The 72,089-nt window shown below is 49.2% G+C and overlaps 1 pseudogene; it reads right to left on the reverse strand.

The window, feature by feature from the left end:
- Positions 1-35,126: 35,126 nt before the first annotated feature.
- LOC147737984 (uncharacterized) lies at positions 35,127-36,700 on the reverse strand (annotated as a pseudogene).
- Between the last annotated feature and the right edge of the window lie 35,389 nt (positions 36,701-72,089).

The following is a 72,089-nucleotide window of genomic DNA, read 5'->3' on the forward strand; positions in this document are numbered from 1 at the left end:
GTCTCCGGGGAGAGCCGTCTCCAGCGATCGTACAGACAAGTAACTTCCCCCCCACAGACGGACACCACACCAGGATAAGGTTCAACGATACTTTATAAGCAATTCTTTAAGTACGGTAAAATGATACAAGGAGGTCTGGACTCAGGGGTCCCCTCGATTCTGGTCTCTGGATTGGGAAAAGGGTAGCGGGACAGTCTTGTTACCAATAGATGAAAATAGCTCTCAATCCTCGAGCTCGGCGTTCTAGATGATCGGGCCGCGGCGGAGCCAGCAGGTCCCGAGATGGATGAAGGAAGCGACGGTCCGCGGCGGAGCCAGCAGGTCCCGATGAAGATGGTAGTTACAAACGGTCCGCGGCCACGCCAGCAGGTCCCGACGACGATGAAGGTTTACGAAGGTTGCGGCAGCGCCAGCAGGCAGGACGATAGTTCGCAAGGCAGAGCTACGGCAGCGCCAGTAGTCCGTCAAGGATGAGTTCTTCTCTGCGTCTCTCGACTCCAGGATACAACTGCCTTCCTGCTCTGGAGCTGCCCCAGTTATAGGGCTGGTGCCCTTTGATGTCCGGACCCTCGCACTTGCAGGTCGGGGGGTCCGGGATGAAGGAGTCCAGACACCCAGCAGGGGGGTGGAGCCAGCGCCCGGGGAGGTTGTGGGCGAGCGGCACCTGGCGGGGGAGAGCCATCGACACCTCTTTCTCCCATTGACCTGCCAAGTAGTCCGCTCACCTCCTGGGTGGATGGTGGTGCCGGGATGTCGGAGGCCTGGCCAGGCCCAGGGTTGGGGTCGATCGGGGGCCACGCGGCCTCGTGGTGGAGTGTCCAAGATGGCGCCCAGGCTGGGCGCGCGGGCCAGTAGTGGATCGGGCCCACGAGGTCGATATGTTCAGAGGCAAGGGTCCCGGAGGGGACGGAAAGCGTGAAGTGGTGGTGTGTGACACTTGAGGGACCGGGCTCGGGCCTGGTCGGGCAGAGGGGGAGCGGCCCTTCACGTGGCCTGTCCAACATGCGTCCCCCCCAGCTGAAGGCGGGGAGAGTCACCCATCCTCTTGGGGACTCTCCTCGTCGAGGCGGAAAAAGCGGGACAGGCTATCCGCGTTGGCGTGATCTGGCCCAGGCCGGTGTTCAACAGTGAAGTCCATCCCTTGTAGGGAGATGGACCAACGTAGTAGTTTTGGGTTCTCCCCCCGCATCTGCATCAGCCACTGCAGGGGTCGATGGTCGGTCTGCACCCGGAAGTGTGTGCCAAAGAGGTAGGGCCTGAGATTTTTGAGGGCCCATACCACGGCGAAGGCCTCCCTCTCGATGGTGCTCCAGCGTTGTTCTCGAGGTAGGAGTCGCCTGCTGATGAAGGCCACTGGCTGATCAAGGCCTTCGGTGTTCAATTGAGACAGGACCGCCCCAATGCCGTGGTCGGAGGCATCCGTCTGGACGACAAATTCCCTGCTGTAGTCGGGGGCCTGGAGCACAGGGGCGGAGCACATGGCGGCCTTCAGTTGTTCGAAGGCTGTTTGACAATCTGGGGTCCAGTTGACCTTCTTGGGTTGATTCTTGGACGTGAGTTCTGTGAGGGGCCCCACTATGGTACCATAGTCTTTCACGAACCGTCTGTAATAGCCCGTGAGTCCCAGAAAGGCGCGTACCTCGGTCTGGGTGATGGGGGGCTGCCAGGACTGGATGGCGGCAATCTTGAGCTGCAGAGGGGCCACCAGGCCGCTTCCCACCTGGTGTCCGAGGTAGGTTACGGACCCTTGACCAATTTGGCATTTGCTGGCCTTGATCGTGAGGCCAGCTCGCTGAAGGGCCTGTAGCACCGCTCGGAGGTGGTGGAGGTGGTCGGACCAATGGTGGCTGTACACAGCGATGTCGTCTAGGTAGGCGGCGCTGAATCCTTCGAGCCCGGCCAAGACCTGGTTGACGAGCCGCTGAAATGTTGCTGGAGCATTCTTCATGCCGAAGGGCATGACCTTGAAATGATAATGGCCATCAGGAGTGGAAAATGCAGATCGTTCTTGGGCCCGGGGTGTGAGGCCGATCTGCCAGTAGCCCGCCGTCAGGTCGAAAATACTGAGGTAGCGGGCAGCTCCCATGCGGTCAATTAGCTCGTCTGCCCGGGGGATGGGGTGTGCGTCCGTTCTGGTGACCGCATTCAAGCCCCGGTAGTCGACGCAGAACCGGAGTTCCGGTGTGGTGCCGGGAGTGGCTGCTTTGGGGACCAGTACTACTGGGCTGGCCCAGGGGCTGTCTGAGGGCTCAATGACCCCGAGCGTGAGCATTTTGGTTACTTCTTCCTGGATGCAGGCCCGTACCCGATCTGGTACGCGGTAGGCCCGGTGGCGGATAGGGGGGCTGTCCCCCGTGTCCACGTCGTGCACACACCAGGAAGTGACACCTGGGGTGAGGGAAAACAGGCCGGCGAACTGCAACAGAAGGTCTCGACATTCTTGGCGTTGTTCCAGGGTGAGGGCCTCCGAGAGTCGGACCCCATCCACGGAGCCATCTTTCTCCCGAGTCCGTAGGAGGTCAGGGAGGGGTTCGGAGTCTTCTTCGGCTCCATTGTCTGTGGCCATCAGGAGGCTGAGTTCTGAACGCACAAAGTGGGGTTTCAGTCTATTAGCGTGGAGGACTCGGAGGGGGTTCCGTGAAGATTCCATGTCGATGAGATAGGTGACAGGACCCTTGCGCTCGACTACTTTGAAGGGCCCCGTCCACTTGTCTTGCAGGGCGCAGGGTTCGGTGGGGGACATCACCCATACCTGTTGTCCAGGTTCAAATTCGATGGAGGAGGCATTTTGGTCATACCACTTTTTCATGTCCTCTTGACTGGCCTCCAAGTTTGCTTTTGCCAGCTCTCTGAACCGTCGGGTCTGGTTGCGGAGGGTTAGGAGGTATTTGAAGACATCTGGAGGGTTCTTTAGAGGGGGCATTTCCCAGCCTTCCTTGACTAGACTGAGAGGCCCCCGTACGGGATGTCCATACAATAATTCAAACGGGCTGAAGCCGAGGGATTTCTGGGGGACCTCTCGATATGCGAAGAGGAGGCACGGCAGCAGCACATCCCACTGGCGACGGAGGGGCTCTTCCAACCCCCCAATCATCCCTTTGAGCGTGCGGTTGAACCGCTCAACGAGTCCGTTTCCTTGAGGGTGATAGGGGGTCGTGAATCGGTAGGTGACCCCACACTGTTGCCAGAGGGACTTCATATATTTGGAAATAAAGTTCGTGCCTCTGTCGCTGACGACTTCTTGGGGGAAGCCCACACGGGAGAAGATCCCCATCAGGGCCCGGCCGACTACCGGGGCTGTCACAGTTCGCAGGGGAACAGCCTCGGGGTAGCGGGTGGCGTGGTCCACCAGTACCAGGATGAACCGATGTCCTTGTTTTGTACGGGGGTCCAGGGGCCCCACAATGTCTATCCCGACCCTCTCGAACGGGGTGGTGACCACCGGAAATGGTTGCAGGGGAGCTTTTAGTTTGCGGCCGCTCTTTCCACTGGCTTGGCACGTGGGGCAAGATCGGCAATGCTGGAGTACATCATTCCTCATTTTGGGCCAGAAGAAGTGGGTCACTAGGCGGCTGTAGGTTTTATCCTGACCCAGGTGTCCAGCCAGGGGGACATCGTGGGCCAGGTTTAGCAAGAAGTCTCTAAAACGGAGGGGCACCACTAGCACTCGGCTGGCCCCCAACTCCGCGATCCTTTGTTCACTGTATAGCAGATCATTGTCCCAGTAGATCCAATGTGTTCCGGAGGTATCCCCTGCGCTCTGGGCGAGGGCTTGTTGGCGGAGTCCCTCGAGGGAGGGACAGGTCTTCTGCTCTTGGCGAAACTGCTCCTGTGTGGGCCCCCCCTCTTGATGCCACTGGTCGAGGCCAGCGAGGTCCGGAGGTTGAGCTGGTTCTGGGGGGACGGCACGGTCGGTGTCTTCGACTGGGGCGACCGGGGGAGGAGGCGCCGGCCATTCGGGTTCCTCTGGTCGGGGATTGGCACGGGCGGCCATGGACCGGGTGGTGACGCACGCCCAGTCCGGGATGCCTAACATCCCCAGGTGTTCTCTTCGTTCTACGGCTGCCCACGGAGAGCTTTCAAGGTCATTTCCCAGGAGGCAGTCTACGGGGGCATCATCTCGGACCGTCACTTTCAACATGCCGGAGACCCCTCCCCATTCGAAAGGGACGCAGGCCATCCGACACAGATTTTCCGAGTTATCGGCTGAACGGACAGGGCAGAGAATGTTTGGTAGGAACTGTTCTGGGGTCACCAGGTGACAGCGGACGGCTGTTACACTGGCCCCGGTGTCACGGAGGGCTTCGGCCTGGCGTCCATTGATGCTCACCCATTGGCTGTACTTCCGGGTGTTAGCGGGTAGGGGGACCCGCGGGACCATGTCTTTCCCCCCTAAGCATGCTAGAGCCATGGCGGCTGGCTCCCATTCTTGATGCTCTTGCTCATATTCTTCCTGCTCCTCTGAGATCTGTTCTTCCCCCAGGGCAGCAGCGGCCACTTGGCGGGGTCTTGGGCTCTGGTACTGTGGGCAATTTGGGTCGTTTGCATAGTGGCCGACTCGTTGGCATCGGTGACACGTGACATTGGCTCTGTATCCCGGTCGCGCCGGGGTGCTGCCCCGGTTGGCCGGGGGGGTGGTGCTGGTAGCGGGGGCGACCGGAGCGTTGTCTCTTCCTCATCCTTGGCCCCCTCCTCCTCCTCGGGGACGGTGCTGACCGTTGTTGTTCCGGTTCTGTTCATAGGATCCATTTCGGCCCACTCTGGTGATTTCCCACCGGTCAGCCTCGGCTGCGAGCTGCCGTGGATCAGTCAATTTGCTGTCGAGGAGGTGCTGCCGGAGCTCAATGAAGCAATTGTTTGATAGATGCTCCCACACCATGAGATTGAAGAGTTGTTCGTAAGTTGTATTAGCATAAGAATGGGACCCCCTCTATTCTTACTTCAATGGTCAGGGAAAGAGGGGAAAAGCAAAGCACTAACAGTATATATGTTCCCCCTTGACCTCTAAAACTGTAACGGAATATATCCAACACTTTAATTCTGCTATTTTAATACATAAGGGCAAACAACAGGAAAGGTTTTTTTTTATAACTTTATCATTTTATTATTTTTTTCTTTTTAGTTGTATTTCTTAGTACAAAGATTATTTTTCCATTTATCGATTTATCACATCAGCTAATATATTTTATCAAAAAACACATAGTATAAAACACATCATTTTGTAATATCATCAGTAAAAAAACTATTTAATGCAGGGAAAACAATATACAGAACAATCAACACTCTCACAAGTACATACATCCCTTATTCATCATACATACTGCATTCATTCTTAGATTCTGCGTCTGAGGGATCGCAGGTGGACGTGCAATTAATACGCAAGGTCGACGCGTTTCGGCAGTGTAGACCGCCTTCCTCAGGACCTGTCTTGCAGAATACTCAGACACAAACAATATTTTTATGGCCCCTGCATAGTTGGATATCTGTAACGATAAATGACATACATTGTTTCATTTGTTCTAATACTTTTTTCCATTATTCTCAGTTACGTTGCCCTTATGTATAACCAAGAAGACATAATTCATTTTCACATAGTATATTATAGTTACTCTAACTCTTGTGATTGGCCCTGAACTGAGCAGCAGGATGACATCTACGTGACTCTCATAGTCGACACAGAACTCTAACCTGATGAGTTTTCCTAAGGTTATGAATAAATGAAGGCATTTAATGAGAACTCTAGTACTGTTGTTAGAGAAGACTTGTAGGAAAAGGGGTGTCTATTATAACCACAATTTATGTTTAAATGACAGGTAGCAAGTATTTATCACTCGGGACCTAAGGTGATATCAAAAGATAGGTATATATTTATCTGCATGTTTTGCCATTTTGAGACTTACTCGCATGCGGAATACTTTTAGCAACATGACAGGATGAGACTGTTATCACTTAGATCACCAACTATGTACCTTTTGTTCAGGAAAAGGATTCCTGTCAAGCTTCAAACACTGGCTTCAAGGTTTATTTTTGTAGTACTTCCTGTGTGAGAATAGGAACAGTCACTATTCTGTGATGTTATCTTTATAAAGGAGAGGTTTATCAAGTAAATGTGCGCCAATCGCTTACCTATTTTATCAGATATTATCTTTTTTCTTTTTTCTAATTGTTGGTGCAAAGGCTTGTTTTTAATGGATCCGGCGTTGGACTGTAAGGACCACAAAAATACACAAAGAGACAGACCCTGACTTTCTGATGCTTAATATAGATGAGAGATGTATTGATCGTATACTAATGTAGTCTCTATGTTACTGACCTTATTGTCACAATAACTGGGACTTGGAGCATAAGGTTACTCTCTTCGTAAAAAACGCGAATAACCGCTGTGTTGTTGTTTTGGAACCGATGTCTGTCTGCAGAGGTGTTTAGAAAAAATACATAGTTCTAATCTTACTCGTTTTTTACATTACAAAGGTTTTAAGAGTATAATTGAGTGTGTCGGATTTTACCTTATCTCTAAGTTTGACGCGTCTATCCTGCAAAGCGGTCTCTAAGTTCGTAAGTTGTGACATTGCTTCCTTTGATCCAGCCCTCGAAGGCTCGGCTAAAATAGTTCACGTAGTCCACCCAAGTTGTACCCGGGATGCGGGTGCAGTCTCGGAACCTCTGACGGTACATCTCGGGTGTGAGCCCATAGCGGGTGAGGAGGGCAGCTTTCATGTGGTCATAGGAGGTCATCTGATGGTCCGGGAGCTGTAGCAGGGCATCGCGGCCCTCATTGAGGAATCTCCCCCATAGACCGGCTCCCCAGTCGCTTCGATCGATCCGGTGGGCGGTCATAGCGATTTCGTAGGCCTTGAACCATTGCTGGATGTCGTCCTCTCGGAAGTATTCTCGAACGACATCCTTGGGGATGTGTACCTTTTTCTCTGTTGCCCCTGGGGTGCGGGGTTGCTCGGGCACCCCTAATTCTTTGTTCTGCTTGCGTAAGTCTATCTCAGCTAATTTGCGCTCGTGTTCATATGCCAGTCTCTTTTCCTCGAGCTCCCTTTGTCTCTGTTTTTCCTCTCTTTCTTCTCGGAGACGCAGGTGCTCTAAGCTCAGTTTTTGTTCGGCCAACTTAAGTTCAACATCCATTTTGAGCCGGGCCATTTCTAGTTCATGTAGTCGTGTTCTTTCTCGTTCCTGGATCTCGTCTTGCGAGAGACCCGTTCTTCGCTCCTCGGGGGCCGTGGTGTTTTTTTCTACTGCTGCAATGTTTTGGTCGGTGGTTCCGACGGCCCCGGTTTCTGCCCAGGACTCTAGGGCATGCTTGAAATCGTCTTTGGTACTTAGACCGGTGGTAGCGATACCTAGTTCGATGCAGAATTGTTTTAATTCACGATGGCTGTACTCGTCCAATTTCTCCATCTGAAATTTCTCGGTGGATCCGCTTTCTTTGGTTGTCATCGTGATTTCGTCGTGGGGTGAGCTACTTTCTGTACGATTATGCGGTGATTCGGATCGCGCCGCTGGCCACCAATGTTAGACGGACCGGGAGGGTCGGCCGAGGATAAGGGGAGAGGTCTCCGGGGAGAGCCGTCTCCAGCGATCGTACAGACAAGTAACTTCCCCCCCCACAGACGGACACCACACCAGGATAAGGTTCAACGATACTTTATAAGCAATTCTTTAAGTACGGTAAAATGATACAAGGAGGTCTGGACTCAGGGGTCCCCTCGATTCTGGTCTCTGGATTGGGAAAAGGGTAGCGGGACAGTCTTGTTACCAATAGATGAAAATAGCTCTCAATCCTCGAGCTCGGCGTTCTAGATGATCGGGCCGCGGCGGAGCCAGCAGGTCCCGAGATGGATGAAGGAAGCGACGGTCCGCGGCGGAGCCAGCAGGTCCCGATGAAGATGGTAGTTACAAACGGTCCGCGGCCACGCCAGCAGGTCCCGACGACGATGAAGGTTTACGAAGGTTGCGGCAGCGCCAGCAGGCAGGACGATAGTTCGCAAGGCAGAGCTACGGCAGCGCCAGTAGTCCGTCAAGGATGAGTTCTTCTCTGCGTCTCTCGACTCCAGGATACAACTGCCTTCCTGCTCTGGAGCTGCCCCAGTTATAGGGCTGGTGCCCTTTGATGTCCGGACCCTCGCACTTGGAGGTCGGGGGGTCCGGGATGAAGGAGTCCAGACACCCAGCAGGGGGGTGGAGCCAGCGCCCGGGGAGGTTGTGGGCGAGCGGCACCTGGCGGGGGAGAGCCATCGACACCTCTTTCTCCCATTGACCTGCCAAGTAGTCCGCTCACCTCCTGGGTGGATGGTGGTGCCGGGATGTCGGAGGCCTGGCCAGGCCCAGGGTTGGGGTCGATCGGGGGCCACGCGGCCTCGTGGCGGAGTGTCCAAGATGGCGCCCAGGCTGGGCGCGCGGGCCAGTAGTGGATCGGGCCCACGAGGTCGATATGTTCAGAGGCAAGGGTCCCGGAGGGGACGGAAAGCGTGAAGGGGTGGTGTGTGACACTTGAGGGACCGGGCTCGGGCCTGGTCGGGCAGAGGGGGAGCGGCCCTTCACGTGGCCTGTCCAACACATTGGGAAACAAGGGACATATGCTGAAAAGCCCCATGGGTGAGACAAATAATGTTAAAAGAGATCCTGGACTGAATGGGAAGCCAGTGTAAGTTTCTTCTGGCTAGCGAGGCCGAGGCAAGCCTGGGGAGATTAAGGACCATCTTTGCCGCCTTATTCTGGACCATTTACAAACGATGAATAAAGCTCTTATTTATACCCTCATAAAGGGCGTTGCAATAGTCCAGTCTTGAGGAAACTAATGCCACAGTGGCTTGTTTCCGAGCATCGGGGGAAAGATAGTGGGCAATCTTTCTTAGAACCCTGATGATGCCGCAGCAGGTGGAAACAGTCCTGCTGACCAGACGTTCAAAAGAAATCGTGGTGTCTATAAGCACCCCTAGGTACCTAGCGAACTGGGGGGGGGGGGGGGGGCAATCCCCAAGTGAGGATGGCCACTAGTCATTTGACCAGATATCCTGATTACCCCCAAAAATCGACACCTCCGTTTTCTCCCAGGGGTTTTAAGTCTCTTCAGTGACACAAGCTGCAATAATAGTTTTTGTCGTTGCAAAAAAATATGAATGGCCGACGAGTTTCTGTAGGTCAAAGAATGGAAGGGCTGGGGAACTGTCAGTCATCTCACTGCTAAGCAGAGCAGTGTCATGCTTCATCCTCCATCAGGCCTCTGATCTTGACCAACATCGATTAGAACACTGGGACCTTAGAGACCATCCTTTTAATGAGAAAAACAAAACTACAAGTCCCATAAGCAATAGTGGTGGAAGGTGTCACACATGTCCTGAGACAACATCCGATTCAGCGCATCCAGTTCCATTTTTTAAGTATTTGACACTATATTGAATTTATAACCTTTGTTTTTTATGGTCATGAGTCACCAGAATACTAAAACCGTGTCTTTTATTTTCAAGGTCAATTAAGTAATGGTCACCAGCTTGGAAGCTCTGTTAATTCTTCAGTATTTTTCATTGATCTCCACGTGTGGCTGGTTTGGGTCTGCCCCCTGCATCTATCCCGATAACTCACACAGGTAAGGACCTTGTAGCAGCAACATGATAACCCCATACTCGTCTGTAAGATGTGCGCTCCGAGGCAGCTATCGGATCATCTTTGTGGAAGAAGCAAGCGCCAATATCTGCTATGTACATGTGTTAAATAAAACAGTCAAATCACTGTATACTGTTCCGGAGGTTCAGTCCCAGAGTCATTATCTATAACTGAACGCAGACACCCTAAGAAGCATGTGCTCTTAAGACAAGTTGCGTTCACTCACCTGAAGGTGACATGCTTCATCATTGGGCTATACTCCTCACCCCGCCAGCGCTACAATGCCTGGCAGGCACCATAAGAGGGCACTTTGTCGGAGATCTTTTATTAAGTACGCCGGATGAGCATAGTAGGACACAGAATGTTTGTGTCATAAGATGTGAGATTGGGGAAAGCCTGAATATAAGATCAACTATTGACCAGTTCCCGCAATATAGTTAATGTGATCTTCCTCGTCCATGTTGAGATTAAAAACGGTGGCAGAGAAATTGAGGAACTAATGGCCCCTATCACTGTGTGAAAGTGTCTATCATCTATGGACCTGCTCGTAAGCTGGGGTCTATACTTTTTTCATGCCCTGTGTAGTCATGGAGCAATCTGTTGGCATTTCATCAGGACCAAATATGGGAAAATGGGTAAATGAGACCTAATCTTCTCCACAGCATGATTATCTCTGTAACTCAAAGCCCTGCACCGGGCATAGGTGAAAAGGTGCCTATTAACATCTGGTGAGCAACAGGTGAGCACTGCCAAACAGAGTGCACTAGATACGGTAACCCTCCTAAAATGCAGGAGATACTGACTTATCCATTAGCGAGGACGCCGCATCAGAGGGCAACTGGTTTGAAAAGCACATGCTTCCTAGTCTGCGTTCAGTTAGAGATAATGTTTGTGGGACTGAACCTCCAGAACAGTATACTGTGAGTTAATTTATATGAAGATTGTGTATACCGGACTGTCATTTTCCTCAGCATCTTTTGTGCTATATAAAATAAAACACTACACACCGGGAGGCCTACACATCTATCATACATTTAATGCAAAAATAGCAAAAGGCCAAGCAAAGTAACAAGTGACAATTGTCTTTGCAATGGACGAGAGCATCCACCCTAAAGCAATTTGGAGAATATTAATTTTAATTTAATTTAAAACATTTGTAGAGCGCAGCGTATACCGTACGGTTTCTTGGCGCTAGTAGTTCGTTTGACACCTGAAGAAAAATAAGACCAGTCTTGGGTAGGGAGGGGCATTATACAGGGAAGGCTTGTTTGAAGAGAAAGGTTTTTAAATCCTTGCGGAACGAAAGATAATGGGTAGAATAGCGGAGGTGATCAGGGAGGGAATTCCAAAAAGTGGGGGCAAGAGTGGCAAAGTTGGTTCCGCCCCATTTTTTACGTTTAAAACGTGGGGTTAGGAGGAGGGATTTGGAGGAAGAACGAAGCTCTCTAGAGGGGACGTATTCCTTTAGTAATGAGGCAATAAAGGCAGGGGCAGTGCCTTGTCGGGCCTGAAAGACCATACACCCGATCTTAAACAGGGAACGTTCTTTAACCGGGAGCCAGTGAAGCTCTTTGAGGAGGGGTGTGGAATGGTGGTACCGTGGGAGACCGTAGACCAGACGGGCCGCCTGGTTCTGGACCAACTGGAGTCTCCGCAGGCTATATAATGGGATGCCGTTGTAGATGGCATTAGCGTAATCTAGCCTCGAGATGACCAGTGCAGCCATGATCACCTTAAGTGCCTGTGGGGAAAAAAAACGGGAAACAGAGCGAATAGTGCGAAGGGTGAGAAAGCAGGAAGATACAACAGATATAATGCTAATGCTACACAATGTATTTTTATACACTTTTCTCCTAATACTAGTCAATGAAACATGAACACATGATAGAAACAGTTACTGAAACAACACTAATGAGTAGGAGGCAGGATCTTCTCTCGAGAGCAATGTGCGTAGTCTGTGAGGTGCAGATAAAAGATACACAGAAAAGCTGCAGAATTCACTGTTTCTGGAAATAACACTTGTGTTTGTCAATATTCAATTACTACAAGATGCAGGAAAGTGTGAAGATGGAAATGACTAAATAAGATGGTTCTGGGCCCTAATAGAATCATGTAACTTTGCAGGCATATTAAGGCGAACAGAGACATCAAATTTTATTGTAATTTGGTAATGTAATATATTAATGCACGTTATGGCATTCATGGGTAACCAATTATCGGTATTAAAGAAACCAGTATATCCAGTTATGCTTTCTCCATTCCTTCTTTCCAGTGGCCACCACTGCTATTAGCCAGCCATATTCAGCCGTGTCTCCTGTGACTTGGAATCCTGCATTTAATCAGTACCCAAGGTTGTCAATGCTTCTAGCCAACTCCAGTCACTGGTGCCACTCGCACCCCTCCACCCTTGGGTCTGTTATTCTATTAGCCAGCTCCAGTCAGAAGTAGCCCCTTGGGCCTGTATGTAAGCCTACTAGCCAGCTCCTGTTAGTACTGGCCCCTGGGACCTGTTATCATTCTAGCCAACTTGAGTCATTAGTAGCACCTTGGGACTAGTGATCATACTAACCAACTTCAGTCAGTATTGCCCCCGTGAGAGCTATTATCTAGCTAGGTAACTCCAGTCAGTAGGGACCCCTGTACCTTAAATCCTGCAAATATTCAAAACCAGAGGTCAGCTCCTTTGCCAACCAGGTCCTGTCAATATTGACATGTATTGTTACCCTGCTTGTAATGAATACCAGAGGCCAGCGTTCTTGCTAGCCAGCTCCAGTCACCAGTGGCCCGTCACATATTATCCTCAATAGGATCAATGCCCAAGGCCTGTGCAGCTGCTAACCTGCTCTAGTCAGTAGTGACCTCCCAGACCTGTTATTCTGCATATAATCAGCAAGGCTTCGGCCATAATACCACTCACCCCACATCCTTATGGTATATTAGCAATGTAATTTATTTACTTACATCATAAGGTAGGTACCGCACTATATCACACGATGCCAAAGACAAATAAAATCAAAAATTGCCTAACCATTCAGCACTCCACCTTGTCAAAAATGACCAAATCACACCAAGCACTATAGCCTGCCACATCACATGGCACACTCAGCCACAACATGACCAGATACCACTGCAGATATTTGGGGCCATTAATCCTCTGTTCGAGGCATGTATGCTGTAGATGCACATGCTTTGCACACTCCTGCCATCTTGTGTTGGGTCCGGATGTTTGCAAGTTGTTTTTCTTCGAAGAAGTCTTTCCAGTCGCGAGGTAAGGTGACTCCTCCTTTCAGTGATAGTGCGCATGGGCATTGACTCCATTGTTGTTTTTTACCCCAAACTGGTTCAGATGTGTATTGCTGCGCTCTGAAACCGCTCTTCGGGTTCCTCTCAGTGTGCAGTCCACTTTACCCTCAACGGTATTGATTAGGTACGCGTTTCCCTGTTCTCCGCGTTTCAAATTAATCAACAAATTCTCCATTTTCGATCGAAAACCTTGTGGGCAATCATCGGGCCTTGCTGCATAGGGCCAGCCATCTGCAAATGAAACGGAGTCCATTTCTGTCCTGGGTGGCACGCCAAGTACCCTCGCATTGACCTACATCAAGTTTGTAACTTGCGCCTCTCTCCAGAGCACAAGCAGGAAGACTGCAACGCTTGTAAGTCGTTTCGGTCCAAGAGGACTCTACCCGATCATCAGACTCGATGACGAGAGAGGAAGTGTCAAAGCATTCAACACACTCTGGATATCTTTGCAGAAGAATCTGACCAAGAAGAGATAGAAGCGTCCTCCGTAGAAGAAGAGGCCCTCTCGATTCCAGAGTCGGATTCCGTGCTCAAAATCTATCTGGATTCCCAAGATGTGCCTTCAGGACATGCTTTCGGGGGAAGAATCTGACCAAGACGAGATAGAAGCGTCCGCCGTAGAAGAAGAGGCCCATCTCTGTGCCAGAGCGCAATCGTTGGGGCATGCTGGGCAGCCATGTGATTGCAATTTTACGTCATGCCAGTACCATTGGCGACTGACCAAATGTATAGGTTATCATGCGCCCTTTCTGACAACTAAAGAGGCCTAATAAACAGCATTTGGGTGTCAGCTCAATACTTAGTTGTGTGGCATGCACCATTTCTTCGACAGCTATTTGCCAGATGGAGTGTATTGCATCGCAGGATCATGGTTAATGTAAGAAATCAGCCCCCACAGTGTTGCAGTGCAAGCATATATCGGGGCAAGACCCGACCATTCGATGAAGGCCTTGTGGCGTTAAGTAGGTTCTTCGCAGAAAATTATAATGTATCAGTTGAAAATGGGCATTACTAGAAACCATGCGTGTTAGTTCACAGGCCCGCTACCGGTCTTGATCTTCCATTGGAATGTCAAAGTCTAAATTCCAGGCCTCGGTCCGTGTGTAGTGCCTACTGTATCTGATCGCATTGTACTGTAAAGATCCATAATTAGGTGTCTACAAGTGCCATAGGTTAGCAGTATTTCCAGGGTTTGAACATGCAGCGGAGCTGTCGCAAAGCATGGCCAGGTGTGCTTAGTTACGTCTGCCAAGCCTGCATATTGTAAAAATAGCCACTGGCTTAGACCAAAATCTTTGCGGGCATGTTTAAAGGCGAGAAGTCTCATCTGGGTACAATTCACCCTATTGCTCGCATCCCCCTCCCTCAATGCCTGGAAGGACAAACTGAGTGCCATCTGCCTGATTGATTTTAATATCCAGATTGAGAGCTCCCTATGGAATGGTGCGCGCTTAAGTACTCTCACTACAAACCATTGTCATACTCTGGCCGTCTGTCGCACAATATATGGAGTATCTCTCGGTGTACCTTATTCCTCCATTAACAGCTCTGGAAGACAACCAGCGTCCACCATTTGCTCCAAGAGCCGCATTTCCCTACTAGGGTCTGTGTTGAGCCATCGAGCTGCGTGTTGCAATTGAACGGCATAATATTAGGGGTCCAAATGTGGGACCTCCAATCCCCCACTGCATAAGTCCTGGCCAAAGCCACTCTGCTATGTGTAATGGCCTTGTTGAAAGATGAAGGGCATGATTGATGGACTTCCTGAAAAACTCAGAAGAAGATGGGATGTCTTACTTCCATGCCTGCTTTTTGCCTATTGGGAAGGGCCATAGAAGGGAGTGGGGTCCTCCCTATTTCTGTTTGGGATTTCCTGTCGGGACCACTGTGCCTTGTGAAGGAGGGATTGGAGAAACCTCTTGTTGAACCGTAGCAGATATAGAGGACTATGTGCTTGGCGTTTGCTCCAGTATGTATGAGTACGTGGAAAAAGCCAGCAAAAACATTGAGGTCAGCCTAGCTCCAGAAGCTCTGGTGATGCCAAAAGGTTGCTATGGTTGAGTTCCATCCAGGGCAGATGGTGTGGGTTTTGGGGCCTGTGGTTCCTTGGGATCTGCACGGTAAGTGGAGTGGACCCTACCCTATCCTAGAAAGAAAAAGGGAGGTCACCTACCTGGTAGACCCTGGCTGTGACAGGAACCATAAGAGGTCATCCATCTCAACCGCCTTACACCCTACTATGACATGGCAGATGTGATCTTGCTCATGGTTCCAGATGAGGATCAGGAAGCAAAGAGCGAACCTGTCCCTGACCTGTCCAGCAATCCAAAAGATGGGTCAGTGGAAGGTGTGGTCTTGTCAGACACCCTACCTGCCCATCAGGAGACTAATTGCAGGCAAGTCCTAAATCATTTTGCTGAGCTCTTCTTTTTGACCTCTCGCCAGACTAGATGGTGTATCCATGCTGTAGATGCTGATGAAAGACTACCTTTCGAGAATAAAACATACAGGCCGACTGAACATGTGAAAGAGAGCATCAAAGCTGAAGTAAGCATGATGCTGGAATTAGGAGTTTTAAAGCCTTCTGAGAGCCCCTGGACCTGCCCAGTTGTCTTAATCCCCAAGTCTCATAACCAGGATGGTAAGAAAGAAATGAGGTTTTGTGTGAACTATTGGGGTGTGAATGCTGTGACCAAAAGCGATGAATACCAAACTCCATGGGCAGATGAACTTATTGACAGGTTGGGAGCAGCCAAGTATCTGAGTATGTTCGATCTCACATCAGAGCACTGGCAGATAGGACTGACGACTGCAGGAGCAAAAGAAATATCTGCATTTTCAACCCCAGATGGGTATTATCAGTTCACTGTGGTGCCCTTTGGTTTGAAAAATGCACCTGCCACTTTTCAAAGGTTGGTGAACTAAGCCCTTGCTGGATTGGAATCGTTGAGTGCAGCATTTCTACACAATATTGCTGTCTTTAGCTCCACCTGGCAGGAGCACCTGATCCAACTTAGGAAAGTACTGGAGGCTCTGAGAAGTGCAGGCCTCATTATCAAGGCATGCAAGTGCCAGATAGGGCAGGGAAAGGTTGCATACTTGGGTCGCCTCGTGAGTGGAGGCCAGGTTCAACCCTTACAACCCAAGATCTAGACGATTCTGGACTGGGTGGCTCCTACTACCCAGACTGAAGAGAGGGCCTTCCTTGGCTTCACAGGTACTATATGAGGTTTGTGAGGGATTATGGCACCATTGTGGCACCCCTCACAGAACAAACTTCCAAAAGAATGCCGACAAATAGTGAACTGGACTGTGAGCTGTCTAAAGGCTCTTGATACGCTGAAGGAAGCGATGTGCTCTGCAGCTGTTCTGAAATCTGCAGATTATGCCAAGCAATTTATTGTGCAGACTGATGCCTCTGAACATGGTATAGGAGCAGTGCTATCCCAAAAACATGACCACGGTCAAGATCAGCCAGTGGCTTTCATCAGTAGAAGGCTAATCCCCAGGGAGCAGCATTGAACTGCCATTTAGATGGACCCCTTTGCTGTGGTTTGGTCCCTTGAGAAGTTTAGGTCAAACCTCTTTGGCTCTCACTTCCTAGTTCAAACCGACCACAGGCTTCTCGGATGGTTAATGCAAATGAAAGGTGGAAATCCCAATTTGCTAAAGTAGTCCATCTCCCTACAGGGAATGGACTTTGAAGTGAAACAGAGACCTGGGAGTGCCAATGCAGAAGGACTTACCAGGTTGTCCCATTTAGACGATGTTAAATGTTACGTTATGTTAAAAATACTTATAAAGCGCGTGCACACCACAAGGTTTCATGGCGCTGCGGACAAGGGAGTCCTGCCACTAAGTGATTCATTCATAAGCCTGGCGAAAGAGCCAGGTTTTTAAGAGTTTCCAAAATTGAGGATATGATATCCTCAATCTAATGTCCTGAGGGAGAGAATTCCAAAATTGAGGGTCCAGGACCGCAAATCTTAGTCCCCCCAATTTCAGCGTTTAAAGGACGAAGTAGCTAGGGTATTCAAATGGGAAGACCTAAGATCCAGAGTGTGGATATATCTCTGGACCCGAGTAGATACAGACACTGGGTGAGAGATTGTAAAATCCGCAGGACTTTTCCTCAAAAGACTTAAAGAGACAGAGAGGGACGTCTACTTCTGTGGTTACAGAAACTCAAGACCAAGGATGATCACTTATCAGATGTTGAGAGTGATTCCTCTCTCGGGACTGTCATCTCTAAGAAGAGGGCTAGTGAGGCGGAGATGGTATCTGCTAAGGTTAAGATTCTCAAGAAACACCACACCTCTACTCATGAAGGCCAGACTTCCTCCTCAAAAAGGGCTCCTGCTCCATCTAAGGGACTACTTATGCCCTCTACGCCTCCGAGATCTGCCTCTAATTCTCAGACGTCCTAGTCTATTCCTGCAACAAATTTGCCTAAAAAATTAGTTCCTCGTCGACAATGACTTCCGTCGCCACTTCTACAACGACGACTTCCACCTTCTCTTCTCCTCAACCTACAATGATTATGTCGTCAGCGTCCTCTCTGTCGACGTTTGTCATGGTGTCGGTGAAGCCTCGCTCGTCTGCCACCTCCCTCACTTCGTCGTTGACATAAAAGAGGTCTGTCTCCGGTCAGTCATCGACGGATGCCTCCTCACTGACGAGACGGTCGATGGCTCTCAAGGCTCCACCTGCTTCGTCGACGGTTGCCTCCTCGACGGTTGCCTCGTTGACAGCACAGACACCTTTCCTTACGGAACTTCACCCACGCTCTTCGTCGTCGACTGCTGAGTCGGCAGCGGCATCCTTGGTTCCACCTTCAGCTTTGATGTCTCTAGTCCCCTTGAAATCTTCAGCAACACTTTTGCCGCCTTCAGGAACGACGGATGTTTCCCCACTTCAATGTCAACTTAGGAACTCTTCTTTGGATCTATTGCCATTTCAACCATCTCCAAATCTTTCTGTGGAGCCTTTTGACTATGGGGCTAATGAGGAGGTTTCGGAAGAGGATGACCGGTTCCGTGCTGCTCGTACTCCTTCCGAGCTTCTCATCAAATGACAAGATATTGATGATGACCAAGGATATGATTATTACCCTGAGCCTAATACTCAACCACCACTTGAGAATCCAACTGTGCAGATGCCCATGTCTCTCATCACTAACTTGCAACATGTGCTTGATGACTACTACCGCCGATTTCCTCCCTCGGAGTCGGCCTCATCTGTCCCACAGACACCTCTTCCTCTGCCTTCATCAATCATCGGGCTGCCCCCTCCGGTGGCATCGATGTCTCATCACCCGGAGGACGCACACACAACTGACAACAACAGAGAAGAAGGGGAGTGGGTGATAGATCCCTCCTTACTGAGTGGGACACTTATTAAATTCAGACTCCGTCACCTACTGACAAAACTGAAGAGACACAGAAGGTGGGCATGTTAGAGGACCTATACAACCAGGCAAAGGGCCCATTGGACACTACCTGTCACTCCCTTGTAACACCCTTAAATCTAGTTTTTAGGTGGCATCCCCAGTCCATGAACTTCAGTTCCAGACGACCTAAGAAGAGCTGGGCACTACCAATCTGCACCAGCATAGAAGATTGCAGAGAACTACTGTACACAGGTGTTCCTGGACCTTTTGTCTAAAGTAAAACCTGGGGGGCGTGGCTAAGATGGCGGCTTGAGCGGACGTGTTTCGCGTGGCTCCCCGGCCCTAACCCCGAAAATCCCAAGTAATAGCTGGGAAATCCCCCTGAAACTCCCACACGCCGTTACGACATTCACAAGATTAGCCTGTATGCTGATGACGTCCTGCTTTCTCTGACCGAACCGATGCAATCCCTTAGGGCCCTTTTTATTGAGCTCCATGCCTTCGGAGCGGCATCAGGTTTTAAAGTCAACATTGAGAAATCAGAGGCCTTAAACATATCCCTATCTGCGGAAGTGCTCGCCGACGCCAAAGGAGAATTTGACCTGAAATGGTCCGACTCCACGATCCCGTATCTGGGAGTCCTCTTGGGCTCGACGCTGCAAGCTACCACGGAGGCGAACTACACCAGGCTCCGCTCCTGTTTCACCGACGAACTCAGGAGGTGGAAGCGGCATTCACTTTCCTGGTTGGGTCGGATAGCGGCCGTCAAAATGACCCTGTTGCCACAGTTTCTGTATGTGTTCCAGACACTCACGCTGCGCCCCCCAGTGGGCTGGCTTCAACGAGCACAGACAGATCTGGCACGTTTCATATGGAACGGCCGCCGTCCACGATTTAAGCACACGATCGCAACGCTTCCCCCTGAACACGGAGGTGTGGGGGTTCCTGATCTCACTCTGTATTTCCAAGCAACACAACTCCACACCTTGGTTGAATGGCATCAGCTAGAGTCAGGCAAAACCTGGCTCTTCCAAGACCATGCGGTGGCAGGTAAGCCTCTTCAGGGCATCCCGTTTCTGCCTAAGGGACATAGACCACCTAACCTCTATGCGTCCCACATCACGAGCACAGTCCTGGAGATATGGGACAAGGTGGCGGTCCGGCATGAACTGACCTCATTCCCCTCACCGATGACCCTGCTCTTTGATAACCCCGACTTTACTCCGGGCCTGGACCCCATGGCATTCACAGATTAGAGACGCACTCCCTGCAGGGAACTGGGACACATGTTTGATTTAAATGGGATCCTACCCTTTCAGAAAGTAAAAGAGGATTATGGCATTACGGAAGAGGATCGTCTGCCCTACCTACAGGTACGGCATTGGGCCTTACAACCCACGGTCAGACCTGGTGCACAACGCTTCCTCACCGCATACGAGAAGTGGCTGCTGACGCGCTCCTCAGATAAGAAACTGATCTCAGACTTATACCAACAACTCCTCCTCACCAACAAATTCACACACAACGCGGGGAGGGTCCGGTGGGAGAGAGACTTAGGAAGGCAGTTCACACACAAGGAGTGGGGGGGTACATATCACAGGGCCAGACACTCAGCTTACCACACAGGCCTCACAGAAACTCTGACTAAGGTAGCCACCCATTGGTACCACACACCAGAACGTCTACACCAATGGGACTCCTGTGTTAGTGACTGGTGCTGGAGGGGCTGTGGGGAACAGGGCACATTGGAGCACCTACTATGGAGCTGCGACTGCTTGCAGCCCTACTGGAAATCCATTCTAGATGAGATAGACTCCCACCTAGACACTCAACTTCCCAGATTCCCAGCATATGTCTTGCTCGGCCTCCCTAACACGCTAATGTACCCATTGAAGTCCAGGAGAGGGCGACTCATAGCAATAGCATTGGGGGCAGCTGTACAGAACATTGAGGCACACTGGCGGTCTGCTCAACCGCCCCCGCACACTGGCTGGCTACACAGACTCTGGACAATATTGGGGATGGAAAAGTTATCTCTAGCAAAGACGGGACAGAGCGAAGAGTTCGCGACTCTTTGGCGGCCGTTCCTGACTTTGCTTACTGGTGAATTCAGGGAACTAAGTTGCCCCCGTTACTTGTGCTTACTGCGACTGGCTGACACCTCATTTGAGGAAGTAGACGCCCGGCCACGGAAGCGCGAGTCCATACCCAGGGTTTAACATACATCCCCATACCCGAGATGGAGGACTATCTCCCTGCACTTGGTTTTTCTTTTTCCTTTTTATGGCTTTGCCTTACTGGACAAGGAGGGGACGAGGGAGGGAGTGGGAGGGGGCGGAAATCGAGACCCAAGCTTCCCACGACAGGGGCCCTGTTCCAGGAACGTCGCTTGTATTTCTTTTGCATTCCAAATGATAGAAGCTCCCTGTATGTGGCTCAGTACTGATATACCAATTGACAACTGTGGTCTCTTTGTTTTTTCTGTTATGAAAATAATAAAAGATTTAAACCATAAAGTAAAACCTGGATCCCCTATGGACTGCTGCCCACTACACGTCCTAAAAGAAGCCTTCACCGGCCTCCCGGGTCCAGCCCGCTCTCTTCTGAATGAGTCCCTAGTCCAGGGTTGTGTCCCTAAGGCCTTTAAAGAGGCAATTGTGGTTCCCCTTCTGAAGAAATATGGGGCAGACCCCCAGATCCTGTTGAATTGCCGCCCATTCTCCTTGCTGCCGTACTTGGCAAAGGTACTGGAGGCTCATGTGGTAATGTAATGTAATATAATGTAATGCACACTTGTATAGCTCAGCTGTCACCCAAAGGGTGTCCTGGAGCTTAAAGATTTCCAACAAGCAGGGACAGAGCAGAATTGTCCAAGATCACTTTTCTGGGGAAAAGTCTAGTTTTCAGTTCCTTCCTGAGCCGAGACAGGGCATTCAGTTGCCTAAGTTCCAGGGGAAGATCATTCCACAGCCTGGCTGCTGTAAAGCTGAAAGATCTTCCATCCATTCGAACCTTTTTTGCTCGGGGGACATAGACCAGATTTGCAGAGGAAGGGTGGAGGGATCTGGCGGGGGCATACCATACAAATTTCCTTTGTACGATTTTAGGCCCAGTTTTGTGTACAACCCTGTGGACAATACAGAGTGCCTTAAAGTGTACTCTCTGTACAACAGGCAGCCAGTGGAGATCTTTTAAGGCCAAAGAGGCCGAGGCTCCACGTGGCCGGGTCATTGCCAATTTATCCGCCACAGTCTGTATTCTTTGTAAGTTCTTTAACAAGGAGCCTGGAGCACCCAGTAGGAGTGCATTACAGTAGTCTATTCTGCTCAGGACAATACGCCGTACCACTAAAGGTCAAGCAGAAGTGGGTGGTGAAGTGCCTGTCCAATTTTATTGAACAATCCAACTATCGCGACTCACATTAAGCTGGGTTTCAGCCTGCCCACTCAATGGAGACCGTAATTCTGGCGTTATTGGACTCCCTGCGAGAGAAGTCTGACAGGGGTACTCCTCAGGCCCTGGTGCTGTTGGATCTCTCTGCCGCCTTTGACACGGTCGACCATGGTATCTTGGTGGATCGTGTCAAGTAGGCTGGAATTCAGGGCTCATCCCTTAGCTGGATTAGCACCTTTCTAGAGGATCGATCCCAAGCAGTCTAGAGTGAGAGTCCACCATTAGCTGACCTCTTATGGACTCCTCGATGTTACCTGCAGCCTCTGCAAGGAGACCCCCTCAACCGTGACCTGCTCTGGTATGCCTTTTCTGACACCAAAAGGCACCCCTGCAACCACACGTCCTGGGCTTTGGTGAAGAGGACAAATGGTGTTGCTACATCCCAGAGAATCAAAACTTACCATGACAGCTTTTGGATTCCTTCGACCGGCCTCCTGGCCCGAGCCTGCAGACCTTTTCCAACTTGGCCTGTCTTTGATGCTGTGTTGGCATCTTGCACCCTGTGTCCCCGTGCCGCTGGTGGTGTGGTGTTCTCATGGTGCTGCCTTGGGCCATGTCCAGTGTTGGCCTCAACCCCCAGAGACTAGTTCCCCCAAGCCGCTGTTACTTACCTGTAAGCAGCCTCTGTCCGATTGCCCCAGTCCCCCTTCGTTTGTATTGGGTTTCCAACCTTGAACTTGCACCTGCACCTGGGCGCCCCTGTGCCGCTGGTGGTGCACTGTTGGTTCTGAACTGAACCTTGTCCAATACTAACCTTAACTTCCGAAGAATAGTCTTGTAAGTAGATGTTGCCTGTACGTATGTTGAATGTTTTCTTCACCCCATAGGTTAACATTACAAAGACTGGAAAATGCACTAATTGTCCACTTTTTATATTTAAGAGAATTTCTATTGCAAAACGTATTTATTCAAGATAAAATTCTGGTGTTCCGCAAAATAAATGTAACCAAGTGTCATTTTATAAATTGGTCTCAAATTTATTCATGAGTGTGTGTTATTTATTGCCCCTTTGTGTACAACACTGTGTGTCATTTATTGCCACTGTGTGTACAACAAATGCTTAACACTACCCTCGGATACGTCTAACTGTTCCCCAACACTACCATAAAAGAGCATTAGTATTATGTACTTTAGCCTCTGTAAAACCTCTGGGGATCCACTGGACTCTCTGCACACTATACCTCTTTTTGGTATAGTATAGTGAGAGCCGACTCCCCACGCTCAAGAACTCACACACACTCAGACAAAGACAGACAGACACACACACTCTCTCTCTCACACACATTCTCACACATACCCTCCTTACCTCACACAAGAAACATATGTTTAGCTTCTAAATGACACCTTCAACTAGGACCATTAGTAAATAGGTTCAATCAGAATGCAGAAGATCCTACTAGTAAGGAGATCTGTGCAGTCATCCCCGTGTCAGGAAAGAAGAAATGGAAATGAATGAATACAATGCTTTAGGAGGCTGAGCATTCTTAAACTAAGAAATGAATGAAAGATAAAACAGGAATAGAGAGAAACAGAAAAAGAAATAAGAAACAGAAAAAAGATTAAAATAAAGATAATAAAAACAAGGGAAATAGAAAGTACGAAAGAAAGAAATGAGGCTCCCATGTATTATATTCAGTCGTACTTGTAATATGGCGGCCAAGATATCCGTCACGTTTGTGTCTGAGTAACCAAGGCCAGCGAACTCTAAATCAGGCTCTTGACACTTTGCAATGTTGCTGCTGTTAACTGTGCACACTTACTTCCTCAGAAGTCACAGGCAGGACACACCTGGTCGCCTGTAACATACTTTTTATAATTACAAGGGTGTGACAACACCACATAACACTGCATAAACAACAAGTGCAGATTAAACCACAGGGTTCAAATAAACCCCCCCACACACACCGTAAGATTAAACCACACAAGCCTCAGTAACAGGTAGATAATACAAAGACTGATGGACATAATGAAGCAGACCTAGAGATACATGCATAGCACAGACAAGATAAAGGTCCTGATTTAGAGTTTGATGAGCAGGGTACTCCTTCACAAGCGTGGTGGAGTATCCTGTCCAACAAACGGATGGTCTGCCTGATCTAGTGCAAGTCAGGTGGATTGTCATGTGTCCAGCTTTCTTGGGTGGCGTCGGAATAGATACATCGGACGCCATTCCTTTTCAGATCACGCAGTCTGAAGTATTTTTCTCTTATTCAGGACCACCAGAGAATACTTGGCAGTCGTGATGAGAATTTCTTATTAAACGAACCTCACTTCCTGGGGGAAAATTAATCAGGGAGAAAGTTCCAAGGGTGTGAGGGTGATAAGTTATTGGTTTTTAAAAACAAACTCCAGCGTTGGAAGCTTGTTTTTGAAAAACACAAAAGTTGGTGAATAGTCGCCTGAAACATGGCAGACGCTCATCACCCCTGCGTTGCCTTCAGAGGAGCCACCATGGCTGCTGCTCCTCTGAAGGGACAGAGAGCGCCACAGGGCCAGCAGAGATCTCTAACAAATCGGGTGATCCTTTGGACTTTAAATCAAAACCATAGCCTTGACAATTGATAAATAGAGAAAAGAGAGAGTTAATTAGAATGCTGCCTATATGTAATTACTTGTATGTGAATAAGTAAATGACAATGCGCTGCTGTGTTCCTTATCTTAACGCTGCCTTTTTAAAAACAAATCTGCTATATAAGTCTCATTGGTTTATCTCTGCAATGTCAGCTTAACAAGTTACTGGTTATGTTAAATCATGTCATACTGGAAAAGGATAAATAAAGCAAAAAATAAAATAAAATGTCTAGAAAACATAAAAGGACCAAACTTCAGCGTGACAAAGCAACCGAGTTTCAGTCCCGCCTCTATGTTCAATCCAGTTCCGGGGCCACGGGATAGGCAGGGGCTACTGCATTGAGGTCACTTTCCTTTGATGTCACAAGACCTGTCCTAGTAAGGCTGTACAAACTGACCAAGTAAACCCTTATCTGAAAGAAACAGGTTAGTATTAGATTTCTTTCCTTAGAATATCCCTAGGCGTAAGGCTGGATCTGGAAATTTTTCGTCAGCAGTACCCCTGCACATCACTAAGCGTCGTCTGCGGCTCCGCGCCCGTCGTCGGCGTCGTGATCCCCAGGATGACGTCATCGGAGTACTTAGACGCCGCTCTCGCGTGCTGACGTCAGTTCTTCTTTTTTCCACGCCAGCATGCACAGATCCGAGAAGAGCAGTACTCTAGTCATTTTTTGACTAACTTTTTGATCTGTTTTGATCACTTTTTCGAATCGACTTCGACTCGCAGTGCCAATAGGGATGCCTGGGTTTAAGCCTTGTGACGCCTGTCACCTCCTGATGACGGTGACCGACCCACACCATCGGTGCCATTACTGCCTCGGGCTCGACCACGATGACAAGTCGTGCCCCGACTGCCGGGCCTTGACCTCGAAGGCTAAACGGGAGCGGTCCTGTAAGCTGCTCGAGCTCCTGTAGTCTGCTCCACGTCGCTCGAGGTCCCGTTTGAGGAGGAAGTCGAGGGACTGGTCGCGGAGCCGCAGTCATCGCCGCTCGTCGAGTTACCACTACTCGTCGGGCTCCAAGTCCTCCGGTAAGTCGAGGCAGTCGAAAAAGAAGTCGAAGAGACATCATCGCTCTTCCGACTCCCCCCGACACTCGCGTGATGCGGCGTGGGGTTCAGGCGACACCCCCGACGCCGCAGGGCACCGCAGGACCCAGGCCTGAATCTGCGTTGTCACCAGTCGACCTCACGACTCCTCCTCTGGCGCCGACCCTGAGGGTGTCGCTCCCGGTGCTGTCTTCGGACAACACCATCCACGGTTTCAGCTCCGGCACCGATGGGTGACCAATTCACCTACAACCCGGCTCCATAATTTTAGCCTGGTTTCCAGGACATGGATGACGGGGAGGACTGGGAGGGGTCTGAGGACCCTCTGGCACAGCAGTGCCAGTTAAGCCAGGACTGGGCAGATAAGCTAGGGGAGGCCAGTGGTCTTTACACTTCACCTGACACTGGATTTGTCTCTCCTCCTTCCGTGGCCTCGGAGGAGGCTTCTACTTATAGCGTGGTATTTAACAGGGCAGCTAAGGCCTTGGCTCATGAGCTCCCTGTCGTGGCCGTGAGGACTAACCTCCTCACTGAGATGCTCAAACCGCAGGCATGCTCCTCGGAGCCTCTGCTGCCGTTTAACGATGCCCTCACCGATGTTCTGATGGGCACCTGGTCCAAGCCCTCTACAGGCCTCCCTGTGGATCGGAACGTGGCCCGACGCCACCGCCCGGTTCCGGGCGACCTCTGCTTTCTGTTCTCCGGATCGGGAATGCAAAAGGTACGATCAGTTTGGAAAGAAATTGTTCTCCTCTCTGAGTTTGAGGCTGTGGTCTGTCAACACCGCCTGCTTTTGGGGCGTTACACCCACTCTCTGTGGGATACGGTTGCGCACGTGCTGCCACAGTGTCCGGAGGAGGCCCGGACACGGCTCGCCCAATCCCTGGTGGGTGGGCAGGATGCGGCACGGTACTCCATCAGGTGTGGACTCGCTGGGCAGGGCGATTTCCATGACGGTGGCGATTCGTCGCCACGCCTGGCTGAGGTCTGCCAATTTCTGGGGAGAGGTCCAGGCCACGCTCATGGACATGCCCTTCGATGGCCGTTGCCTCTTTGGTGACAAAGCGGATAGTGCGCTAGAGCATTTCAAGGACTCCAGGGCTAAGGCCAAGTCCTTGGGCCTAGGCCAGCGCCAGCAAACTTCCGCTTTTCGTACCTTTTGTGGCCAAGGAAGTGTCGCAATACACATCCAGCCAGCCACAGGCCGCAGAACCAACCTCAACGCTTTTGTGGATGTGGTAACCGCTGTGGCGGTGCAGGGGGACAATGGCAGGGTTCACTCCAGCAGCATCTGCCTCAAAGCCTTCCTAGTCCGGCATTTCAGGCCCATTCGACGCAAGTGGGAGGGCAGGGTTCGCCATCACCTCCTCCACTGGTGTACCATCACGTCGGACAGGTGGGAGCTGCAAATCGTCCGAAGGGGCTACTCCCTCTCCTTTGAGTCGACCCCTCCAGCCATGCCACCGCAGTACCACCGCATGTCGGGGGATCACTTGCAACTTCTGCAAGAGGAAGTTACGGCCCTCTTGGCCAAGGGGGCTGTCGAGCTCATTCCTGGGCCAGAAGTAGGGAGTGGTTGTTATTCCCACTACTTTCTGGTTCCCAAGAAGGACAAAGGAGGCCTACACCCTATCTTGGACCTACGGAACGTCAACAGCTTCCTCCGGAAGGAGAAGTTCAAGATGCTGACATTGGCTCAGGTCTTAGCTGCCCTATGCCCTGGAGACTGGATGGTGGCGTTGGAGTTGCAGGACGCTTATTTCCACATCCCCGTCCTGCCTGCCGACCGGCGCTACCTGCAGTTCACGGTAGGCCACGAGCACTTTTAGTTTACCGTGCTTACCTTCGGCCTTACCAGCGCCCCTTGGGTGTTCACGAAAGTGATGCTGGTGGTCGCAGCTCGTCTGCGCAGATCAGGGGTTCCAGTCTTTCCTATCTCGACGACTGGTTGTTGAAGGCGGGCTAGTCCCAGACAGTCATCTCCCACCTTCAGACTACGGCCGACCTCTTGCACCTGCTGGGGTTCTCCATCAACGTACCGAAGTCACACCTGTGCCCCTCTCAGAAGCTCCTCTACATCGGAGCGGTTCTGGACTTGGCGCAGTTTCGGGTTTATCCTCCTGAACAGCAGGTTCGGGATATTCAGGCTCTGATTCCGATCTTTCAGCCTTTATCCCGGGTCTCGGTCAGGTTGACTCTGCGGCTGCAGGGGCTGATAGCCTCCTGCATCCTACTGATGCATCACGCCAGGTGGCGGATGCGGGCTCTGCAGTGGGACCTGAAGTTTCAGTGGGCACAGCATCAGGGCAACCTGTCTGACCACGTCCTGATCTCGGAGGGCACTGCGAGACAGTTGCAGTGGTGGCTCACGCACCGCGATTGGGTCAGCGGCAGATCCCTCTCCCTTCTTCAACCGGAGCACGTAGTGGTGACGGATGCATCCCTCCTGGGATGGGCGGGCCACATGGGAGAGGAGGAGATCAGATGCCTCTGGTCTCAGGCGGAGTCCCGGCTTCATTCAACCTTCTGGAGCAGTGGGCGATCCGGCTTGCACTGAAGGCATTCCTTTCCTCTGTCCGGGGTAGTGTAGTGCTGGTGTTCACGGACAACACCACCGCCATGTGGTACTGCAACAAACAGGGCAGGGTGGGGTCGTGGACCCTTTGTCAGGAGGCTCTGCGCCTCTGGACATGGCTGGAACGCTAGGGCATCACCCTGGTACTTCAACACCTGGCAGGTTCCCTTAACGCCAGGGCGGACAAACTCAGCCGTCGGTGCATGATGGATCAAGAATGTCGTCTGAACTCGGACGTGGCGCAAGGTCTCTTTCGGCAGTGGGGAAAGCTTTGGTTAGATCTATTCGCCACCGAAGAGAACGTGCAATATCATCCGTCCTGCGTGTTGGAATTTCCAAGACAGCACTCGCTCGGAGACGCTTTTCGTCGTGAGTGGCGCTACGGTCTGTTGTACGCCTTACCGCCTATACCACTTCTGTCCAGAGTGCTGAAGAAGATCAGGCGAGACCAAGCCCAAGTCATCCTTGTGGCTCCGGACTGGGCACGAAGATACTGGTATCCCGAGCTACTCAGCATGTCAGTCGATCACCCGATTCGTCTCTTCAGGAGGACCTTCTGTCGAAGCAGCAGGGGACGGTCCTCCACCCAAACCTGTCCAGTCTCCACCTACATGCTTGGAGATTGAGCGGCAACAGTTGAGGCCATTTGACTTGATTCCTGAAGTCTGTAATGTGATTCTGGCAGCCAGGCGTCGCTCCACAAAATCAGTATACGCCTGCAGGTGGAACAATTTTGTGGCTTGGTGCACAGCAAAGGCTGTGGATCTACTTTCTGCCCCCTTTCATAGGTTCTCCTCTTCCTTCTTTCTCTTGCCCAACAGGGCTCTGCTCTGGGCACTATCAAAGGCTATCTCTCTGCCTTTTTAGCCTTCTTGAGGCTTCCTGATCAGCCTTCTCTTTTCAAGTCCCCAGTTGTAAATAGGTTCTTGAAAGGAATTACTCACATGTTCCCTCCTGTTCCTTTTGTGATGCCTCAGTGGGACTTAACCCTTGTTCTAACCTATTTGATGTGCGCTCCTTTCGAGCCACTTCACAATTGCTCTCTTCATCTTCTGACTCTTAAGACTGCATTCCTGGTTACCATCACCTCTGCCAGGAGAGTGAGTGAGCTCCAGGCTCTATCTTCTAAGCCTCCTTTCCTCTCTGTCCATCCGGACAAAGTTGTTTTGAGAACTCGTCCTTCTTTCCTGCCCAAGGTGGTTGCAGCCTTTCATGTCGGGCAGTCTATCAGCTTGCCCACCTTCTATCCGCCTCCGCATCCCTCGAAAGAGGAAGAGAGGCTCCTCCATCTGTACCCAAAACGTGCTCTCTCGTTCTTTCTAGAACGCACACGTCAGTTCTGGGTGGACGACCAGCACTTTGTTGGTTACGCGGGCGCTAAGAAGGGACGGGCGGTGCACAAGCGAACCATCTCACGGTGAGTCGTGTTGTGCATCAAGGTCTGTTACTCCTTGGTGAAAAAGGAGCCTCCTGTTGGGCTGAGGACCCATTCCACTCGGGCCATGGCGGCTACTACTGCCTTGGTCGGGGAGTACCCTTACACGACATGTCAGGCAGCTACTTGGTACTCACTGCACACGATTGCTTAGCACTACTGCCTGGACAGCCAAGTCCGAAGAGATGGCTTTTTCGGCCGTTCTGTTCTCCGGGACATTCTGGTGTGATATTGGTTCGCAGACCCACCACCGGGCTTGGTATTGCTGGGGTATCTATTCTAAGGTAACGAATCTAACACTAACCTGTTTCTTTCAGATGCACAAGTTACTTACCTTTGGTAACGATATATCTGTAAGAAACAGTAGTTGCCCCCTCCCTGGCACCCTTGGCAAATCTTGAGGAAATCGCCCATTTTGCCATCTTAGACGTCTGGTTTCTAATTCTTATACAAGAGTCTTGCCGATGTTTTCATTCTTATGTTCCCTCATACCCATTGTTGATGAAAAACTTGGAATTGACCATAAGTAATTTTGCCATTGTATTTCAACATCTCTATCGTAAGACCATAGCATATTCATGTTATAATCACCAGTAATAATAATCTCAGGTTGGGTGTCATTGTCCAGTTGCTGCAATATCATAATTATCAAATTGGTCGCCATTGTTCTTCGTAATTATATACGTTGATTACTACAAGAGATGTAATTATATTTTGTTCCTTGTATCGTATTTTGACAATTAGATAATCCTTTTGACTTGGGACGTCCATTTCACTTTCCATTTTTAGCTCAGTTGATATAAAAATAGCCAAACCCCCACAAGGTCTGCCATAGTTACTTGTTCTCTTAGCTAATGAGTAATAACCCTATACCCTTCCAATCAAAAAAGAACTAAAGCCCAAGTCTCTTGTAAACAAATGATTTGAAAACAGCACAAAGTAGCGAGTTGATTATTCTGAATCTTTGCTTGAACCCCATTTACATTCCACAAACATAATCCCAATAAACCCTTTTATTCATAATTGTTGGCCCCCTCAAAGAAACTTCAGATTGTAGATGTCAGTCCTGCCTGACATTATGGAGGGCTGCTGTTAGCCAACCTAATTTGACAGTGTCAAATAATAGGTCTACTTTTTTTACCTCTAATAATTTTAAAAGATGCCCGTTGGTCATACCTGTGGATTTTTTAATATTGAGTATTTCTTATTATTATCGGTTCTCATTGGTTATGATTTTGTAATTTTGTTAAAACAAAAGGACTAGGATAGGAAAGTTGCAGGGGAGTAGTTATTTTTATTCCCCAGTCCTGAAAGAGATAATGTTCTTGCATAATAAGGCTGGCGGCAGTAGAAGATGTCCAAATTACTAATGTTGCTTTGCGATTATTATTCTTGATGTGTGGAATTCAATTGAGTCGGTACATTTAATTTTCTTTAATGAGGGTACTGCATTTTAATATGTTCCCACGAGTCATGATATCATTATTACCCCAAGATTTATATACCGGCGTAGAAATTATCTGCACCACTCCTTCTTTTTGATCTGGGTTATTTTATTTAATTTGTTGCAGGCTATTTTCACCTTGAGCATGCTTAATTAACCTTCCATTATGATTATTAACAGTTTGAGACCATGATTGTCGATGTTTATGTAACTGCTTCGTTTTGGTTCCCAGATCTTGTGGTAATTTAATATCCTTCCAGGTTTTTAACAAATTTCTATTCGTTTCATCCCCTCTGATACTCTCACTCTTTGCTCTATTTGTTTCCAATTGTGATGGCTTATTCTCCACCTGTTTAATACATTCCTCCACTTGCAGCATTTCTAAGGACTGAATTTTCCCATACTCATAACTACTTGTACCTCCGATAGATCTTTATTAAATAGAGGGTAAAAGGGTTTTGTTGGAGATATTTGTTTACCCTCACCTTCACAATATGATATTTGGTCGTGGTTGTTTCCAGTGTTCAATCTCACTATATCTGATGCATTTGTATTTTTTTTTATACTTTTAGAAGCTTTATTTCTTGCTTTCCATTGTTTTTTCCTCTGACTTTTTGATAGTTAAACTTCCGGAGCTGCGTCTGTCATTGTTGATTGTGTCGAGCATAGGTTTATCACTTCTTGATCTTTTGTTGTATCATCTATTTTATCTTTAACAACAACAGTATTGTCTTTACATTTTATTGTATCTTTAGAGGGGCAGTCTGTCTTGATGGGTTGAATTCCCACATTAGGAAAATTTCCTTTTACATTGTCAATTATTGTTTTTAAGCCAGTTTGTTAATTAGTGTGGCACAACTACACTCTGAATATGTAGATATTGACTGAGATTGTGCCCTTACTATTATATTATTTTGTGTTGTTATCTTCTGCTCAGTTCCGGCAACAGAGGATGCCGTAGCACTCAAGAGATCTATTTGGACCTCCTTTTTGTTGGACTTATATGTTAAAGCTTCCAGAGTTAATTGTGAGGTTTTGAAGAATAAATGAGTAATTTCCTAATTGACACAAAGGAAAGTTTCAATTCTATTAAGGACGCGGAGGCGAGGATTTTGCTTGTCCTTTCTCCATTTTATTGGACAGCACATTAAAAGTATAAGAAAAAAACATCAACCATGAACTACCCTAACTAACATGGCAGCGGTAGTCATGGTAATACAGTAACCAATCATAGTCCACACAACAGCATAAAGGTATCCCACGTCGGTAGTCCTTCCTCTTTCATTACTGCCGTAGGAAAGAAGTCCTCTATAATCTAGTCCATTTTCTGATCGGATCCTAGGGAAGAGAAATAATAATAATATCTTGTCCAGAACAATGTTGAAAATAAATCTGACACATTGCAATGGATATGGTCAAAGATAAATTGCAGTAAGAGAAGATATACCAAGTAAAACACATTAAACAAATGTATACATCAATACATATGGAAATATTACTTCCCTCGTATGAAGAAACAAGTACTGGAATACATTGTGTTGGGAGGGAAGGCTAGATAAGCCAGGGTGGGAAAATCCTCGCCTCTGCGTCCTTAATAGAATTGAAACTTTCCTTTGTGTCAACTAGGAAATTTCTCATTCTATGTCAGGAAGCGGAGGCGAGGATTTTGCTTGTTCAAAGCTTACTTACCACCAGAGAAGCAGCTTCATGGATTGGCTTAAAATAAAACATTTTGAAAGTTGAATCTGAAGACCAATCCGCTGCGTTCATAATATCTTCTAATCTGCCTCCAACTTGGACAGCCTTGGAAGCCATGGCGCCTCTAGTAGAGTGAGCGCCGAAGTTCGTAATGTTGATACCGGCCTCAGACATAATCCACCTGACCCATCTGGCAATGGTGGGGGATGAACCTGCCTTGAAAGGCTTCTTTATCGCAATTAACAACTGTCTTTCGCCCGGTGGGCGGACTTCCAAGGTCATATTTTCATATGATTTGAGGCAACGGACAACGCACAGTTTGGGTGAATCCAGAAAACCTGGATAAGATACTGACCTGGTATTACACTTAGTTCTCCTGGAAATGGTAAATGTGACCCCTTCAGGGGTAAAAACTCTGGCAGAAATGTGAAGAGCACGGACATCGGAAGCCCTTTTGCAGGAAATAAGACAAAGTAGAATAGCCAATTTTGCTGAAATTTCTTTGCGTGAAAGATAATCATTATCCTGCCAGGACAGAAGGAAACGTAAAACCACATTCACATCCCAAAGACTGAAATATCGAGGTTCTGGTGGACGTGAAAGACGAATACCTTTGAGGAGTTTGCAAACCCAAGGGTGCTCTCCAACAGGGGAACCATCCACAAGGGCATGACCCGCAGAAATTGCTGATCTGAAAGAATTGATAGTACAATAAGCCAGTTTATCATGGAAAAGTTTAGCGAGGAAATTTACTACCTCCGTCACAGGAGAGCCCACGAGATCCAGGTGTTTTGCCACACACCAATGAACCCATCTGTTCCATGCAGATCGGTATCGTTTAGTGGTACCAGGGGCCCATGCTCGCTGAATGAGGAGTTCAGCGTCTCTTGAAAGTGAGTCGTTAGACCAACGTCCCCTGAAATCCTCCAGGCCATGAGACGTAGATGGCCTTGGAGAACCAGAGGGTGTGGATGACCCAGAGGATCCGTTAGAATGAGGTTGAAGAACGGCAACTGTAGAGGTTTGTCCCAAGATAACTCCAGAAGGAACCGGAACCAGCACTGAGCCTTCCAGATCGGGGTGATCAAGATTAGAGAGGCTCGTTGCCTGCGGACCTGGGCTGCTACTCTCTGAATAAATAGGAACGGGGGAAATGCATAAGCTGGGAACCGGGACCAATCCTGTAGGAAGGCATCTACTGCTTCCGCACCCGGGTCCGGTTTCCAGCTGTAGAATCGAGGAAGTTGGGCGTTCCATCTGGACTCAAACAAGTCCAACACTGGAAGGCCCCAACGATCCGTAATCTTCTGAAAAACTAAAAGGATCCAGTTTCCAATCGCTGGCATTCTGAAAATTCCTGGATTGCCAGTGCGCCACAGAGTTCAGGTCGCCGGGGAGATACTCCGCCATGACAGAAATCTGACGTAGGAGGCAATAGTTCCAGAAATCCTTCGGAAGCTCTGCTAGGACTTTGGAATGGGTGCCGCCCAGGCGATTGATATACCTGACCGCCGTCGTGTTGTCCATCCGAAGAAGAACACAACAAGAGACCTTGTTCGTGGTGAACGATCGGATGGCAAAAGAACCCGCCAGGAGTTCCAAGCAATTGATGTGGAGATGAAGTTCTTCCTCCGTCCATCTGCCACCTATCAAGAGGGAGCAACACTGAGCTCCCCACCCCTGGCGACTGGCATCTGATTCGATCACAAGATCCGGACGGGAGCCGAAGATCGCCTCCGCATTCCAAGCATCCATGTGATCTAACCACCAAAGGAGTTCTGATCTGGCATCCGCGGACAAGGAAATGAGTTCCGAGTACGTGAGACCCTTGCGGAGGTGAAACGCTTTTAGTCTCTGGAGAGCCCTGTAATGAAGTGGGCCTGGAAAAATGGCCTGAATCGACAATGACAGAAGACCCACAATCTTGGCCAGTTGACGGAGAGAAATTTGGTCCCGACGAAGGACTTTGCGAATCTCCTTTTTGATCTTGGTGATCTTTTGAGAAGGAAGGTGAAGCGTCGCGTCCGACGTCCGTATCAGGAACCCGAGGAAAGTCATTTCCTGCTGAGGGACTAAGTCTGATTTTTGGGAGTTGATGATGAACCCCAGATTCTGGAGGAGAGAGATGGTAATCTGAAGATGATGGAGAAGCAGATCTTTGGACTGACTCATCAATAGAATATCGTCCAGGTAAATTATCAGACGAATTCCCATGGTGCGAAGATGTTCTACAACAGGTCTCAGGAGTTTGGTAAAACACCATGGAGCTGAGGAAAGACCGAAGGGGAGAGTGCGAAACTCGTAGACTTGATCTCTCCAGAGGGATTGAAGGAATCGACAATGTGGAGGGTATATTGGAACTGAAAGATAAGCATCCTTCAGATCCAATCGTACCAACCAATCGTTCTGAAGAAGAAGATCCCTCAATAGATGGATGCCCTCCATCTTGAAGTGTCTGTAAATCAACCATTCGTTGAAAGAACAAAGATTGATGACTGGTCGAAAGCCCTTGTCTTTCTTCTCGACCAGAAAGATGTTGCTGAGGAAACCGTTTGGATGAAGGGAAGCTTGAATAATGGCGCCTTTTTGGAGCATAGCCTATACCTCTAAGTCTATGAGCTCCTGCTCTTCGAGAGAAAAAACTAAAGGGCGAGGTTGTGTTAGTTGAACGGGGGAGCCGTAAAACTCTATGTGGAATCCCTGCATGGTTTCTAGAACCCAAGGGTCTGACGTGAGGGCTGACCAAGCTTGATGAAACATAGCAATTCTTCCCCTAGACGAACTGGAGCAATGATGGAAAAACTTACCGTTGAACCCTTTGGAGTTGTATTGGTTGCCACCACGTCCTCGGCCTTGGTTTTTGCCTCCACGGGAGGGATAGAAGGAACCCTGGCGTCAGTCGTTCCAACCATTGTTTCTTCGTGGCTGAGTCTTATTGGGGCCTTGTTGGAACTGGCGGCCGGAAGAGCGACCCCTGCCTCTGCCGGACCCGCCAAAAACCTTTTTCGGAAACATCTTTTTCATCGAAGCTTGAGCCTTGTCTAAGGCGGAAAAAGTCGCCACAAACTTTCCAAGTTCCTTCACGAAAGGATCACCAAACAAGGCACCTTGCGCCACAGAGCCTGCCTCAGATGAGGATAATTCTCCAAGCTTGGGGTCAATCTTTAACAAGAGTGACCGCCGACGTTCAGCCGAGAGAGCACAGTTGGCATTGCCAAGGAGGCAGATTGCCCTATGTGCCCAACCCGCAACGTCGTCAACAGAGAGTGGCATACCAGATTCCTTAGAACGTTGAGCAAGCTCAATGATTTTTGTCAGGGGGCCAACCACATCCAATAACTTGTCCTGACAAGCCTTCCAGGACCTATTGATCCCTTTCTTAGGGTCCTTGACGTATTTAGCGAAGAATGTGCAGAGTTTTGGGTCAATCTCAGGATTGGCCGCAACCCTATTAGGAAGGGACGGTCGAGGACACTCCGAGTGGAGCCGCAAACGCACATCTTGAGAGAGCGGTTGCCTTAGTTTAGCGACCACATAGCCGCGGTAGATTTATCTGGAGTCCACTAAGAAGAGCGGGGTCTGAAGATAGTGGTAGGGTCAAACATGTCAGGGGGAACCTGGTCACCTTCACCACAATCAGAGACATTAGATTTAGGGCGCCAAGACCTACTAACATCTGACATATCCTCAGAGGATCCATCCTCATCATCATCCATATAGTCATCCTCGTCGTCCATTCCCTCTAGGGGAAACCCTTCTTCCGGGTCAAGGTCTTGGGTGGATGTACCACCAATATCACCGGGTGAGTCGTCCCCCCGGAAGGGTGCGCTTCTTAGCGTGCGCGCACTCTTATGAAAGGCCTCCGCAAGTTTGCTGAAGCCTTCCAGGTGCCCCGCGTCACGCTTCTTGGCCGTGCGTGGAGGAACAGAAATTACTCCACTGGGCCCAGCCCCGCTGTCCCCCAAAATCCCTGAACCAGTTTTAAAAACATGGGCGGACAGTTTATTGACGCTGTCCTGCAGGGGGGCCAGAGCCTCAGCAATAGCCGAAGATAGGAGTCTGTCCACCTCTGCAGGAGGGCGCAATAAGGGCTGAGGAGGCTGTTCAGCATCAACAGCTACATAATCGTGTTCCTGACGAGACTGCATTTGCGCAGAAGACTGGGCACCCATAAAACAAAATACGCCCCAAACTAAATAATAGGGGAGTTCCCCAGCACAGGTACCCAAAAGGTCACAGGAAAAAACAAACTGTCTCAAAACTGAAGAGTTTTATACAACAGAAAGTGACTGACAGAGTTATTTTAAAGAAAAAATTTTCAGTCACAAGATCAATTCTTGCCGCTAACAGGCAGCGTCAGTGTGGGGAAACGAGGCCAGATAATTAAAGCGAAGCGCAAAGCCTCTTCGCGTGTTCGCCACAAGCGCAGAGAAAGCGCTGTGGAGAAGTCGGTCAGCGTCTGAGGAGACGACGCTCGAGACGGCGCACGTGCCCAAAACAAAACGCTCGGGCCAGAAGCCTACCGCGTCAGAAACAGATGACAAACAGGTTGTAGAGCCTGACAATACCAAGATAAATACAGCGATAAACTAACAAGAGCTGTCACAATAAATTTCTCAAACTGCCACGCCACAAGAATAAGCTGAGTAGAAAACGGTAACTTATCTTGACGCAGCAGCAATGGAGAAAGAGGAAGGACTACCGACGTGGGATACCTTTATGCTGTTGTGTGGACTATTGCAAAAAACACACACACGGGCTGATGAGAGGTGTTACCTCGAAACCGGTCCGGTCCTCGGATGCTTGATTCCGGTCTGGGAAAGATATGGCTGTTGTAGTTCGGACTGGACTGTTCCCATGGGGCACAGGGTCAGAGCTGATTTGCATAAAGCCATTATCTAACCCAGGGTGGTGTGGAGTGCAAAAAACGATGGATTTAGGCCCAGATCCTTGTACTGGGGTGAATGTAAGACAATGATCTACATTCTGTCCATCAAATTGTTTTTTGTAATTTTCTCCCTGAGTGTACTGGGGTAGCTCAGACGTGGGTCCCAGAGCCTCCACACCACTGGAGTCAAGCTAGCCGGGCTGATGAGAGGTGTTACCTCGAAACCGGTCCGGTCCTCGGATGCTTGATTCCGGTCTGGGAAAGATATGGCTGTTGTAGTTCGGACTGGACTGTTCCCATGGGGCACAGGGTCAGAGCTGATTTGCATAAAGCCATTATCTAACCCAGGGTGGTGTGGAGTGCAAAAAACGATGGATTTAGGCCCAGATCCTTGTACTGGGGTGAATGTAAGACAATGATCTACATTCTGTCCATCAAATTGTTTTTTGTAATTTTCTCCCTGAGTGTACTGGGGTAGCTCAGACGTGGGCCCCAGAGCCTCCACACCACTGGAGTCAAGCTAGCCGGACTGATGAGAGGTGTTACCTCGAAACCGGTCCGGTCCTCTGATGCTTGATTCCGGTCTGGGAAAGATATGGCTGTTGTAGTTCGGACTGGACTGTTCCCATGGGGCACAGGGTCAGAGCTGATTTGCATAAAGCCATTATCTAACCCAGGGTGGTGTGGAGTGCAAAAAACGATGGGTTTAGGCCCAGATCCTTGTACTGGGGTGAATGTAAGACAATGATCTACATTCAGTCCATCAAATTGTTTTTTGTAATTTTCTCCCTGAGTGTACTGGGGTAGCTCAGACGTGGGTCCCAGAGCCTCCACACCACTGGAGTCAAGCTAGCCGGGCTGATGAGAGGTGTTACCTCGAAACCGGTCCGGTCCTCGGATGCTTGATTCCGGTCTGGGAAAGATATGGCTGTTGCAGTTCGGACTGGACTGTTCCCATGGGGCACAGGGTCAGAGCTGATTTGCATAAAGCCATTATCTAACCCAGGGTGGTGTGGAGTGCAAAAAACGATGGATTTAGGCCCAGATCCTTGTACTGGGGTGAATGTAAGACAATGATCTACATTCTGTCCATCAAATTGTTTTTTGTAATTTTCTCCCTGAGTGTACTGGGGTAGTTCAGACGTGGGTCCCAGAGCCTCCACACCACTGGAGTCAAGCTAGCCGGGCTGATGAGAGGTGTTACCTCGAAACCGGTCCGGTCCTCGGATGCTTGATTCCGGTCTGGGAAAGATATGGCTGTTGTAGTTCGGACTGGACTGTTCCCATGGGGCACAGGGTCAGAGCTGATTTGCATAAAGCCATTATCTAACCCAGGGTGGTGTGGAGTGCAAAAAACGATGGATTTAGGCCCAGATCCTTGTACTGGGGTGAATGTAAGACAATGATCTACATTCTGTCCATCAAATTGTTTTTTGTAATTTTCTCCCCGTTGTGTGGACTATGATTGGTTACTGTATTACCATGACTACCGCTGCCATGTTGGTTAGGGTAGTTCATGGTTGATGCTTTTTTCTTATACTGTTAATGTGCTGTCCAATAAAATGGAGAAATGACAAGCAAAATCCTCGCCTCCGCTTCCTGACATAGAATCCCAAATTGCTCCTGCGTTCCCACTTCCTGATACCTGAGTACCTGGGTTATGGTGTTGCCCATTTATGAATGATAGGTCCTTATATTCCTCTTTTTGTAGTCCTTGAAAATCGTGTCCCTCGTCACAAGAATTAATGAATTGTGGACTACTATTCAAAATGTCTTTTTGATACGGAGTACCCCAACGCTGCAGAGTTTCTGGGTTGCTGTTGTATTCGTCCTAATTAATTTGAGATCCGTTATTTTGATTACATTTCGGCTGTTCCTGTTTTTTAACTGAATTTATTTTAGACAGAGTAAAATCCGATTTCAGTGGGGTATTGGCTTCCCTTATGATTTTCACCCCACCATTTAGTTCATTTGGAGCTTCTTGCTCTCGTTGATTTATTTGTCCCAAATTAGATGGTTCCCCTATCCCGGTAGCTGTTCTGATTTTTACTTGCACTTCTATTGGCATTGGATGCCTAGTTGGTAGTTATTGCTGAGTATCTCCCATTGTTAGATTTGTGCATTTTGCATCCTCTTGTTGTGAACGACCAGTAAGTGGAATAGTTAACATCTCTAGGTCCGTTATTTGACCCCAATGGTTGACTTGGTCCTTAGTTGAATTTGACATTCGTTCGTCTTCAGCTTCAGACTCAGGGTGGCCTGGCTCACTTACTCCTTGCTTAGGGGATATAATATTTTTTCTACTCAGTGGTTTAATCGGAGTTTGAAGATCACATGGGTTAGTTAGCAATGTTAGAATAGCACCAGTTAGATCTTTCATAAAATAAAACTTTGACGGCGACTTTCCCAGTTTCCCAAATGTATGGACCTTAGATGATTTAAAGGACTGTATGTCACCTGCCTGTTTTATTTTAAACGTATCTAATGTTAGTGTTTGTTGTATTTTTATTTTCCTTTTGATAGGAGGGAAAGGTGGCCGCTCTTTTCCTGACCTCATAATACACCCTCCAAGGTGAAGAAGTCTTGCTTCTTTCAGAGAATCAAACCAAATGGTACTTTGATTGGACAAAAACACCTCCTAACACCTCCAAGGGAAAACACCCCCAAAGCACACCTCAGTACAGAATCCGCCAGTGCTGCTGGTTACTTATTTAATTAACTAATTCATTAATCAATTGATTAATATCCGGGCTCCAGGTAGGGCTGTAGTCTAGACATGCATAGTAATTCAGGTGTCGAGGAAGCTATAGATAAATGAGATCATCCCTTTCATGTTAGCAGTCTTGGTGGAAAGGCCTCCCAGCTCCCAGCTGTTCCGCCCACCCGGCGAATTTCGCCATATATGGCGACCGTGCGAACGCGCAGCGGTCACGCGCAGCGGGTGCGCCGATTGTGCGCCGAAGGCGCGCCAAAGGTAAGCCCGTCTACGCCCGTCCGCGCCTGGACCGCGCCCAGTGCCAGGACCCCTGGCCCTCGAGGACCCCGACCGACCCGCCTGACGTACACCGCCGCCACCCTCATCGCACTCAACACCGGCCGAGTCCCGGGATGCTGCAGAGCCACCCCACGACGCATCCACGGACCCTTCAGCTGCAACACCTGCAAGTTCACCTGCATCCGGACCTGCCCGACACCAGCACCTGTCATGCCGAACACCAGCAGCAACCACCTCAAGTGCATCCTGCTCAACACCCGCTCCGTCCACAGACACGCCATCGAACTCTGGAACCTCCTAGACACCACAGCCCCTGACGTTGCCTTCATCACGGAGACCTGGATGGCTGTTGTAGTTCGGACTGGACTGTTGTAGTTCGGACTGGACTGGACTGTTCCCATGGGGCACAGGGTCAGAGCTGATTTGCATAAAGCCATTATCTAACCCAGGGTGGTGTGGAGTGCAAAAAACGATGGATTTAGGCCCAGATCCTTGTACTGGGGTGAATGTAAGACAATGATCTACATTCTGTCCATCAAATTGTTTTTTGTAATTTTCTCCCTGAGTGTACTGGGGTAGCTCAGACGTGGGTCCCAGAGCCTCCACACCACTGGAGTCAAGCTAGCCGGGCTGATGAGAGGTGTTACCTCGAAACCGGTCCGGTCCTCGGATGCTTGATTCCGGTCTGGGAAAGATATGGCTGTTGTAGTTCGGACTGGACTGTTCCCATGGGGCACAGGGTCAGAGCTGATTTGCATAAAGCCATTATCTAACCCAGGGTGGTGTGGAGTGCAAAAAACGATGGATTTAGGCCCAGATCCTTGTACTGGGGTGAATGTAAGACAATGATCTACATTCTGTCCATCAAATTGTTTTTTGTAATTTTCTCCCTGAGTGTACTGGGGTAGCTCAGACGTGGGCCCCAGAGCCTCCACACCACTGGAGTCAAGCTAGCCGGACTGATGAGAGGTGTTACCTCGAAACCGGTCCGGTCCTCTGATGCTTGATTCCGGTCTGGGAAAGATATGGCTGTTGTAGTTCGGACTGGACTGTTCCCATGGGGCACAGGGTCAGAGCTGATTTGCATAAAGCCATTATCTAACCCAGGGTGGTGTGGAGTGCAAAAAACGATGGGTTTAGGCCCAGATCCTTGTACTGGGGTGAATGTAAGACAATGATCTACATTCAGTCCATCAAATTGTTTTTTGTAATTTTCTCCCTGAGTGTACTGGGGTAGCTCAGACGTGGGTCCCAGAGCCTCCACACCACTGGAGTCAAGCTAGCCGGGCTGATGAGAGGTGTTACCTCGAAACCGGTCCGGTCCTCGGATGCTTGATTCCGGTCTGGGAAAGATATGGCTGTTGCAGTTCGGACTGGACTGTTCCCATGGGGCACAGGGTCAGAGCTGATTTGCATAAAGCCATTATCTAACCCAGGGTGGTGTGGAGTGCAAAAAACGATGGATTTAGGCCCAGATCCTTGTACTGGGGTGAATGTAAGACAATGATCTACATTCTGTCCATCAAATTGTTTTTTGTAATTTTCTCCCTGAGTGTACTGGGGTAGTTCAGACGTGGGTCCCAGAGCCTCCACACCACTGGAGTCAAGCTAGCCGGGCTGATGAGAGGTGTTACCTCGAAACCGGTCCGGTCCTCGGATGCTTGATTCCGGTCTGGGAAAGATATGGCTGTTGTAGTTCGGACTGGACTGTTCCCATGGGGCACAGGGTCAGAGCTGATTTGCATAAAGCCATTATCTAACCCAGGGTGGTGTGGAGTGCAAAAAACGATGGATTTAGGCCCAGATCCTTGTACTGGGGTGAATGTAAGACAATGATCTACATTCTGTCCATCAAATTGTTTTTTGTAATTTTCTCCCCGTTGTGTGGACTATGATTGGTTACTGTATTACCATGACTACCGCTGCCATGTTGGTTAGGGTAGTTCATGGTTGATGCTTTTTTCTTATACTGTTAATGTGCTGTCCAATAAAATGGAGAAATGACAAGCAAAATCCTCGCCTCCGCTTCCTGACATAGAATCCCAAATTGCTCCTGCGTTCCCACTTCCTGATACCTGAGTACCTGGGTTATGGTGTTGCCCATTTATGAATGATAGGTCCTTATATTCCTCTTTTTGTAGTCCTTGAAAATCGTGTCCCTCGTCACAAGAATTAATGAATTGTGGAATACTATTCAAAATGTCTTTTTGATACGGAGTACCCCAACGCTGCAGAGTTTCTGGGTTGCTGTTGTATTCGTCCTAATTAATTTGAGATCCGTTATTTTGATTACATTTCGGCTGTTCCTGTTTTTTAACTGAATTTATTTTAGACAGAGTAAAATCCGATTTCAGTGGGGTATTGGCTTCCCTTATGATTTTCACCCCACCATTTAGTTCATTTGGAGCTTCTTGCTCTCGTTGATTTATTTGTCCCAAATTAGATGGTTCCCCTATCCCGGTAGCTGTTCTGATTTTTACTTGCACTTCTATTGGCATTGGATGCCTAGTTGGTAGTTATTGCTGAGTATCTCCCATTGTTAGATTTGTGCATTTTGCATCCTCTTGTTGTGAACGACCAGTAAGTGGAATAGTTAACATCTCTAGGTCCGTTATTTGACCCCAATGGTTGACTTGGTCCTTAGTTGAATTTGACATTCGTTCGTCTTCAGCTTCAGACTCAGGGTGGCCTGGCTCACTTACTCCTTGCTTAGGGGATATAATATTTTTTCTACTCAGTGGTTTAATCGGAGTTTGAAGATCACATGGGTTAGTTAGCAATGTTAGAATAGCACCAGTTAGATCTTTCATAAAATAAAACTTTGACGGCGACTTTCCCAGTTTCCCAAATGTATGGACCTTAGATGATTTAAAGGACTGTATGTCACCTGCCTGTTTTATTTTAAACGTATCTAATGTTAGTGTTTGTTGTATTTTTATTTTCCTTTTGATAGGAGGGAAAGGTGGCCGCTCTTTTCCTGACCTCATAATACACCCTCCAAGGTGAAGAAGTCTTGCTTCTTTCAGAGAATCAAACCAAATGGTACTTTGATTGGACAAAAACACCTCCTAACACCTCCAAGGGAAAACACCCCCAAAGCACACCTCAGTACAGAATCCGCCAGTGCTGCTGGTTACTTATTTAATTAACTAATTCATTAATCAATTGATTAATATCCGGGCTCCAGGTAGGGCTGTAGTCTAGACATGCATAGTAATTCAGGTGTCGAGGAAGCTATAGATAAATGAGATCATCCCTTTCATGTTAGCAGTCTTGGTGGAAAGGCCTCCCAGCTCCCAGCTGTTCCGCCCACCCGGCGAATTTCGCCATATATGGCGACCGTGCGAACGCGCAGCGGTCACGCGCAGCGGGTGCGCCGATTGTGCGCCGAAGGCGCGCCAAAGGTAAGCCCGTCTACGCCCGTCCGCGCCTGGACCGCGCCCAGTGCCAGGACCCCTGGCCCTCGAGGACCCCGACCGACCCGCCTGACGTACACCGCCGCCACCCTCATCGCACTCAACACCGGCCGAGTCCCGGGATGCTGCAGAGCCACCCCACGACGCATCCACGGACCCTTCAGCTGCAACACCTGCAAGTTCACCTGCATCCGGACCTGCCCGACACCAGCACCTGTCATGCCGAACACCAGCAGCAACCACCTCAAGTGCATCCTGCTCAACACCCGCTCCGTCCACAGACACGCCATCGAACTCTGGAACCTCCTAGACACCACAGCCCCTGACGTTGCCTTCATCACGGAGACCTGGATGGCTGTTGTAGTTCGGACTGGACTGTTGTAGTTCGGACTGGACTGGACTGTTCCCATGGGGCACAGGGTCAGAGCTGATTTGCATAAAGCCATTATCTAACCCAGGGTGGTGTGGAGTGCAAAAAACGATGGATTTAGGCCCAGATCCTTGTACTGGGGTGAATGTAAGACAATGATCTACATTCTGTCCATCAAATTGTTTTTTGTAATTTTCTCCCTGAGTGTACTGGGGTAGCTCAGACGTGGGTCCCAGAGCCTCCACACCACTGGAGTCAAGCTAGCCGGGCTGATGAGAGGTGTTACCTCGAAACCGGTCCGGTCCTCGGATGCTTGATTCCGGTCTGGGAAAGATATGGCTGTTGTAGTTCGGACTGGACTGTTCCCATGGGGCACAGGGTCAGAGCTGATTTGCATAAAGCCATTATCTAACCCAGGGTGGTGTGGAGTGCAAAAAACGATGGATTTAGGCCCAGATCCTTGTACTGGGGTGAATGTAAGACAATGATCTACATTCTGTCCATCAAATTGTTTTTTGTAATTTTCTCCCTGAGTGTACTGGGGTAGCTCAGACGTGGGCCCCAGAGCCTCCACACCACTGGAGTCAAGCTAGCCGGACTGATGAGAGGTGTTACCTCGAAACCGGTCCGGTCCTCTGATGCTTGATTCCGGTCTGGGAAAGATATGGCTGTTGTAGTTCGGACTGGACTGTTCCCATGGGGCACAGGGTCAGAGCTGATTTGCATAAAGCCATTATCTAACCCAGGGTGGTGTGGAGTGCAAAAAATGATGGGTTTAGGCCCAGATCCTTGTACTGGGGTGAATGTAAGACAATGATCTACATTCAGTCCATCAAATTGTTTTTTGTAATTTTCTCCCTGAGTGTACTGGGGTAGCTCAGACGTGGGTCCCAGAGCCTCCACACCACTGGAGTCAAGCTAGCCGGGCTGATGAGAGGTGTTACCTCGAAACCGGTCCGGTCCTCGGATGCTTGATTCCGGTCTGGGAAAGATATGGCTGTTGCAGTTCGGACTGGACTGTTCCCATGGGGCACAGGGTCAGAGCTGATTTGCATAAAGCCATTATCTAACCCAGGGTGGTGTGGAGTGCAAAAAACGATGGATTTAGGCCCAGATCCTTGTACTGGGGTGAATGTAAGACAATGATCTACATTCTGTCCATCAAATTGTTTTTTGTAATTTTCTCCCTGAGTGTACTGGGGTAGTTCAGACGTGGGTCCCAGAGCCTCCACACCACTGGAGTCAAGCTAGCCGGGCTGATGAGAGGTGTTACCTCGAAACCGGTCCGGTCCTCGGATGCTTGATTCCGGTCTGGGAAAGATATGGCTGTTGTAGTTCGGACTGGACTGTTCCCATGGGGCACAGGGTCAGAGCTGATTTGCATAAAGCCATTATCTAACCCAGGGTGGTGTGGAGTGCAAAAAACGATGGATTTAGGCCCAGATCCTTGTACTGGGGTGAATGTAAGACAATGATCTACATTCTGTCCATCAAATTGTTTTTTGTAATTTTCTCCCCGTTGTGTGGACTATGATTGGTTACTGTATTACCATGACTACCGCTGCCATGTTGGTTAGGGTAGTTCATGGTTGATGCTTTTTTCTTATACTGTTAATGTGCTGTCCAATAAAATGGAGAAATGACAAGCAAAATCCTCGCCTCCGCTTCCTGACATAGAATCCCAAATTGCTCCTGCGTTCCCACTTCCTGATACCTGAGTACCTGGGTTATGGTGTTGCCCATTTATGAATGATAGGTCCTTATATTCCTCTTTTTGTAGTCCTTGAAAATCGTGTCCCTCGTCACAAGAATTAATGAATTGTGGACTACTATTCAAAATGTCTTTTTGATACGGAGTACCCCAACGCTGCAGAGTTTCTGGGTTGCTGTTGTATTCGTCCTAATTAATTTGAGATCCGTTATTTTGATTACATTTCGGCTGTTCCTGTTTTTTAACTGAATTTATTTTAGACAGAGTAAAATCCGATTTCAGTGGGGTATTGGCTTCCCTTATGATTTTCACCCCACCATTTAGTTCATTTGGAGCTTCTTGCTCTCGTTGATTTATTTGTCCCAAATTAGATGGTTCCCCTATCCCGGTAGCTGTTCTGATTTTTACTTGCACTTCTATTGGCATTGGATGCCTAGTTGGTAGTTATTGCTGAGTATCTCCCATTGTTAGATTTGTGCATTTTGCATCCTCTTGTTGTGAACGACCAGTAAGTGGAATAGTTAACATCTCTAGGTCCATTATTTGACTCCAATGGTTGACTTGGTCCTTAGTTGAATTTGACATTCGTTCGTCTTCAGCTTCAGACTCAGGGTGGCCTGGCTCACTTACTCCTTGCTTAGGGGATATAATATTTTTTCTACTCAGTGGTTTAATCGGAGTTTGAAGATCACATGGGTTAGTTAGCAATGTTAGAATAGCACCAGTTAGATCTTTCATAAAATAAAACTTTGACGGCGACTTTCCCAGTTTCCCAAATGTATGGACCTTAGATGATTTAAAGGACTGTATGTCACCTGCCTGTTTTATTTTAAACGTATCTAATGTTAGTGTTTGTTGTATTTTTATTTTCCTTTTGATAGGAGGGAAAGGTGGCCGCTCTTTTCCTGACCTCATAATACACCCTCCAAGGTGAAGAAGTCTTGCTTCTTTCAGAGAATCAAACCAAATGGTACTTTGATTGGACAAAAACACCTCCTAACACCTCCAAGGGAAAACACCCCCAAAGCACACCTCAGTACAGAATCCGCCAGTGCTGCTGGTTACTTATTTAATTAACTAATTCATTAATCAATTGATTAATATCCGGGCTCCAGGTAGGGCTGTAGTCTAGACATGCATAGTAATTCAGGTGTCGAGGAAGCTATAGATAAATGAGATCATCCCTTTCATGTTAGCAGTCTTGGTGGAAAGGCCTCCCAGCTCCCAGCTGTTCCGCCCACCCGGCGAATTTCGCCATATATGGCGACCGTGCGAACGCGCAGCGGTCACGCGCAGCGGGTGCGCCGATTGTGCGCCGATTGTGCGCCGAAGGCGCGCCAAAGGTAAGCCCGTCTACGCCCGTCCGCGCCTGGACCGCGCCCAGTGCCAGGACCCCTGGCCCTCGAGGACCCCGACCGACCCGCCTGACGTACACCGCCGCCACCCTCATCGCACTCAACACCGGCCGAGTCCCGGGATGCTGCAGAGCCACCCCACGACGCATCCACGGACCCTTCAGCTGCAACACCTGCAAGTTCACCTGCATCCGGACCTGCCCGACACCAGCACCTGTCATGCCGAACACCAGCAGCAACCACCTCAAGTGCATCCTGCTCATCACCCGCTCCGTCCACAGACACGCCATCGAACTCTGGAACCTCCTAGACACCACAGCCCCTGACGTTGCCTTCATCACGGAGACCTGGATGAACGCCTCCTCAGCGCCCGACATCGCCATCGCCATCCCAGAAGAATACAAGATCACCCGGAGGGACCGCAACGCCAACCAGGTGGGAGGAGGCATCGCCATCATCCACAAGAACACCATCCGCATCACGACCGGCACCGACAACACCCCACCCTCCGCCGAACACCTGCACTTCCAGATCCACACCGACCCGAAGACCACCCTCAGAGGCACCCTGATCTACCGACCTCCGGGACCACGCACTCAATTCAGCGAGGACATCGCCGACTTTGTCAGCCCGCACGCCCTCCCCTCCGCTGACTACATACTCCTGGGGGACTTCAACTTCCACCTGGAGAACAACAACGACTGCAACACCAGCACCCTGCTCGACAACCTCGCCAACCTTGGACTCAAGCAGCTGGTGTCCACCCCCACCCACCTCGCCGGACACACTCTCGACGCCATCTTCTCATCCAGCAAAGACATCGCCTTCAGCCACGCCACAGAACTCCACTGGACGGATCACAGATGCATCCACTTCACCTTCAGAAGAACGACGATCCACCACCACCAGCAACAGGTTGCCCGAAGAAGCTGGAACAAGATCACAGCCGACCAGCTCGCCGCCTCCCTGAGCCAGCACCCTCCGGCCAGCTCAGCGAACCCCAGCCAGGCCGCCGACAACCTCACGAAGTGGATCAGTAACTGCGCGGACAAACTCGCCCCACTGAGGATCCCGCCCAGCAGACCCGGCAGTAAGAGAGCCCCATGGTTCACCGATGAACTCAAGAGCTCCAAGAAGAACTGCCGAGCCCTCGAGAAAGCCTGGAGAAGGGAACCCACGCCGGACAACAGGACCACCCTCAAGCTCGCCACCCGGAAACACCACCAACTGATCCGCATCGCCAAGAAAACGGCTTTCAAGAACCGACTGGACAACAACGCACACGACTGCAAGGAACTCTTCAACATCGTGAAAGAGCTCTCCAACCCCAACGCCGGAAACAACGACATCACCCCTTCGCAAGACCTCTGCAACTCCCTCGCCTCCTACTTCCACAACAAGATCGCGGACATACACTACAGCTTCAGCACTCAACCGACGCTCGCCACAACCGCAGCAACGCCACCCACCAACACCCTCCGCGCCTGGACCCCGGTCAACACCGAAGACACATCCACACGATGAACTCCGTCCACTCCGGATCTCCGACCGACCCCTGCCCTCACCACGTCTTCAACAAAGCCGACGCTGTCATCGCACCCCACCTGCGGGACATCATCAACACCTCATTCGACACCGCCACCTTCCCCGAGAGCTGGAAGCACGCCGAACTCAGCGCTCTACTGAAGAAACCTACAGCAGACCCCACCGAACTCAAGAATTACCGCCCCATCTCTCTACTCCCGTTTCCAGCCAAAGTTATCGAGAAGACCGTCAACAAACAGCTGTCCGCCTTCCTCGAGACGAATGGATCCCTCGACCCATCGCAGTCCGGATTCCGCGCCAACCACAGCACCGAGACTGCCCTCATCGCCGCCACTGACGACATTTGAGCCCTGATGGACAACGGGGAAACAGCGGCCCTCATCCTCCTAGACCTCTCCGCGGCTTTCGACACGGTCTGCCACCGCACCCTAGTACAGCGCCTCAGCAACGTTGGAATCCAGGAGAAGGCGCTGGAATGGATCGTCTCCTTTCTCGACGGAAGAACACAAAGAGTCCGCCTACCACCGTACAAGTCAGAGGCCACCGAAGTCATCTGCGGCGTCCCTCAAGGATCCTCGCTGAGCCCGACTCTCTTCAACGTCTACATGAGCCCCCTCGCAGCCATCGCACGCCAACACAACCTCAACATCATCTCCTACGCCGACGACACCCAGCTGATCCTCTCCCTGACCAACGACCCCGCCGCCGCCAGAGCCAACCTACACGAAGGGATGAGAGAGGTAGCCGAGTGGATGACGACGAGCCGCCTGAAGCTGAACTCAGATAAGACGGAGGTCCTCATCCTGGGCTCCTCGCCCTCCGCCTGGGACGACTCCTGGTGGCCCCCCGCCCTGGGCACCGCACCCAAACCGACGGACCACGCACGCAACCTGGGTTTCATCCTGGACTCTTCCCTCTCCATGACCAGGCAAGTCAACGCCGTCTCCTCGTCGTGCTTCAACATCCTGCGCCTGCTTCGGAAGATCTTCTGGTGGATCCCCACAGAGACCAGGAAGACCGTCACCCAGGCCCTCGTCACCAGCCGACTGGACAACGGCAACGCCCTCTACGCCGGAACCACCGCCAAGCTCCAGAAGAGACTCCAGCGCATCCAGAACGCCTCAGCCAGACTCATCCTCAACATCCCACGACACAGCCACATCTCCGGACACCTAAGAGACCTGCACTGGCTCCCAGTCAACAAGAGAATCACCTTCCGCCTCCTTACCCACGCACACAAAGCCCTCCACGACCAAGGCCCGAGCTACCTCAACAACCGAATCAACTTCTACGCTCCCAAACGCCACCTCCGATCCGCCAGCTACGCGCTCGCCGCCGTCCCACGCATCCGCAGAGCGACTACAGGAGGAAGGTCCTTCTCCTACCTGGCCGCCAAGACCTGGAACTCCCTCCCGGCCGACCTGCACCTGACCCAAGACCACCTCTCCTTCAGGAAGAAGCTCAAGACCTGGCTGTTCGAGCAGTAGCAGCACCCCCCCCCCCCCCAAGCGCCTCGAGACCCTACGGGTAGGTAGTGCGCTCTATAAATGTCTTTGATTGATTGATTGAAGGGGGCCAGAATTGTGATAATGTGTATTTGTTTCTAGGTTTCTTAGCGCAAGACCGCGACAGAAGGTAGCAGAACAAAGGACCCTTACAGGACCAGTCTCTTCTCTTCTCTTTTGTTATTTTATCCAATTCCCCCTTCCCCCGAGGTAATGTAAGCAGGCTCTGATAAAAGACCTGCTGGCATTGCTGAGAGGGATTTGGGTACAAGCATCTCTGTTCCCGTGCAAGAACTGGTAAGCCTAAGTGAAACAGTTCTGACATCCTGCTCATTTGCGAAGACAGGACGGACATCCATTTTGCAATAAACAAAATAGTAACAAAAAACCAGCAGCCAGTGCCAGCAAAACAGGAAGTCCACCAAACAGACCGGAGAATATCGAGTGAAGGAAAGCAGGAATGACTCCAAATATTTTCTGGACAGAAGTCACTAAGCCACCGCTTATTACTTTAAAAAAATGAGCCAGCCCCGAAGTGGAGGATGCGTTAAAGATTGTGTGAATCAGCTCACCAAAATGTAAAGGAAGGTCACTATTTAATAAGGCATGCACTTCTGTGCGGGTGTTAACTACGTGAAGGACAAATGTTTCGCGAGCAGATGTCAGGGCAACTTCTTTTTGTGACATTAAGGCTCTTATTCTGCTCATCTTATTGAACTCTGACTTCAAGGCCGGAATTCTCTGCCAGATGGAAACATCCAGGTCCCCATGCGGGGGTGGATAAAGCACATTCTTACAGCAAACGAGACGCTTACTCACTGTTACAACGTAAGCTATGCCTTTTAATAAACCACAACAATCCTCATTGTTTAAAAGTAAATAACTCCTGTTAACTAATAAGGTAAAAGCCGGGACTATATGTACCTTTTAAAACACATGCTAAATTAGGGCGGTTCTGGTTACATGAACCATGCAATTGGATGTGTCTACACATCAACGAGTGATCTGGTCTTTCTGTACACTCATCTCCATTCAGATAAAACTCTTTTCCGTCCTTAAGGCATCTATAAGTAAAAGGGAGCGACCAGGCTTCATGTAAGTAGGAGGTACCGAGCCACTCGTATCTGCCTATGGCAAAATACTTCATGCAATTTGAAAACTGGAAAAGCGCGAAAGGTAAAGTAATCAATCCGTGGATTAGCCACGTTGCAGCCGTGGCCTCTGCCACCGAAAAGGGTAAAGACTCTAAGCGTTCAATGTGTAACATTGAAAAAGAAGCATCTCTCATGGAAAGCAAACGTTGTTTTTCAGTCAAATTAAAAGGTGCAAACAGAGATGTGACATTAACACAGGTCCAAGTCACTTTACCATTTTGCAGCGTCTGTAAGGTCCACGCAAATTGCATAACAGAACGCAATTGATTTTGACCATGCTACATAACAGACACCTCATCATGTACAATTTCAACAACAGAAACAATATTATCTAATGTGTAAATTCGGGAGGAAAGGGTATTAATGCTGTTGTCCTCTACTGCGAGCACTTTTTCTAAATTAGCTTGGTCAATAGCCCTTAGGCGGGTAGGCGCTTCAATCTGTGATGTTTTCCAGAGTTCATTATAAATGGTATAGATCCATCTTTTAGATCGACCGTTCGCCGGGCCCTTTATGAAATCATTCAAGTCAACCTCGTCGGTCAGTTTAGATAAATGCAATTTAATTGACTCCAATGTAGAGTGCTTGAGCCAATTCTGACATAATTTGCCTACAGAATAAGTGGTAACAGAATGGTCACTCTCAAAACGGGGATCTACACTGACTTGTGTAAAACCCTCAGCTAGGCCCAAAAAACGATGCTGGCACGAGTCTGCACTTCGGTGCCACATTAACCAACCCTTGGGTTACAAACTGGAAATGTTAAATGATGAATTCAGCAAATGGTCTTGCAATTCTTTAATTGAAAATTTTGTCGAATTTTCCAAACCTGAATATTCCTCCAAATTCGGGAAGGAAGGAGAATTTAATTTTTTAGAAGTAGCCAATCCAAAGCATGTTGTCTGTGAGATAGTAGAATTCAAAAACAACATGTGATTTGGGATGAGACATGCACGGTGCAAAGCCTCAGTGCCTTGTACCTGCCAACTTTTAGAACCCCAAACTGATTTAAGGTCAATAGTTTCCTTCCACACCTCGTAGCCACCAACAGCCAGTTGCTCTAGAAAGGACTTCGAATACAGTAACTTAGTATTGGTAAGTCTAACTTTGGAATTGGATTTGTCTGTCATTTTAAAATAAAATGACGCGGCATTAGACTGATTAAAATCACTAAAATATGTATACTTTTTCAAAGATTTATCTGAGCTGCCCCTCAAAGGAGCTGGGCAATGTTCCCACTGGGTATAATTCACAGTACCCCTCCTAGAATTAGTTTTGCGCAAGTAGTGATTGCCAAAATGTTGGTAACAAAACAAATCACCATAATTAGCAGATTCTAAATATAAATCTTCAGCATCAAAGGCAGCATAATATTTCAAATCAGCAAACAAAGCCTCTACGGCCCGAACTTCCCAATCATCAGAACGTATATTTTGTTGAACCACATCCCCCATATTAACTCTAAGTACAATAGGAACATTAACAACTTCAGTCGGGCCATGGATTTGAAATTTAACTGCATCCCAGACTATTCCATCCAGGACAGGCCACGCGGTGATGTTAACAAAGGCCGAGTCTCTCTTCAACCTGTGTGCTGAATGTGATGAGTGGGGAGCTAAAGTTCCATTCAGATGTTTAATGCATGTTCTCTCCTCGACCTAATGTCCATTGACAAATCGGAAAAAATAAAACACAAAACTAATTGACATAAAAATATAGAGAGCGTGGGGAGGAGCCAAGATGGCGGCCGGGACGGACGTTTGAGCTCCCGGCTCCGTGGACCGTCCGGCTTTCTCGACAATCCTGTCTGATTCTCCTGTCCCGCGCCGCGCCGCGCCGCGCTGTTGCCGTGGATTTCCGGCACTGAAGCGACCGGCGTCCTCCGGACACCTTTGTCGGCTGTTTTGGTGGACGACTCGGTGATCTACTCGACCTCTGACGCTTCCCCAGGTCCCCGCGTAGATGGCCGCCGCCGGACGCCGAGGGATGTGGACGGCGAGCCGGGCTGCAACACAGTGGGCGATCGCGGGGGTGTGAACGCTGCCAGCACGACTGGTATCGGACCCTACCACCCGGGTCGGACTCCCCCTGGCGCTGACGGCGGCATGGACGACTCTGGAGCCCTCCGGCAATAGCTCTCCTCCGCCACCCCGGCAAGAAGCGGACGGACTCCATTTTGAGGAGACTCCCTGAGGTGACCCGCTGGCATCCAAGTAATCGTAGGGCGCTCTCGCCCTGGGCAGCTTCCGAGTGGCGCACGGTGCTCTTACGGGGACTGTATTTTACTGTCTCTAACCTACTCGGCTTATTGACTGGCCGTTCATTGCCCGCATCGGAGGTGACTATGGCGCCTGCTCATCCTGCTGGGACGTGGACCGTCCCTAGTTTTACTGTGCCTGCGCGCCCTCCTGCCCCGGAGCTGCTTGTCACGTCGAGGGAACAGTGGAAACGTGCGGATCGTGGCCTGGAACTGAGAGACCCGACCTGTGGGGATGTATTGGCCGCCCTCGTGGAGCTGAAACGGGAGATGCAGAGCACCGGCCGGGCGCTGACCCGGAGACTCGAGGGGGCACTGTTGGCAACGGGACGTTCCCGGCTGGAAGAACCCCCGCCGCCCATGTATTCACCTGGAGACGCAACACTGTTGCAGAGCGGAGGGGCGGCGGTGCGGAGTCCTCCTGGCTACATTGTATCGCACCAACCTGCCGGCACGGATACAGCTGCAGAGACACCCGTCGGTTTGAATGCTTTGACACCGTCTCTGCGCTACCTGTTGGGACCTGTCTTTCCACGTTGCCCGCATGATGCTGCCCTGGCTATACTACTTGATGGAACTTTTGTGGCATGGTACGACTGTGTTTGGGACCCCGCGGAGAGATACGCTTTCCTTGTCCCCTTTCCTCATGAGCGGCCATCTTGCCCCTTTGTCCTGGCTGAAGGTGACTCGCAGCAATGGACGGACCGAAACCGCATTTGCCGGTCCGGACAGGGGTGAAGACGTGCCTGGTGGCGTTTTGATTAGACTGGCTGGCGGGGACTTGGACTGACACACGTTTTTGCAGTATAGGCTGAGTAGTTTTTTTTGGTATCCTGTGTTTTGCTACGAGTTGCTGTGCTTTCGCCTATTGTTTCCCTTTTCTGCTGGGTCGACGACTTGTGGGGTTCTGAGGTGCTGGGTGGTATTGCATCGGGGCCACCGGGTTAACGGGGGTCCATTGAAACTGTATTGTACTTGGCGCAGGTTATATGGGCGGTATGGGAGTCCGGGTGACTGATTGTTGGGTGGGCTCCTCCCCCCCTTTCCTTTTTCCTGGGAGTAATAGGGTACTGCACTCTTCCTTTCTCCCCGGGTTCATTCGTGACTTTCTGGACCCTTTTTTCTTCTCTTCTCTTACTTCTATATTTCGGGTTCTGGGGCGACAGACACGTAGCTAGGGGGGGGGGTAGGCCATAGCCTCGGCATGCGTGTAGGGTGGGGGGTCCTCTTTGATACGTTTTTATTTCTATGGGCCTTCTTTTTCTTTCTCCGTTCTTTTCTTTTGTCTTTTAGGGTCAGTGGTGGGGACTGGTGTTAGATGGGTAGTGGTTGGGTGGCACACCTCGCTGCGTGTCTCTATCCTGATGTTACAGTATCGTGCCGCCATTTTAGATGTGTTTACTGCTAGTAGTCTCTCCTGCTGGCCGTTACCCATTCATCATACGATTGTCTGTACTGTGCACTGATCCTTTTAGCTTCTGTATCTCCTTACATGCAAAATTTTTAAAATTAACCTCACTGTCTCCTGCCACTTGGCGCACGTAGATTTATTGTAACATGGGTCGTATGCTTTTTTGTGCTGCCGTGCTACCGAGTGGACGTATCCTTTGCTATCAAGCTTCAGAAGTGTTGTGGCCGGCCGGATGGTTGTGGGCCCGTATTTGTACTGTGCAAAGAGCTTAATAAAGGTTTTCAAAAATTAAAAAAAAAAAAATATATAGAGAGCAAAAAGCCCCAACCAAATGTAAGTCCAAGGGGGTATCAAAAAATGTTTTTAACACAAAGTTGCATAGGCTCTCAGCCTTGTGGGCTTCTCTGATGTACGTGAAACAGTGTCAAATGAAAATCTGGATTCTGTGGCTAAACGAGCTTGCAAATGAGGCATCGATAAGTCAGTTGGGTAGGTGTAATCTGTATCATCAAGGTGAGCACCAGGCAAAGCACTCAATAAAGGACTGGAAACTGCAGGCATCTCGGGGACCAACTCCGGTGCACAATCTGAAGCAGTGGCCAAAACAGAATTTCTCACCATCGAAGGACATGAGACTGCCGGTGTCATGCTAAGAAGAATCGGCCACTCTGTGTAGTTTGACATTATCAATGGAGATATACCTGTTTTCTTTACGACCTGGAAGTAGTGGTAAAATGACTGTTCATGTGCCCTTCACTCCAAGCACGGGAACCGGAGCACGGTATGAGTGACCAAATTCCTTTTTGTTATCGATCTTCTCCTGAACTAGTTCTCCAACTTGGGGTAGCCAGCCAACTACCGGGATCTGCAAGGCATCATCCGAGGTGGAGGGCAAGTGTTCTTTTGCGAGACTGTCTCTGGTCTCTTGTAGAGTCTGTAAAACATTGCAGTGTTCATCTACGTCAAAGTAGACAGCCGAACCGACCGCGTCTAGACGGTCAAGGTCCGGGATATACATCTTGATACCAAAGAGCATTTCGTATGGGGTCCGCCCACCCAGAGACCTTCTAGGGAGATTATTAAGGGCACGCTATTAAGATGGGTCAACCAGTTTCTGCCAGTGCCTATAACTCGAGCTGTCAGTGATTGCTTTGATTCACGGTTCATTCGTTTCACAACACTATTACCCTCAGGCCGGTATAAAGACGAAAACTTGACTTGGACCTCCATCGAAGCCATGGCATCCCTATACGCCTTAGAGGCGAAAGCAGGACCCTGACCTGAATGGAAGGTAGCACAGGCAAAAATCCCTACAAAGACACGCAAATCCCTGATGACTGTCCGTGAATCAGCTCTGCGATGAGGCCAGACCCAAACAAAGCGTGTGCATGAATCAACTGCTACCAAGATGTACTTGTATGAAGTATCAGAAGAAAAAGGACCGCAGTGATCTAAATAAACACAACCAAACGGTTTATTAGAAATGAACAACTGTGTTTGGGGTGGACGTGTAGCAGTTGAAGGCTTAATCTGCTGGCAAATGTCACATTGAAGGACATAGTCACGCATCTGTTTGTACAGTCCCCGCCACCAAAAACATTGTTGTAACTGAGACACAGTAGCAGAAACGCCCGCATGCGCAGACGCAACCCCTTCATGGGCCGCTGTGATCAGTGTATACCTGCGATCAGAGTTCGGAATCAACCTCTCCCCAACTTCTGGAATTTTCACATAAGGAACCTTATCTGGACTTAAGTGGTATATGTACTTCGAAGGGAACCCCGTAGGATATTTGTCCCCCTTCTCAGTGGCAGCAACAGCCGCCAAGATATCATTATCAATCTTACTCTTGGACCGTCTGACTGCTGCAACCAAATATGTCGATACCGCTGATTTCGCTGCTTCATCAGCAACGAGTTGCCAGCGGCGTGATCTCCCACGCGCTGGTGACGGAGAGTATGAATTATAAACACGAGTGCCAACTGCTCTTTAAGCTCAGCCACTCGGACCCAGATCATTTTATGTTTTATTGTGCTACCCTTGGAATCACGAAAATCATTCTTAATCCAAAAGAACAAGTTTTCATTGTAAGACTCAACACAGTAGTAAGAATCACTTACGATTAGTGTTGTCACACTAGGATCAGCGTACTCCAATGCAAGCATCAGAGCACGGAGCTCTGCTAATTGTGCGGTGCAGTCCCCTAGAGTCTGCGTGTGCACGACTCTGGACTTGAACTCATTGTTCACCATGGCACCTACCACAATGGCGCATGCGGAAACGTAGGCGTGTTTATAACCATGCGCAACCTGCGCCCAACCATCAGTGTATATGATGCAATGGAAATCCTCCAAAGGCCGCATAGCCAAAGGTGCAGGATGAACAAACTCATATTGCAAAAACTCCTGCAACCGCAAGGAGGCGTCAAAAACGAACGTGACATCCGGAGACGTCAATGACGCAGCCCATTGTATCCACTGAGGGTGCAAAGCTTTAGAAATCGGTACACTAGCTTTCGTAACTGCCTCCAAAGCAGGACACGGGGTAACTACCAACATGCGTTTTCCCTGTGACAGAGCGCGTTCCTTCAGAATCGCCATCTGCACAGCCGTCAAAACTTTCTCCACAGTGGAAAATCGCATTTCAGCCGAAGTGTACAAATGTGACTTGTAAGCAATAGGTACTGTATCTCCCTCATTAAAAGTAAGGTAAGTGAAACCCACCATCCCAGGGATGATTCTTATCACCAGGTTGGTGTGATTATCACGAGTCAATAAGTATTTAGAAGCGAGCAGATCAGCCTGCAAAGATTGCAGTATAGCTGAGTGCTCAGGCAGCCAGTTTGATTTTGTAAAATTTGGTTGTATCAAAGCATACAAAGGCTTGGTACGCTGGGCATATTCAGGTATGTAAGTCCGCCCGAAATTTAAAAATCCCAGCAAAGACTTTAATTTTTTCAGAGTTGTCGGAGCGCGCAATAACACCCTGATATTCTAATTGTTCAAGGATTTCCGCAACGGAAGCCTTTGCTTCACGCTTTATAGGATATTGAGGTTGAGGCTGTGGCATAGACCGTAAAGGAATTTCGTGGTGTGGGGAAAATTTATCCAACCCACAGTGTGTACGATACAGAGCCGGTGTAAGAGCCTTAGCCCACTCTTCCCAAAAATTCAGCGCATGCTCCTTCGAGACTGTGTGCGCGAAACTAGGGAGGATTACCTCCTCCCCTCTCGGAGCTGCGAGCACAAAAGGTGGGGTCCAGTCAGCCTCCGCTAACAAAATGTCATAGGTAGTCGTAAGGCTCTCCCAAAATACCCCTTCTATAGTGCGTTGAATGTCACCCTCAATGAATAAGACAATTTCATAGATCCTGTCAGGGGGAGCTACTCTAGTGTTAGCTGTCTCAACAACAACATAACGGTCAGTCGCTGTCACCTTCAGTAGTGGACGCAGGGCCTCTCGCACTATGGTAATCTCCGCTGCGCTGTCCAGCAAGGTCAGAGCCCATGTCTGATTCCGAAGCTGGGTTCTCACTATCTGTGGCATATCTGTGTGCTGTTAAAGCAGCGACTTTCTTCTTCTGAAACTGGGGTCTCTTCAGTGAAGAATCGTCCTGTTTGCCCTTGCCGTCTTTTGGGCGGGGCTGGTCACGTCCTTGTTGGCCACCCCGGCCCCTGCCTACTCCTCCACCACCGGTCGAAAGGGCAGATGTTTCCTGAAAAGAACGAGGAGAGCGTTGGTCAGGAACCTGAAAACGATCAGGTGACTTTATCATCGCGCAAGTCATAAACACGTTCTGTGGGCGCAGGCATTGGAGACACAGGACGAGACTCCTGTTTCTGCTGTTGCTGTTGTTTTCCCTGTTTCTGTTTTTTAGGCCAATTTTGTTTTTTGGACTTGGGCTGGTCGTCGCTTTCCGACTTCTGCCCTTGGGGTTGTTTTGTTTTATAAGCCGCCACAATAATTTTCGCCAACTGTCGGGGTTTATCGTCATCGGGAACCGCCTGCAAAGCATTGGCAACCTGAAAGTTCACTGCATCCCCCTTGGCATTAGCAAGTATGAGATCGGAAACCACATCAAAGGAGCCAGAGAGGCGCATACCCAATTCAACCGCAGCCTCCGGTCCGTGGTCATCCTGAACACGTTTAAGGACCGTCGGCAGGACAGTCATAGACGGAGTGCCGTAACACCTCGCGTAGACCGCTGCAAATGTTTTACCCCAGGTCTCACAGTCACCGATTTCGGGGGTCAAATCCTTTGGCAAGCTAATTGTCAGAATCCTGTGTTTCTCACCAGGAGACGTGTTAGGAAATACTGCTTCCAGCTGGTCAAACTTCTCGGCAAGCCAGAAAGGAAAATCATCCTGTTCCTGTGGACGCCTGCCCATCACAGCGTTGACAATAAGGGGACCGAGTTTCATACCGCCCTGTCCGGCAGGAAGCGCAGCACCATCCGGGGCCCCGCCCGGGAAATTGCGGGTGATGTATAGCACTAACGAACTAATCACGCTAATTGCGACTACATGTAGCCGTCTGATCTCAGCCACGGGACATGCCCCGTGCTGAGGATGAGGTGTAAATCTAGCCAAGACAGGCCAAGTTGCGCCTGGAATGGACAAATGACCTAACCTCAGGGCTGCTAATGAATGGGGTAGGATGCCATTAAACCAAACGCGGTGCTGCCAAGTATCAATAGGAATTTCTTGTGCCCTATACGGAGTATACTCATTTGGCACAGCAGTGGGAGTGTACGTATGGAACGCACCTGAAGTTCCGTCCACCGCCGGGAAGGTCACCCACGAATAAAAGATTTCGTAAGGGTAAGCCACCTCTGCACTCACCACCATAATTACTACCATGCCATCCACGGGAACATTATAATTTTGCAAATGATTGCGCACCGCAATACGACTATGCTGCGGAATTTCCACCGCGGCCATAGCGACACAGAAAGAAAAAGGTACAAAGTCAACCCTGTAGCATAACTGGTTAGTAATTCAAGGAAACCGTTTAGAAAGATTCAAGCTTCAAAAGACCTATACTAATACAGGTAGGTTTGTCTGACACCACCGTTAACCGGAAACAATAGTGAAGGTGTTAAGGACTGAAAGATGTACTACTCAAGTATCACGCTATAAGACCACCAACGATTGGGCGCCATGTCGAAGGGATTCCGTGCTCAGACAGAACTGTGCATAGAGGCTTGGAACCTCAGTGAATTAGGATGTCCCAAAACTCACCTTAGTACCCAAAAATCCCCTACCAGACAAGCTACTGTGTCTTATTGGAACACATGAACACTCTTTCGTTATACAATAATTTCAATCCAGAACAAGGAGTAAAAGAGGACACGTGCATATTTGAAATGTTTATTCACTAATGCAGTGCTCTCAAGCGCAGTATCTTAGCTAATACAAGCAAACATATTATAAGAAACAAAAGTAATCAGCATAGTCACTAGCCCATATAACACAAACGGTGCAAGCACAGTATTATGCTAAAATGAATAGGGTTTAACAAAACCTAATTATCACCCTCCCTAGCTAGTATATTATATTAGATCTAAGAAGGTCTCTTGTGGGTTTTAGCAGAGCGGCCCCAAACCTCAAGATCCTAGTGGTAAGGGATCACATCATCAGCATCCAGCTCTCTGCATGCGAAGCACCATCAAGTGTGTGTTATGCTCTTGTGCAAAGTAATATAAAACGTGCCTAAAGCCAGAACTTGGCTGCAGCTGCATGTATGTTTTGTCTAGGGACGTGCGAAGATCAGTGCTCATAACATTTACTGTGTTGAGATATCCTTGAAGGTTTCAGCACTCCCTGTACAGACATAGCTCTCCAAGCAAGGCTGATATTAGTGTAACAACATATTATTCTCGTATGAACCGAAAACATTTTACCAGGCTCAAAGCTAAAGCAGCAGATGTGTGTCGTGTGCAGAAAGCAACAGAAAGGAAAAATGGCGTTTAAACTCACAAAAAGCTCATGCTAACTTAACACAGTAATCAGGCTACATCAATCCATATATCACTTCTGCTCCTCCCACCTCTGAAATTATCGCTAATACTCTTGGTAAAATGTTCCAATACCTCCACACCCTCTGAGGCAAAGGTGATCTGGTGTCTGTCCCAGTTTAAATATCGTGGTGTGAGGATAATATGTTCGGTGTAATATTTTCAGTTGAATGAGTTTAAGTCGGGATGGGATCGCTGCCTTTCGGGCTGAGGCTAGGGCGTCCATCCAATCAGTTTCCTCGATATCTCCCAATTCAGTCTCCCATTTTCCCTTTAGTGCTATCATTGGGTCTGGTTGATTATTGATCAGTTTCTTGTATGTGTAGGAGGTTGCCTTTTTTTCCATGTAGTCCGTGAGGAGCCTATCCTCCAGAGGGGAGGATTCCACCAATTTGGTCTCTGGGGGAATTGCACTTTGTAATGCGTGTCGTATCTGTATGTAACGGAATCATTCCGAGTCTGCCATCTTATACCTCGCTTGCAAGTTTTCAAATGATATTATCTCTCCTTTCGCCCATAGGTCGCCTATTTTAGAGATACCAATTAGGTCCCGATCTTTGAATCTCTTTGTGTTCGCCAGTATGCCCAGTTTTCTCGTGTCCCAGAGGGGAGTGGCTTGTATCAACACTCCCTCCCATCCCAAGGCCCTCTGTGCGGCGTGCCACATTTTAATTGTGTGTGCCGTTGGTCCTGTAAGTCCTTCCGGATTTCCGTAGGTGTAAAGCGCCCTCATCAGTCTTTCTGCCGGCAGGAGGCTCCGGTCCAACCTGTATGCTCGTTCGTCCTGTGGGACGTGCAACCATTGATTTATTGTCATCAGTTGTGATGCCCAGTAGTAGAGTTTAACATTCGGTAGAGCAATGCCACTGTCATACCAACTCCGGACCAGTTTGTGTTGTGCTATCCGGGGGGGTTTACCGTCCCACAATAGGGTTGTTACTTCTGCTTCAATGGATTTGAAATACTTAGGGGGGACAGGAAATGGGGTATTTTGTAGGGCATATAAGGAATCTTGGAAGGGCTAGCATTTTAAATAGTGCAGCTTTAGCCAGGAGCGTCAGCGGGAGGGATCTCCAGTGTTTTACGTTCGCTCTGAGTCGTTCCAGGGGACTCATTCAATTTTCTTCCATGAATATGGACTCTGATGGGGTGACATATATTGCTAAGTACTTGAAATCTCTGGTCACGGTCTGCAGTTCGGGTGTAGGCCCGTGCAATACATAGAATAGCGATTTCGTCCAGTTAATAGTGTAGCCGGATACTTTCTCGTATGCAGTAAAAATGTCTAGTAGGAACACTAAAGATCTCGCCGGGGATGTTAAATATACAAGCACGTCGTCCGCATATAGCGAGATATGGTCCTCCTCCCATCTCATTCCATGAATGGAGACGTCCTGCCTGATCCATGCAGTGAGCGGTACCAGCACTAGGGCGAATAGCAGCTGCGACAGCGGACATCCCTGCCTGGTACCCCTTCCTAGTTTTAATTCTCTTGATATTCTTCCGTTTGCTACTACTTGCGCGAGGGGTTCCGTTTATAAAAGTTGTATCCATGCACAGAATTTCGGGCCAAGTCCCAGCTTCCGAAGTACCGCAAAGAGGAACGGCCATTCCACTAAATCGAAGGCCATAGTGGCGTCCAAGGAAAGGATGGCTGCATCTTTCTGTATCTCTGGTGTACAGGCCATAACGGCATGCACCCTCCGTAGATTAAGGGAGGTGTTACGTCCCGGCATGAACCCTGATTGGTCCGGGTGAACCAAGTCCTTGAGGTGTGGCTGTAGTCGGAGTGCCAACGCTTTGTCCAGTATTTTGGCTTCCGTATTCATTAGCGATATTGGGTGGTAAGAGGCTGCCATATGCGCAGGTTTGCCCGGTTTGTGCACTGCCACAATTGTGGCTATTCGCTGATCCCGTGGCAGCCTGCCATCCTCCAGGCAGTCATTGTACATGTTAAGTAAGTGAGGTGTGATCAGACCCGTCACTTTTTTTTCGTACAGCTCTACTGGTAGCCCATTTGGACCCATTGCTTTCCCTGTGTTGAGTGCCGCCTGTGCCCGCCCCAATTCTTCCGACGAGAGGTCAGCATCTAGGTCTTCCCTGGCCTCCGGGGAAAGCGTAGGCATCCTAATGTCTTGCAAGAAATGTGTATTGTCCTCTATTGTGGGTAGCCTCCTGAGGTCCTGAAATGCTTGCCTGTGAAGTGTAGGGGGAATATAAACGGAGAGCACGTGATACACCTACCTTCCCACTGCCCAGTTAGTACCGCAAATCGTCCCTGTGCATCAGTCCAAGTGTTCTTAATCATGAATGTGGAGCTCTTATGGACCAGGATTCCCACCCCTCTAGAGCCAGATGTGAACTCAGCGTGAGCTACCATTTTAAAGCCCCATCTATCTAGTGCCTTGCATGATGTTCCTGTCAAATGTGTTTCCTGGAGTAGAACAATCGAGGGCCCCTTGCGCTTCAGGTACTGTAGGACCAGCCCTTGTTTAATCTTATGACCCAACCCATTCATGTTCCATGAAATTATGGACAAGGGGGGCCCGGCTGAAGTGGTAACTGAGTATTGGTCTCCCGCCCCTCATGTGGTGTCACGTCGTGCTTGATATGTATATCCTATGGTCAGTGACTACTGTTGATACCTGCTGTACATGACCTGCCCTGTGTGCGCATAGATTGTATAGTTGACACATAAACTTGTTCCTTGAATTAACGTAACATATTAAACGTAAACATTGTAACAGTTGCTTCAAGAATCCTTGGCCCCTAATCCCAAACCCTGCCCTCCCCCCCATCGGATCTGTGACTGTCCCCATCTCCAATTGCTCATTATGGCCCCTGATAAACAATTGTAGTCCCTGAAGAAAGTGGTCATTGTTCACCAGAGACCAAAACAAACCGAAACTTATCGCTATCAAAATCCCAACCCCCCACCCTGCCTCCCTGCCCGGCGGATACAGAACCATCCACCACCCCCAACTGAGCAGAGTGCTTACTTCCCAGAACAAAATGTAGTGTTCGTGAGGGTGAGACTACCGTGACTGTTATAGCCTCCTTCCCACCCATCAATGTCCATGCAGCGCTACCAACATCACGGTAGGTCCTACCTGTAGGAGTCTTCATAACTTGCCTGTGTATCACGTCCTTAGTCGACCCATTGTAAGGAAGGTCAATGTAACAGTACCCACCACCCTGCGCTCACCGCCCAATATCGGGACGTGTCCATATCATAGTCTCCTACTGCGGTGTTGTGAAGCGTGGCAGCCTGTGAGGTCCTTAATCCTTAAAAAGCCAAGTCATAGCGTCGCTTCAGTGATGCAGTTTGTTGTGGGCTTCTGTCTTTTCCATTATCGGTTATTTTGTCTTTCTTCCCGGTTCCTGGGTTTCCCTGTCTGCCGAAAGCCCTCCAACCAGTCTGGCGCATCTTTGGGCGATTAAAAAAAACACGTTTTTCCCTCCGCTTCAACACGCAGCTTCGCTGGGAAGAGCATTGAGTATTTGAGTTCACTAGAACGGAGTTCCCTTTTCACTTCTGTGAAATTTCGTTGTTGTTGTGCCACCGCTGCTGTGTAATCTGGATAGAAGGTGACCTCTGCATTGTCAATTTTGTCTGGTGGAGCCATTCGAGCTGTCTGCAGGATGACATCGCGGTCGTGAAAGTTGAAGATCCTCGTTAAGATTAAATGCGGTGGTGCCCCTGGTTTTGGTTTCCCCCCTGACACCCGGTTGGCACGTTCTACTGAGAAATAATTTGACAGGCCCTTCGGTTGCAACTTACTTTGGATCAAATCTTCTACGAATAGGTCCAACGCAGGGCCCCCTGTTGTTTCCGGTACACCCACCAGGCGTACGTTGTTGGGCCGTGAGCGGCCTTCCTGTTCGTCAAGTTTTGCCTTTAATAGCAGATTGTCATCTTCCAGTTTCTGTACTTTGTGTTTCAAGGCCCCCGTGTCGTCAGTTAGCCCCGATGTAGCTTTTTCCACCTCAATCAAACGGTCTGACAACTTGGAGAAGTCCGCCCTCATCAGGGAGATATCGGTTTGAGATAGTGCCCATTGAAGTTTGCATTGTGTGCAATGCCGCCATAACGTCGTTCAGAAAGCCACAGAAAACAAGGGAAACAGGGCAGAAGGGCACGAAAAACAAGGGGAAAACAAGTGAAACAGAGGGCAGAAGGGCACAAAAACAGGGGGAAAATGGGTGGAACAGAGGGCAGAAAGGCACAAAAAACTAGGGAAACAGAGGGCAGAAGGGCACAAAAAACAAGGGGAAAACGAGTGAAACAGAGGGCAGAAGGGCACAAAAACACGGGGAAAACGTGTGGAACAGAGGGCAGAAAGGCACAAAAAACGAGGGAAACAGAGGGGAGAAGGGCACAAAACAAGGGGAAAACGAGTAAAACAGAGAGCAGGCCACAGAAAACAAGGGAAACAGGGCAGAAGGGCACAAAAAACAAGGGGAAACGAGTGAAACAGAGGGCAGAAGGCCACAAAAACAAGGGGAAAACAGGTGGAACAGAGGGCAGAAAGGCACAAAAAACGACGGAAACAGGGCAGAAGGGCATGAAACACGAGGGAAACAGAGGGCAGAAGGGCACGAAAAATGATGGAAACATTGTGCAGAAGGGCACAAAACAAGGGGAAAACGAGTGAAACAGAGAGCACAAGGCCACAAAATACAAGGGAAACAGAGGGCAGAAAGGCACGAAAAAAAAGGGGAAAACAAGTGAAACAGGGCAGATGGCCACAAAAAACGAGGGAAACAGAGGGCAGAAGGGCACAAAAAACAAGGGGAAAACGATGAAACAGAGTGCAGAAGGCCAAAAAAACAAGGAAAACAGGGCAAAAGGGCACGAAAAACGAGGGAAACAGAGGGCAGAAGGGCACGAAAAACAAGTGGAAAACGAGTAAAACAGGGCAGAAGGTCCATAAAAAGAGGGAAACAGAAGGCAGAAGGGCACAGAAAACAAGGGGAAAATGTGTGCAACAGAAGACAGAAAGCCACAATAACGAGGGAAACAGAGGGCAGAAGGGCACGAAAAACGAGGGAAACGGGGCAGAAGGGCACAAAAACGAGGGAAACAGAGGGCAGAAGGGCACAAAAAACAAGGGAAAAAAGAGTGAAACAGAGGGCAGAGGGCCACAAAAAATGAGGGAAACAGGCAGGAGGGCAAGAAAAATTAGGGAAACAGAGCAGCAGGGATTCAAAACAAGGGGGAAAAGAGTGAAACAGAGAGCAGAAGGCCACAAAAAGCGAGGGAAACAGAGGGCAGAAGGGCACAAAAAACAAGGGGAAAACAAGTGAAACAGAGGGCAGAAGGGCACAAAAACAAGGGGAAAACAAGTGAAACAGAGGGCAGAAGGGCACAAAAACAAGGGGAAAACGGCTGGAACAGAGGGCAGAAAGGCACAAAAAACGAGGGAAACAGGGCAGAAGGGCACAAAAAACAAGGGGAAAACAAGTGAAACAGGGCAGATGGCCACAAAAAACGAGGGAAACAGAGGGCAGAAGGGCACAAAAAACAAGGGGAAAACAAGTGAAACACAGCAGAAGGCCAAGAAAAACAGGGCAAAAGGGCACAAAAAACGAGGGAAACAGAGGGCAGAAGGGCACAAAAAACAAGTGGAAAACGAGTGAAACAGGGCAGAAGGTCCATAAAAAGAGGGAAACAGAAGGCAGAAGGGCACAGAAAACAAGGGGAATATGTGTGCGACAGAAGGCCACAAAAACGAGGGAAACAGAGGGCAGAAGGGCACGAAAAACGAGGGAAACAGGGCAGAAGGGCACAAAAAACAAGGGAAACAGAGGGCAGAAGGGCACAAAAAACAAGGGGAAAACAAGTGAAACAGAGGGCAGAAGGGCACAAAAACAAGGGGAAAACAAGTGAAACAGAGGGCAGAAGGGCACAAAAACAAGGGGAAAACGACTGGAACAAAGGCAGAAAGGCACAAAAAACGAGGGAAACAGAGGGCAGAAGGGCACAAAACAAGGGGAAAACGAGTGAAACAGAGCAGAAAGCCACAGAAAACAAGGGAAACAGGGCAGAAGGGCACGAAAAACAAGGGGAAAACAAGTGAAACAGAGGGCAGAAGGGCACAAAAACAGGGGGTAAATGGGTGGAACAGAGGGCAGAAAGGCACAAAAAACTAGGGAAACAGAGGGCAGAAGGGCACAAAAAACAAGGGGAAAACGAGTGAAACAGAGGGCAGAAGGGCACAAAAACACGGGGAAAACGTGTGGAACAGAGGGCAGAAAGGCACAAAAAACGAGGGAAACAGAGGGGAGAAGGGCACAAAATAAGGGGAAAACGAGTAAAACAGAGAGCAGGCCACAGAAAACAAGGGAAACAGGGCAGAAGGGCACAAAAAACAAGGGGAAACGAGTGAAACAGAGGGCAGAAGGCCACAAAAACAAGGGGAAAACAGGTGGAACAGAGGGCAGAAAGGCACAAAAAACTACGGAAACAGGGCAGAAGGGCATGAAACACGAGGGAAACAGAGGGCAGAAGGGCACGAAAAATGATGGAAACATTGTGCAGAAGGGCACAAAACAAGGGGAAAACGAGTGAAACAGAGAGCACAAGGCCACAAAATACAAGGGAAACAGAGGGCAGAAAGGCACGAAAAAAAAGGGGAAAACAAGTGAAACAGGGCAGATGGCCACAAAAAACGAGGGAAACAGAGGGCAGAAGGGCACAAAAAACAAGGGGAAAACGAGTGAAACAGAGTGCAGAAGGCCAAAAAAACAAGGAAAACAGGGCAAAAGGGCACGAAAAACGAGGGAAACAGAGGGCAGAAGGGCACGAAAAACAAGTGGAAAACGAGTAAAACAGGGCAGAAGGTCCATAAAAAGAGGGAAACAGAAGGCAGAAGGGCACAGAAAACAAGGGGAAAATGTGTGCAACAGAAGACAGAAGGCCACAAAAACGAGGGAAACAGAGGGCAGAAGGGCACGAAAAACGAGGGAAACGGGGCAGAAGGGCACAAAAAACGAGGGAAACAGAGGGCAGAAGGGCACAAAAAACAAGGGAAAAAAGAGTGAAACAGAGGGCAGAGGGCCACAAAAAATGAGGGAAACAGGCAGGAGGGCAAGAAAAATGAGGGAAACAGAGCAGCAGGGCTCAAAACAAGGGGGAAAAGAGTGAAACAGAGAGCAGAAGGCCACAAAAAGCGAGGGAAACAGAGGGCAGAAGGGCACAAAAAACAAGGGGAAAACAAGTGAAACAGAGGGCAGAAGGGCACAAAAACAAGGGGAAAACAAGTGAAACAGAGGGCAGAAGGGCACAAAAACAAGGGGAAAACGGCTGGAACAGAGTGCAGAAAGGCACAAAAAACGAGGGAAACAGGGCAGAAGGGCACAAAAAACAAGGGGAAAACAAGTGAAACAGAGGGCAGAATGGCACAAAAACAAAGGGAAAACGGGTGGAACAGAGGGCAGAAAGGCACAAAAAACGAGGGAAACAGAGGGTAGAAGGGCACAAAAAACAAGGGGAAAACGAGTGAAACAGAGGGCAGAAGGGCACAAAAAACAAGGGAAACAGCGAGCAGAAGGCCACAAAAACGAGGGAAACAGAGGGCAGGAGGACACGAAAAACGAGGGAAACAGAGGGCAGAAGGGCACAAAACAAGGGGAAAACGAGTGAAACAGAGAGCGGAAGGCCACAGAAAACAAGGGAAACAGGGCAGAAGGGCATGAAAAACAAGGGGAAAATGAGTGAAACAGAGGGCAGAAGTGCACAAAAACAAGGGGAAAACGGGTGGAACAGAGGGCAGAAAGGCACAAAAAACGAGGGAAACAGAGGGCAGAAGGGCACAAAAACAAGGGGAAAACGAGTGAAATAGGGCAGAAGGGCGCAAAAACAAGGGGAAAACGGGTGGAACAGAAGGCAGAAAGGCACAAAAAAACGAGGGAAACAGAGGGCAGAAGGGCACACAAAACGGGCAAAAACGAGTGAAACAGAGGGCAGAAGGGCACAAAAAACAAGGGGAAAACGAGTGAAACAGAGAGCAGAAGGCCACAAAAAACAAGGGAAACAGAGGGCACCAAAAACAAGGGGAAAACGAGTGAAACCGAGAGCAGAAGGCCAAAAAAACAAGTGAAACAGAGAGCAGAAGGTCAAAAAAAACAAGGGCAACAGAGGGCAGAAGGGCACCAAAAACAAGGGGAAAACGAGTGAAACCGAGGGCAGAAGTTCACAAAAAACAAGGGGAAAACGAGTGAAACAGAAGGCAGAAGGGCACAAAAAACAAAGGGAAAACGAGTGACACAGAGAGCAGAAGGCCAAAAAAAACAAGTGAAACAGAGAGCAGAAGGCCTCAAAAAACAAGGGAAACAGAGGGCAGAAGGTCACAAAAAACAAGGGGAAAACAAGTGAAACAGAGAGCAGAAGGCCAAAAAAAACAAGTGAAACAGAGCAGAAGGCCACAAAAAACAAGGGAAACAGAGGGCAGAAGGACACCAAAAACAAGGGGAAAACAAGTGAAACAGAGGGCAGAAGGCCACAAAAAACGAGGGAAACAGGGGGCAGAAGGGCACAAAAAACGAGGGAAACAGAGGGCAGAAGGGCACAAAACAAGGGGAAAACGAGTGAAACAGAGAGCAGATGGCCACAGAAAACACGGGAAACAGGGCAGAAGGGCACAATAAACAAGGGGGAAACGAGTGAAACAGAGGGAAGAAGGCCACAAAAAGAAGAGGAAAACGGATGGAAAAGAGGGCAGAAAGGCACAAAAAACGAGGGAAACAGAGGGCAGAAGGGCATGAAACACGAGGGAAATAGAGGGCAGAAGGGGACGAAAAACGAGGGAAACAGAGTGCAGAAGGGCACAAACAAAAAACGAGGGAAACAGAGGGCAGAAGGGCACAAAACAAGTGGAAAACGAGTGAAACAGAGAGCAGAAGGTCACAAAAAACAAGGGAAACAGAGGGCAGAAGGGCACAAAAACAAGGGGAAAAGGAGTGAAACAGAGAGTAGAAGGCCACAAAAAACAAGGAAAACAGAGGGCAGAAGGACACGAAAAACGAGGGAAACAGAGGGCAGAAGGGCACGAAAAACAAGTGGAAGACAAGTGAAACAGGGCAGAAGGCCACATAAAAAGAGGAAAACAGGAGGCAGAAGGGCACGGAAAACAAGGGGAAAACGAGTGCAACAGAGGACAGAAGGCCACAAAAACGAGGGAATCAAGAGGGCAGAAGGGCACAAAAAACGGGGGAAACGGGGCAGAAGGGCACAAAAAACGAGGGAAACAGGGCAAAGGGCACAAAAAACAAGGGGAAAATGAGTGAAACAGAGGGCACAAGGCCACAAAAAACGAGGGAAACAGAGGCAGAAGGGCACGAAAAATGAGAGAAACAGGGCAGAAGGGCACAAAACAAGGGGAAAACGAGTGACACAGAGAGCAGAAGGCCACAGAAAACAAGGGAAACAGGGCAGAAGGGTACGAAAAACAAGGGGAAAATGGGTGAAACAGAGGGCAGAAAGGCACAAAAAATGAGGGAAATAGAGGACAGAAGGGCACAAAAAACAAGGGGAAAACGAGTGAAACAGAGGGTAGAAAGGCACAAAAACAAGGGGAAAACGGGTGGAACAGAGGGCAGAAAGGCACAAAAAATGAGGGAACCAGAGGGCAGAAGGGCACAAAAAACAAGGGGACAACGAGTGAAACAGAGGGCAGAAGGGCACAAAAAACAAGCGGAAAACGAGTGAAACAGAGAGCAGAAGGCCAAAAAAACAAGTGAAACAGAGAGCAGAAGGCCACAAAAAACGAGGGAAACAGAGGGCAGAAGGTCACAAAAACAAGGGGAAAACAAGTGAAACAGAGGGCAGAAGGCCACAAAAAACGAGGCAAACAGAGGGCAGAAGGGCACAAAACAAGGGGAAAACGAGTGAAACAGAAAGCAGGCCACAGAAAACAAGGGAAACAGGGCAGAAGGGCACAAAAAACAAGGGGAAAACGAGTGAAACGGAGGGCAGAAGGCCACAAAAAATGAGGGAAACAGAGGCAGAAGGGCAAGAAAAATTGGGGAAACAGGGCAGAAGGGCTCAAAACAAGGGGGAAAAGAGTGAAACAGAGAGCACAAGGTCACAAAATACAAGGGAAACAGAGGGCAGAAAGGCACGAAAAACAAGGGGAAAACAAGTGAAACAGGGCAGATGGCCAAAAAAACAAGGAAAACAGGGCAGAAGGTCACATAAAAAGAGGGAAACAGAAGGCAGAAGGGCACAGAAAACAAGGGGAAAATGTGTGCAACAGAAGATAGGCCACAAAAACGAGGGAAACAGAGGGCAGAAGGGCACGAAAAACGAGGGAAACAGGGCAGAAGGGCACAAAAAACGAGGGAAACAGAGGGCAAAAGGGCACAAAAAACAAGGGGAAACCGAGTGAAACAGAGGGCAGAAGGCCACAAAAAATGAGGGAAACAGAGGCAGAAGGGCAAGAAAAATTAGGGAAACAGGGCAGAAGGGCTCAAAACAAGGGGAAAACAAGTGAAACAGAGGGCAGAAGGGCACAAAAACAAGGGGAAAACGGGTGGAACAGAGGGCAGAAAGGCACAAAAAATGAGGGAAACAGAGGGTAGAAGGGCACAAAAAACAAGGAGAAAACGAGTGAAACAGAGGGCAGAAGGGCACAAAAAACAAGGGGAAAACGAGTGAAACAGAGAGCAGAAGCCAAAAAAACCATGTGAAACAGCGAGCAGAAGGCCACAAAAAACGAGGGAAACAGGGCAGAAGGACACGAAAAACAAGGGGAAAATGAGTGAAACAGAGGGCAGAAGGCCACAAAAAACGAGGGAAACAGAGGGCAGAAGGGCACGAAAAACGAGGGAAACAGAGGGCAGAAGGGCACAAAACAAGGGGAAAACGAGTGAAACAGAGAGCAGAAGGCCACAGAAAACACGGGAAACAGGGCAGAAGGGCACAATAAACAAGGGGAA

This window comes from Lissotriton vulgaris, chromosome 1_1 (assembly GCF_964263255.1).
Source record: "Lissotriton vulgaris chromosome 1_1, aLisVul1.2, whole genome shotgun sequence".
Classification (NCBI taxonomy): domain Eukaryota; kingdom Metazoa; phylum Chordata; class Amphibia; order Caudata; family Salamandridae; genus Lissotriton; species Lissotriton vulgaris.